Source organism: Cannabis sativa, chromosome 5 (assembly GCF_029168945.1).
Source record: "Cannabis sativa cultivar Pink pepper isolate KNU-18-1 chromosome 5, ASM2916894v1, whole genome shotgun sequence".
In the NCBI taxonomy this organism is placed as follows: Eukaryota; Viridiplantae; Streptophyta; class Magnoliopsida; order Rosales; family Cannabaceae; genus Cannabis; species Cannabis sativa.
In genome coordinates, this window is record NC_083605.1 from 11,485,080 (window position 1) to 11,557,168 (window position 72,089).

At 33.5% G+C, this 72,089-nt stretch overlaps 3 protein-coding genes across 3 annotated transcripts; 1 reads left to right on the forward strand and 2 right to left on the reverse strand.

Moving 5' to 3' along the window:
• Positions 1 to 15,397: 15,397 nt before the first annotated feature.
• Positions 15,398 to 19,878, reverse strand: LOC115717401 (uncharacterized). The gene is made up of 6 exons (XM_030646367.2): positions 18,961 to 19,878; positions 17,773 to 18,362; positions 17,476 to 17,668; positions 16,361 to 16,425; positions 16,049 to 16,259; positions 15,398 to 15,931 (listed from the first exon to the last, which is right to left on the reverse strand). The coding sequence occupies exons 1-6, from the start codon at positions 19,102 to 19,104 to the stop codon at positions 15,569 to 15,571; spliced, it is 1,566 nt and encodes a 521-aa protein (XP_030502227.2). The 5' UTR covers positions 19,105 to 19,878; the 3' UTR covers positions 15,398 to 15,568.
• Positions 19,879 to 38,420: 18,542 nt separating this feature from the next.
• Positions 38,421 to 39,351, forward strand: LOC133037809 (uncharacterized). Its single transcript, XM_061115423.1, has 3 exons — positions 38,421 to 38,676; positions 38,764 to 39,089; positions 39,169 to 39,351. The coding sequence occupies exons 1-3, from the start codon at positions 38,479 to 38,481 to the stop codon at positions 39,305 to 39,307; spliced, it is 663 nt and encodes a 220-aa protein (XP_060971406.1). The 5' UTR covers positions 38,421 to 38,478; the 3' UTR covers positions 39,308 to 39,351.
• Positions 39,352 to 51,170: 11,819 nt separating this feature from the next.
• Positions 51,171 to 53,280, reverse strand: LOC115717577 (putative two-component response regulator ARR13). The gene is made up of 3 exons (XM_061115424.1): positions 52,714 to 53,280; positions 52,515 to 52,591; positions 51,171 to 52,319 (listed from the first exon to the last, which is right to left on the reverse strand). The coding sequence occupies exons 1-3, from the start codon at positions 53,219 to 53,221 to the stop codon at positions 51,306 to 51,308; spliced, it is 1,599 nt and encodes a 532-aa protein (XP_060971407.1). The 5' UTR covers positions 53,222 to 53,280; the 3' UTR covers positions 51,171 to 51,305.
• Positions 53,281 to 72,089: the final 18,809 nt, after the last annotated feature.

A 72,089-nucleotide genomic window follows, 5' to 3' on the forward strand; every position in this document is an offset into this window, starting at 1 on the left:
TTGTATCATGGTTGCTGTCTTCCATGAACGAGACCCTTCTCTTCAGAATGGTTAGCTGCAACTCTACAAGACAGATCTGGTGTGCCCTGGAGAAACACTATACTCTTCAAGTGTCATAAAAAATTCTGGAGTTTCGAACTAAACTTCAAAACTTAAAGAAAGGCTCATCATCTTTGGATGAGTATTTGCTCAAAGTCAAGCAACATGTGGATTTGCTTGCTTCAGTTGGTGAATCTCTGTCTGCTCGTGACCACATTGCTGCAATCTTTAAAGGTCTGCCAAGCGAGTATGATACCTTCGTCATCTCATCCAATACTCGGATTGAAGAGTATACTGTAGCAGAAATTGAAGCCTTATTGCTAGCTTCAAAATCGAGGATCGAGAAGATTGATAAGGAAATTGATCTAAGTGCTAATACAGCAACTGTGGACACGACCTCTCAATCTGAAAACTTGCAGCAACTAGAAGCCAATCCTGCTCATTTCAACAGGAACTTTAGAAGTTCTGGCACTTCAAGAGGTCAGTACTATCCATCTCACCAAAATTTTTCTTCTCCTCATTCAAATTTCTTTCATCCTAATTGAAACTTTCATCCTGGCACATTCTCTCGAGGAGCACCCCTGCCTTTCAATGTTGGGAGAGGTTCATACATGCACACCAGAGGAGGAAAGATGCCTCAAACTCAGAATAGACCACAATGCCAGCTTTGCCATAAGCTTGGGCACACAGTCATCGACTGTTTCTATCGTTTTGACAAGAGTTTTACAGGTGTGGCTACACCTACTGATGCTCCCTCGATGTAGGCAAATGTAGCTCAAAACACCATTGCTGATGATGGATCATGGTACCCTGATTCTGGTGCAACTAGTCATTGCACACCAGACCTCCAAAATCTCATGACAGCTGCTGAATACACTGGCTCAGATCAGCTCTTTGTTGGTAATGGTACAGGTCTGTTAATTAAGCATTCTAGACAAAGTCATGTTATTTCTAATGATCCTACTAAGCCTTTGATTTTAAATAATCTTTTCCATGTTCCTAAGATCACAAATAACTTGCTAAGTGTCTCTAAATTTGCTCTTGACAATAATGTCTTTTTTGAGTTTCATGCTAATGTTTGCTATGTTAAGGATCAGGTTTCCAGGGATATTCTCTTGACTGGGACTCTCCACAATGGCATATATATTTTTGATCCAGGCCAATTCAGGATGCTATCCCAATCTCCCAACAAAAAGAGTCCACTGTCGAGTTCCAAATCTGCTTTTACTGTCATTTCTGGGTCTCAGAACTTTGGCTCCAGTTCCAAGACCTATTCTCAACCACTTCTCATTGAGTTTGAGCTATGGCATAACCGGTTAGGTCATCCCTCAAGTAAGGTTGTTAAGTCTGTTCTAAAATCATGTAATATTCCTTGTAATGAGATCTCTAAAACGGTGTGTGAAGCATGTTGTTTAGGCAAGATGCATAAATTTCCTTTCCCCAAATTTTCACCAACTGTCTACTCTGAGCCTTTACAATTAGTTGTTTCTGATTTGCGGGGACCTTCTTACATTGTATCTCACAATGGTTATAGATATTACATGAGCTTTGCTGATGCATATAGTCGATTGACATGGATTTACTTGCTGAAAAACAAGTTTGAAGCTCTTAAGACTTTTCAAACCTTTAAGGCTGAAACTGAACTTCAATTGGGGAAGAGAATCAAAGTTTTCAATCTGATTGGGGGGTGAGTTTAGGAACTTTACTGAACCTTTAAAATAGGCTGGCATAATCCATAAGCATTCTTGCCCTACTACTCATGAGCAAAATGGATTAGTTGAGAGAAAACATAGATAAATTGTAGAACATGGCTTAAGTTTACTTGCTCAAGCTTCCATGCCATTGCAATTTTGGGATGAAGCTTTTAGATGTGCTGTATTTTTACATAATAAACTCACACCTGTTCTAAACCAACAATCACCAATAGACATTCTGTTTCAAATTCAGCCTGAATACTCTAGTCTTAAAGTCTTTGGCTGCTGTGTTATCCCAATATCCGACCCTATAATAAACACAAGCTTGATTTTAGATCCTCTCCATGCACCTTTTGAGGGTATAGTCTCAATCACAAAGGAGACAAGTATCTTGACACCAATGGCAGACTATACATCTCTTGAGATGTTATTTTTGATGAAACCAAATTTCCCTTTGCCAATGAAACAAAAAATCGTGCACCATGTCCAACTGATGTGTTTTCTCAAAGTGTCATTCCTCTTGCATCTTCCAATTACAGTGTTGAAACTTTGTTTCCCACTGATGTATCCCCAAAGTGCTCAGTCCACGCCTATGCCAGCTAATGTTGACTATACAATCATGCCTACTTCTGGAGCCACACCAGTCAACATACTAGTGTCTATTCCTATAGCTTCTAATGATCTTCCCAATGTTGTGTCAACACAATATGATGTTCCTAACATAGAACAACCTGTCTCTACTGATCCATTACCTTGTTGTGAGTCTCATAGCCTATCTGGTGTTCCTCAGTCGCATCCTACAAACCCCACAGTTACTCAAGTTGGTTTCATCATGAACAAACATAGTATGTAAACAAGAACCAAATCAGGGATTCACTAGCATAAACTTCTCTTAGCATCTCAAGAGCCATCCAATGTTAAAGCTGCTCTTAAAGAGGAAAAATGGTGCAATGCTATGTCTGATGAAATGGTTGCACTTAAAAGGAATAAGACATGGACATATGTTCCTCTGCCACCTGGAAGAACACCGATTGGGTGTAAATGGGTTTACAAAGAGAAGCTTAACCCTGATGGCACTGTAAATAGAAACAAAGCACGACTCGTTGCCAAAGGGTTCCATCAACAGGCTGGTTTCGACTTTACAGACACATTCAGTCCTGTTATAAAACCAGTTCCTATACGTGTTGTGTTATCTCTTGCCTTAACACACAACTGGTCAATTCAGCAGCTGGATGTGAATAACGCATTCCTAAATGGAGATCTAAAGGATGAGGTCTATATGACACAACCCTCGGATTTTGAACTTCAAGATGCCCCTCATTTGGTTTGCAAGCTTCACAAAGCCTTATATTGCCTTAAACAAGCCCCACGGACTTGGTTTGAGAAACTTCATCATTGTTTGGAACTCCTTGGTTTCAAATCTTCCAAATCTGATCATAGCCTCTTCATCAAACACACTTCTTCCTCTGTTACTTTGATATTGGTGTACGTTGATGATATAATAATCACAAGTAGTGATTCTACCATAATTGATACATTAATCAGGGACCTACACTCAAAATTTTCTCTCAAACATCTCGGCCAGCTGCATTATTTTTTGGGCATAGAAGTCAAATCTACCTCAACTGGTCTGCATCTATCTCAAGGGTGATAAATTCGTGATCTCTTATCTAAAGCTCAAATGGATGGAGCCAAATCTATGCCTACACCAATGATTAGTGGGCTGAAGTTATCTGCTCATGAAGGTGATCCTGTCCCTGATCCAACATTATACCGTTCTATAGTAGGTGCTGTTGGAAATTATTTTACCAGGATCTTAGATCTACTCACAAGTATGTTTATTAACACCCTAAATATGAACTTTCTAAAACGATGAAATAAACACATATAAAGTTTAGGAAACCTTACATTGGGTGCAGCAGAATAATATGACTCCTTCCGTTCAGATATATAGCCCTTGATTCCTTTCTATAGCAGAGCATTATCAATATCTGAACCTGGATCTCTTTCTCTGAATCTTTGATGCTGAAAATCCTTCTTGCTGAAAGTCTTTCTTCACGATCTTCCTCCCTATGATTGAGGTATCAGTTGCTGTGTGTGGGCACTACTCATACACTAAGTATTTCAAAATTTGAGGAAGAAGAAAGAGAGGGTGGGTTCAGCCAAAGATAGGGAGAGAGAGAGGCTCAGTTTTTTCTGAATCAGAAGTGTCAGAAGAAAAGTGTGTAGAAATTTAGTGTAAATTTCCTGAAGCCTTCACTATCTATTTATAGCATTCCACTAGGGTTAGGTTTGAATTATTTGGCATTAAAATAATGAAAATATCATAGGGAAAAACCCTACAAAAGTGGCCGGCCCTACATAGTGGATTTGGGCCTCACTTTTTGCAATTTTGCAGTTTTATCTTTTCTGCATCTGATTTTCTCAAAAACGCCAATTTTCTAATTCAACCATTTAAATGCCAATTCTAACTATTTAATAACTATAAATAATTATTAAATAATATTGTCATTTATCATATTAATTAATTGAATCATACAAAGTATCATAATTAACAAATATGCCCCTAAAACTCTTTCTTTACAATTTCGCCCTTACTTAGTGAAAAATTCACAAATAGACATAGTCTAATTTGAGAATTATAATTGATTAATCAAAACCAATTACATGAGTCTTACAAGCAATATTATCTCAACTAGTGGGAGGACCATGGGTCTATATAACTGAGCTTCCAATAAGTAGATCAAGAATTTAGCACTAAAATTCACTAACTTATTAATTCTTCGTTGAATCCACGCATAGAACTTAGAATTGCACTCTCAGTATATAGAATGCTCTATATGTTCCACCATATAGACACATCATTAGTTATCCATTGTTATAATCCTAATTTGATCAATGATCCTCTATATGAATGATCTACACTTGTAAAGGGATTAGATTACCGTTACACCCTACAATGTATTTTATCCTTAAAACACTTGACCCCGTATAATTGATATTTCAGCTTATGTGAAATGAGTACTCCACCATTTATGTTCGTTTGGTCAAGCTCGAAGGAGATCATCCTTTGCTTACTATTTGCCAGATAGAAGCTATAGATTCCATGTTTATGATAGCGCTCCCACTCAATTGCACTACCGTGTTCCCAAAATGTACGTATCACCTTGACCTAAAAGTAGGCTTAACGAACAAATCAAAGAACACGAATAGCCTTTCAAGATTGAGCTTAATCATAACAGGATTAAGAACATTTGATCTAGGATCAACTAGGCGATATTGACTTGAATAGATATTACGGTAAGTTTAATAAATCTAAGTCAAAGTTCAATATCGGTCCCTTCCGATGCATACTCCATGCATCCAACCTGAGCTTTACTTTAACCAATGCTCTGGAAAAAACATAGCACTTCTCCAAATGCAAGTAAACTCTGTTGTAGATTATCATATCAGTAAAAACCCTATGTCTGATAAATCTAGGAAACTTTATTCACATAGTCATGTTTACTTTCTAATGTGTTGACGGCACAATAAACAGGATCAAGTATGTGAAAAGGGTTTCAGATGAATTTATACATTATGTACATATAATCATGAAATAAATCATGTGAACCATGCAACATTAAATGTTATTTCTGATCTATGTTAATAAGTAAATCTGATTATATTGAAATGAGTTTTATTTAGGGCATAAAACCCAACAAACTCCCACTTGCACTAATATAAAACAAAAAGTGCATTTCAAATAATCTCAATACCTTGATATACAAATCAAGTGTAGTAGTAGTAAACTCCTCGTAATAGGATCTGAAAGGTTGAATTAAACACAACCTTTTCTCCACCATTACTCTTCCTTAAATCACAAAATCATTGATAATGTGAAATTCCTCTCTATATGTCTACTCTCTTGGGATACTGGATTCTATACCTTTGGCAACTACTTTTGGTTAATCAGGAAATTAACACTAGTAGTTTAAGGCAATTTGGAATGGTGCCAAAGATGTATAGAACTTTCCTTAGACTGAATAAGTACCTTTCCTGCAGCTTTAACATTCAGTCTCTCTCTGGTAGACCTAGAGACTTCAGATAGGTTTTTACACTTCCCCTAAATCACTATTCCACCCCCAGAGTAACCACCATCTTATCCAAAAGATTTTCTAGCACAAAGGTAAATTTCGAAATCTGATGGGGTGTAGTCTAAGAGTTTTAAACACACTCTTATAGACTAACATATAGTTCCTCTTCTTAATCTTAGGATACTCCATGTGAATGGATTAAACCATAGTTCTATTGGCTTTCTTCTTAGTTTCTTATCTTGACAATCCATTACTTCTTTAAACTCACAATGGATTTTAATCACTAGTGTCTCCCAAGTCATAAGAAGGTGAGTTCCTAGAAACTCTCCCACTACGACAAGGTACCGTGAATTATATCGAAGAAAACTAAATGGTATAAACCTCTTTGGTTGTGACAAGACAACAAAGGCAGTGGGATCATCATATGTAAGATGATAGAACACTTTTGGAATCAAGAATTAAATATCTCCTTTATTTGCTACTTGTTTTTCAGACTTAGTCATTTTCTTAGAAAAGTAGTATTTGTTTGAACAAATACTTTCTCATCTATTGACAATGGGATGGTCCACCCCTAATCACTTAGAATAGCTAACAAACCATGGTTAACAGTTCTAGCTTTTCTTAAGATTTTGATTAGGTCATCCATGAATCTAGTAATGATTTACATTAAGTATACAACCATTACATCATTTTGAAATTGTATTACCATAGAAGGAATTAGGCAACGACTAGTAACTAATCATCAACATGCAACTCGAAATTTCTGGGGAGGTAAGTTTGGATATAATTCAAAAATCAATTTAATGATCTTTGAACTGCATATCTACTAACTATTTTTCCACCCCTATCAGTTCGCAAGATCTTTAACCACTTACCTTAATGGTTTTAACCATTGCTAGAAATTAATGAAATTTTAAACATTTCAAATTTCTTTGCTTAAGGTATAATCTAGAGTTATCGTTTTAAGAATACAACGAAAGACTCATATCCACCCCTGAATGTACATCCATCTGCGAATGAGATGAACTACTTTCAGTGGACATAGGCATATTAACTCTTTGCAGAGATTGATCTTGTCAAATCCACTATGAACAAGATACAAATGCCATAGATTAAAAAAATGTGGTAGTGTCTATTGATGACATAGGTTTAGTTACATCAAAGAGTTCTTAGAATACTGCAAGTGGATCCTGGTCACAGAATACCTAACTCATATTCCATACAGTTTTAATCCATTAATAGAAGATGGATATTAAACACTTGAGAAAGTGTAACTGTATTGTATTCTGGAATTAGAAATATAAGAAAATTTCTATTTGGAATCTAAAATTAAAGTCAAAGACTTAAATTTATACCAAATATAATGAGTAATTCTTTTTGGACCAGCACTACTAATACAAACTCTAAGTCAGATTTGCCCATACAAGTAGGAGATTTCTAAGATTGAGGATTTATATCAATTGGGAAAAGAATTTCGGGATTATAATCATATGCGTCATTTAATTTCTTAAGAGAAAATATAATGACATGAAATGATTTATAGACCATTCATCCAATGATATATTATTGAGCTAATTCGAAATGAATAAGCTAAGAGGAATTAGGATAATTTCGTTTATAAATAAGAATCCAACGATGCTTCGATTAGCGAAAGACAAAGTAATCTTATTTATGTAATCTTCTTGTTTCATATTGTAAAAATACTAGTCTAAGGTGTCATCAATTGATGAACAGCTAGATGTTGCATATACAATATTTATCTTTCGAGATCTTACACTATTATGTATGTCTAATGGTGAAAATCCATTAGGGATTTATCTCATTAGAAAAACAAACATGTTAGACCAACAATGAAGATTCGAAATTAAACTACAACTTAATAACAGAAAATAACATGGTTTAATATAAATTCATACACAATTCAGAAATTATAAGCATATAGCAAGTAGGAATGACAAGTGAAAATACTAAAACATACAATCCTAAATAATTTCCAAGGTTTTTCAACAAACTGATACAGTGTCCCGTTTAGGCGAGAGTCAAAGCATCATCCATTGAATAGAGTTGTCAGCTCATCTAAAATGATAAACATTCTAGCAACCTTTTATTCGATCAAGATTGGAATTCAGCGTTATCCCGTTTAGGCGAGAGTCAAGGCAATTCTATCTTATGAGCTTCCACCATTGTTTCATAACTTGCAAGTCAAGTATGGTCGCCACCATTAGGGTGATCTATACCATACAAAACACTTACAAACTACTTATCATTCGAGATTAAACGGTGCGAAATTGCTAATGAACGTTCCTCCATTAGGAAGGATTACTCACTAAAACAAACGCGGTGTAAAACCCACAATGGAGATCGAATGTCTTTTAATTAAAAGCTCATTATTTAAAAAAGAGTTGTATTTTCTTTGATTCTCTTTATTTATTCTATTTATTTTAAATATATATTTATTTAATTAAAATTTCCAATTTAGAATGAAAAATTCTAAATATAAATTTTAATTTAATATTTATAAATTTTACTTAGATGGATATGAAATAACATGAATTATTTCCATCTTAGTAATAATTTCCAATAAATATTTAGAAAAATATTCAATTTAAGTTGTTACAAAATGAATTTAAATTAATTTACAACTCAAATTTAATTTTCTATAAATATATATTGCATTTCGAAAAATTTAAAATACTCAAGGATACAATTTTCGAAAATGCATGTTAAAATAAAAAATTAATCCTGGATAAATTATTCTAATTTAATGTTGGCCCAAAATTAATTAATAAAATTAATTTACAACAAAAAATATAATTTTCCTATTTAATTAAATATATAAGAAAATTTTTAAATATTTAAGTATGATGATGAAAATCAACTTAAATAATAATTTTCTATTTAATTAAATACACTAGAAAAATACTTTAAGCAAAAACAGATAATATCTATCTAGATTTTCATTTGACTAATTAATTCAATTTCTAATAATATACTTTAATTCAATTTATTTTAAATTAATCAATAAATGAAAAAATCATTGATTTAAGTTGATCCAAAATTAAAATAAATAATTTACAACTTTAATCTATTTTTCAAATAAAATTCGAAATTCCAGCATTTAAGAAATGCAATTTCAAAATTTGATTAATAAAATAAAGAAAAAATATATTTTGAAAATTATTTAAATTTAGTTGAAAAAAAAAATTTCAACTAAAAATAATTTTCTATTTAATTAAGTGTCATGAAAAAAGAAATATTTAAGTATCATGATGAAAATCAACCTAGATATTTAATTTTCAAATTAATTAAATGTATTAAATTCAAGAAATAAATAATTAAGTGTAGAGAAGGCTTAATTATTAATCTCTAGTTTAATACTAGGAAAAATATTCTTAAAATAAAGTGTACCAAAATTAATTATATAAATAATTAATTTCACAATGTATAATATTTTCCTATTTAATGTTAGAAATAATAAGTAGTCTAGAAATAACTATCTAGAAAATATCTTATTTGACTAAGTATCTTTTCCACAAAATTTGAAAAACTATCTAATTTAAGTTGTATTAGAAAAAATCTAGAACTTGAATATTTTCAAATTTAAATTTAATTAAATATCAAAAATTAAGTTGTAACCACTTAATTTGAAAAATATTCTATTTTAAGTTAATATTCGAAAAGATATTAACTTAAAAAATATCTAAAATATTCTATTTTAAGTTAATATTCGAAAAGATATTAACTTAAAAAATATCTAAAGAATCTTAATAACCAATGCCTAAAATTCCTCAACTTAATTTTAAAATTTTAAATCCAAAAGATATTCAGATTTAAGTTGGTTAGTTGAAGATAACTAAATATCAACTTAAATAGGAATATTTAATGAAAAATTTAAATTAAGCTCCAGAAAGAATCTAGATGGTTATAATTCTATATTTAATTAAATACAAGAAAATACACATAGTTTAGCTTAGAATAAAATTCTTTAAATTATGATTTTCTTAAATTAATTTCAAAATAAATGAAATTAATTATGTTGCTAATCAATTTTATTAGGTTAAACTAGTGTAATTAACCTAGTACAGTTGTTCAAATCAAGCAAATGGGCCTTCACAATTGGGGTGGTTCATGTGAGGGGGTGCTGGGTTTAGTATGTCGTACCCACTACTATGGCTCCCAACTCTCACACAAGGCCCAAAAGAGAGGAATTTAACCTTAAAATGAACAAATGTTATTAATTGAATAGGCCCAAAAACTAAATGGGCCTAAATAAAATCTATCAAGAACTATGATAATTTATTTTAGCAACAACAACCTATATGCATCTATAATAAAATTAAACACATAGGCTCACACAGGCACACTTTGGATGGGTCCTATCATGTTGCTAGGTCATACACAGATGAAAGAAGATTGTAAATATACCTGTTACAAATTATTTACTTGACCAAGGGAGCCATCAGATCATTAGATCTGGCAAAAAGTAATCATGGCTATTTGCAATCAAGTAATAATAGGTTTTAAAAACTTACACACAAGCTAAAACACATACTCCTGCAACAAGGTTAGCTGGATAGTTGGATGTAGGATTTATTTAATTTTAAATTAAATAATTAATTTCGAAATTAAATAATTTTCGAAAATTTAAAAAAAATTAAAAAAAGAATCGAAATTAAATTAAAAAATTTGAATTTAAAATTAAACCTACAATTTTAAAAAATTAGGTTTCAACCAACCTAAATATCATTTCAAAAATTTGCTAACTACTTTTAAAATTTAAATGTTATTTTATAAATAAAAATTAAATAAAAAAATTAAAAAAAGATAAATGAATATCTTTTTCAGATTTTAAATGTAATTTAAATAAATAAAATAACAAAATTTAAAAGTTAGCAAAATATCTTATATCTTTTTAAAATTACATAATTATAGTTATCTTATTTTAAATTTAAATAAGGTCAAATTATTTTAAAAATTTAAAATCTGACCTTAAATTTAAAAATAAGATAAGATATAATCAAATTTAAAATAAGATAGATTATTAAGCAAATAAGATAGATACTAACTATTTTTAAATTCAAATTACACTAATATCTTGAATTAAATTTAAAAAATATTAAATTAATTCATAAGGGAAATTTGATTTTCTATACTTAGAAAATCAAAAAAAAATTTCCCTAAACCAAAAATTTAAAACCTAAAAAAACTATACCTTTTTTTTCAAAACCCCAAAAATACCCCCCTCACAATATTCTCTCTCTCTCTACATCATCTCTCTCTCCCTCTATCTCACACCCACCGTCATCAACGCCGATCACCACCCGACCCCAGTCCGACCCCAACCCCTCCGACCCCAACCCCAACCCGAAAGAGCAACCCCAGTCCGACCCCAACCCCTCCGACCCAACCCGAAACCCCACACCCACCGTCATCAACGCCGATCACCACCCACGCACGGCGTTCACCACGCACGCCGATCACCACGCACGCCGATCCACCACGCACGGTGAACCACAAAAACCGGCCGAACACCACTGGAGATCCACGCCAAATCGAACCGCCCCCTCTCACTCTCTTCGTCTCTCTCTCGGACCGAACTGAAACAAAAAAAAAAGAAAAAAAGGCATATGGTCCGATGGTCGGACCACATGGTCCGATGGGTCCGATTGGTCGGACCCCATCAGACCATGTGGTCCGACCATCGGACCATATGCCTTTTTTCTTTTTTTTTGTCTCTCTCAAATCATCGAATGAAGAAGGAAAAAAAAAAAACCAGGTCCGATGGGTCCGATTGGTCGGACCCCATCGGACCCCATGGTCCGACCATCGGACCTGGGGTGTGGGATTCGTGGACCGGCCGAGATAGAGAGAGAAAGAGAGATGTTGTGAGAGTTTGGGGGAATTTTTGGGGTTTTGAAAAAAAAGGTATAGTTTTTTTAGGGTTTAAATTATTGGTTTAGGAATCAAATTTTATTTCTGATAATTAGAATTGAATTAGGAATAGTAATAGTATAAATATAGAACTACACAAAAAATCGGAAGTTAATTCCATGAAAAAGCATGAAAAATCGAAGAAAAACGAAAAAATTGTGAGCTGTACGGACAGTTTCCGCGATTGCAGGAAAATTTCAGCACAACTGTGATTTTTTTTGAATCTTCAAAAAATCATAACTAATTTAAATTAAATCGAAATTGAGTTCTGTAAAAAAGTAACTTGCTTAATTTTTTCCATACTATCCAATAAAAATAATTCCAGAAACAGATATTCAATTATTTTTAATGAAAATTTACAAACACCAATCAATTATCAAATAACACTCAATACAACATGATACCATCCAAAAACAAACAAACAATCGTTTTAAAGTCCAAATTTCATGCAAGTAAATCAATTACCATGGCTCTGATACCAGTTTTTGGAAATTATTTTACCAGGATCTTAGATCTACTCACAAGTATGTTTATTAACACCCTAAATATGAACTTTCTAAAACGATGAAATAAACACATATAAAGTTTAGGAAACCTTACATTGGGTGCAGCAGAATAATATGACTCCTTCCGTTCAGATATCTAGCTCTTGATTCCTTTCTGTAGCAGAGCATTATCAATATCTGAACATGGATCTCTTTCTCTGAATCTTTGATCCTGAAACTCCTTCTTGCTGAAAGTCTTTCTTCACGATCTTCCTCACTATGATTGAGGTATCACTTGCTGTGTGTGGGCACTACTCATACACTAAGTATTTCGAAATTTGAGGAAGAAGAAAGAGAGAGTGGGTTCGGCCAAAGATAAGGAGAGAGAGAGGCTCAGTTTTTTCTGAATCAGAAGTGTCAGAAGAAAAGTGTGTAGAAATTTAGTGTAAATTTCCTGAAGCCTTCACTATCTATTTATAGCATTCCACTAGGGTTAGGTTTGAATTATTTGGCATTAAAATAATGAAAATATCAGAGGGAAAACCCCTACAAAAGTGGCCGGCCTTACATAGTGGATTTTGGCCTCACTTTTTGCAATTTTGCAGTTTTATCTTTTCAGCATCTGATTTTCTCAAAAACGCCAATTTTCTAATTCAACCATTTAAATGCCAATTCTAACTATTTAATAACTATAAATAATTATTAAATAATATTGTCATTTATCATATTTATTAATTGAATCATACAAAGTATCATAATTAACAAATATGCCCCTAAAACTCTTTCTTTACAATTTCGCCCTTACTTAGTGAAAAATTCACAAATAGACATAGTCTAATTTGAGAATTATAATTGATTAATCAAAACCAATTACATGAGTCTTACAAGCAATATTATCTCAACTAGTGGGGGGACCATGGGTCTATATAACCGAGCTTCCAATAAGTAGATCAACAATTTAGCACTAAAATTCACTAACTTATTAATTCTTCGTTGAATCCACGCATAGAACTTAGAATTGCACTCTCAGTATATAGAATGCTCTATATGTTCCACCATATAGACACATCATTAGTTATCCATTGTTATAATCCTAATTTGATCAATGATCCTCTATATGAATGATCAACACTTGTAAAGGGATTAGATTACCATTACACCCTACAATGTATTTTACCTTAAAACACTTGCCACGTATAAATGATATTTCAGCTTATGTGAAATGAGTACTCCACCATTTATGTTCGTTTGGTCAAGCTCGAAGGAGATCATCCTTTGCTTACTATTCGCCAGATAGAAGCTATAGATTCCATGTTTATGATAGCGCTCCCACTCAATTGCACTACCGTGTTCCCAAAATGTACGTATCACCCTGACCTAAAAGTAGGCTTAACTAACAAATCAAAGAACACGAATAGCCTTTTCAAGATTTAGCCTAATCATAACAGGATTAAGAACATTTGATCTAGGATCAACTAGGTGATATTGACTTGAATAGATATTACGGTAAGTTTAATAAATCTAAGTCAAAGTTCAATATCGGTCCCTTCCGATGCATACTCCATGCATCCAACCTGAGCTTTACTTTAACCAATGCTCTGGAAAAAACATAGCACTTCTCCAAATGCAAGTAAACTCTGTTGTAGATTATCATATCAGCAAAACCCTATGTCTGATAAATCTAGGAAACTTTATTCACATAGTCATGTTTACTTTCCAATGTGTTGACGGCACAATAAACAGGATCAAGTATGTGAAAAGGGTTTCAGATGAATTTATACATTATGTACATATAATCATGAAATAAATCATGTGAACCATGCAACATTAAATGTTATGTCTGATCTATATTAATAAGTAAATCTGATTATATTGAAATGAGTTTTATTTAGGGCATAAAACCCAACAGGTGCATTACAATATTTCACCATCACACGCCCTGAAATATCCTACATTGTCAACAAAGTGTGCCAATTTATGGCACATCCTCTCAATACACATTGGAATGCAGTAAAGCGAATTTTAAGGTACGTAAGTGGTACTATGTCTCTCGGCTTGACCTTCAGACCCCTCACTGCACTTGAAATAACAACATTTAGTGATGCTGATTGGGCCAGTGACCCAGACGATCGACGGTCCACTTCAGGCTATTCAATATTTTTTGGTTCGAACTTGATTGCCTGACAATGTAAGAAGCAGCAAACGGTCTCTCGGTCTAGTACTAAAGCTGAATACCGAAGTGTGGCTCAAGCTATGTCTGAACTTACATGGTTACATTCTCTGTTTTCAGAGTTACATATACGACTGCCTAGACCTCCTACACTATGGTGTGACAACCTAAGTATAGTCCTTCTAACTACTAATCCTGTTCTCCATGCTAGGACTAAGCACATTGAGTTGGATTTGTATTTTGTTCGAGAGAAAATCTCACAATAGTTGGTTCGAGTTCAACATGTTCCTGCCACGGATCAAGTTGCAGATGGATTTACTAAGCCTATATCCAGTTCTCGTTTTGACATTTTCTGTCACAAACTTGGTCTTGATGTATGCACCAATTCTAAGTTTGGGGGGGAGTGTAAAGGAGTTTAATTCTGTTATTTCCGTTATTGGTTGTTGTACTTTCTGTTTTGGTAGTTAGTAGTTGGTTTATTATTAGTTTGTTATTTTCCAGCTGTTCTCTACTATAACAGATTGTATATAATCCTTTACATCTCTCATAATGGATAAGGCTTCTCTTTCAGTCTTCCTCTTTCTCTCTCTTTCATCTTCTTCATTGTTCTCTTCCTCTGCTCTGGTTTTTCTTCCATGGCTAGATATAATACCAGACCAAACAAGGATTGAGTCTCCAATTTGAGTACTCGAACATCTTTTAATACAAGCTGATCAATAAAGAGAATTCTAGTCATTTTCATTTGCTTGGAGTAGATAGCAAAGTATCATAAGCTTTGTCCATCGAACTAACTAAGATTAGTGTTCATTTTCATTTTCTGGTTTTATGTGAACTTATTGTTATTTTTCGTAGCATAATGAAATTTATTATCATTAAGATGATATTATTAGTTAGTAGTTACTAGTAAAGGACATCATGATACTAAATTAAGTGAGTCGTCTTTAATATAATCGAGCTATGACATTCCATCTGTTATCACATTATCTGATTCAATTCAAAACAGAGAAAAAAAAATGTGTGATTATTTATTACTAAATTAATAATTATTTTGTGAAAGTGTTTTTATTCCACTAAAAAACATGTAAAACCAAATGAATTATACATGAAACTAGCTAATTTGGCTTCTGTACTTCATGCATATATAAAATTAAATATAAATTAATCAAAGCCTCCCTATTGCAGCTTGTCTTGATTCTCCCAATACTTTTTTTCCCACAAATCTATTTCTTTAATTGAATTAGCATTTTTTCGAAGAACTGAAAACAGAGACGAAGGACCATAAGGAGAAGGCATGGTACATGGGCCAGTGTCTGCAGGACTCTTCACAATTGATTCCTTCATAAACTTCTTGTTTAATCCTCTTGCTCGGCAAGCCATAGCCTCTGAACAGAGTTCAGTAGCTTTAGGAGGTATAGTGGGCTTATATTGTAATAGTTTTGCATATTCATTTAGAAGATGAAACATGTAGTCGTACACATACTCCATTTTCAACTCATTTTTAATGAATTCACTTGCCCTTTTTCCGATTTCTTGTGCCTGAAATAAAGTGTTTCATACATGCAAGAGTTACATTTAATTATAATGAAGAAATTATGGTACTACTTTACTAACATTAAGAATCACACATGTGATTGCCAAAGCTAAAATAGTTACCTCTTTTTGGTGAGAATTTCCCCAGTCAACAGCAAACTTAATGGATTTGCACTTGTGGTCATCCTTTATGGGCCAATAATGTTGCCCTGGTATTAAACCTCGAGTAAAGAAGTCATAATAACGTGGCTTTACTAGTAATGTAACAGAGTCACATGCAAGAATATATTTTTCACTAACAGACCAAGCAGATCCTTCAATGTATATCTTATACCTGATTACCCAAAAAAAAAAGCAAATTAGCATGCCAAATTGAACAATATCATGAAAATTTGAAAGGTGAAAGAAAACACAGATGGATATAGATGCGTTTACCTATGAACACATTGACTAGCCAAATTTGATTGTTTGTAGCCTTCTTGTGTTTCTCGACCCCAATCCTGCAAAACAATCAGTTTTAGCTCCTTAATAAATATTAAGAGACAATTATGAGTGAAAATTAAGGATAAATCAGAAAAATATATTTAATTAAATATTCTAATATTGATTGACAGCATTTAATTAATTTTTAATTTAATTTTCTCAAAATATTCTGACTGACAATTAATTGTGGTAAAAAGACTTTGATTAGAGGAATTATTTCACAAATATACAAAAATAATAAAAAAAATTACACAAATATAATTTTGTGGAATTTTAAATATTTTTACGATTTTTTTGATTTAATTTATAGAAATTACAGTCTTTTTATGTTGTACTCTTATTAATTTGTTGTTGATTTTTTTATTTTATTTTCTGTTATTCTTTTGATGTTATTTTTATGTTACTTTTATATAATTTTCTTATTGTTTTGGTGTTGTTTTTATGGAAATTCGTAAAAATATAAAAAAAAAACAAAAAAATATTTAAACGTACGTAATAAATATAATTTTTTTTTATACAAAATTGTATCTCATCTAATTATTCCTTATTCCTTGATTAAAGTCTCACATTTATTAATAGAAAGTATTATAGTCTCCAAACTTACCACTAATTGTGTAGAGAGAGCTTGAAAGAATCATATACCACTTTAGCTAATTTATTTTTCCTCTTACTTTTACAGATATGAAGATCTGATTAGCATATTAGTGTCATTTACATCTATTAATGGCTAGATGTACACATATTTCGATTCTTATCTATGTAGTGTATATGTTTGATTCATTTCAAATTTTATACACGATCATATATGATTTATTTTAATCATAAAAATTTCTAATAATACACTATGTTAGCATGCAAAATAACTAATTACTATTTATTCGAAGAGGAAGAGGAATGCTAAGTTGCCAAGTAACACGAGAGATTGAAAATTGTCATGGTGTAAATTAATATGGGGTGTCACATATATAATGCTCTATTGAAAACTGCTGAAGGATTAAATCTAAGCTCTTTTAAAGTTCTTAAAAGAAGGATATACAAAGAGACTATATGTATAGGAAAATACAAACCTGGGCATAAACACGAGCATTCCATTCTTGTTGGTCCGAGACATTACATTTAAGAAGGTCTTGCCTAGTTGCTGCAACAACTGGATTTCCTTTCCAATAAGCATAAGGTTCTCTGTCCACCCATCTTGCTCTATTGTTTCCTTCCTCTAACTCCTTCAATAAAGGCACCCAAGGCTTTATGTTTATTTCAGGCCTATATACAACATGAACCCTCATCTTTGTTAATACATACCAATCTCATATACTTATTATTAGTACCATTATTGTTTACAACTTAAATAAGAGTTTAAAACTTACCAACCCCAAAACGACCAATCAGGAAAGACTATATCAAGTGAACTATCATCACCACAGTAACGAAACAATGGAGGTGGTGACGTGGCATTGAGTCCACTATATGCCTTAGAAAGAATAACTGGCCAGTCCACACAGTCGAACATCAAATCCAAATCTGGTACTCTTCCAGGGTACCTCCGTAACAACTGTAGAATTCCCCACAGCGTAAAAACATCTCTTGTCTGGAATGACTTCTGATACTTCTCTACGTAAGCCTTTCCCTTCACTATCACGAGTCTAAAGTTAGCTGTACGTTTGGCCCTATCCACCATTTCTCTTGTTATACCTGTTTGTGCCCATGGTCTCAGGTCTTCGTGGATCCAGCGGAAGTATTCAGGACACGTGGAAGGAGAGGGACGGTCCTGATCATCTTCTTCTGGGTTGAATGTAGTGGGATAATTCGTAGGGCAGGTATGTGTGGGGTTGTAATCAGTACAGTTCAGTGGGATTTCGATTTTTGGTCGGGGTGTTTTGGAAATTTCAGGTTGCTTTTGGGGGTACTTGTGTGATGTTCTGCTTAAAATTGGTGATATAGTCATAGAAGCGACATTCTGACAAAATAATACATAAAGAAAAGTCAAGACAAAGGTAAATGTATATGTTAAAAATATTTTCTTTAAATGAATTCGTGGATATTAGAAAATGCTAATTAAGTTATTTTTATAAAATTAAAATATATTGGACGGTATGGAGTGTTATGTGGTTTCCAGAGACTTAGCAAAGAAATTAACAATGAACGTGAAAAGTAAGAAAAAAGTACTAAAAAATTGTCTTCAAGACACGAGAAAACAAGCGCTCTTAATTTTCTTACACCGCAAAACACGTGGACTCTAATTATTCAATAGTAATACGGAGGAAAATAAAGAATAGACTTGACCGACGATCACGCCGAAGAATACTAACTAACGACGTCGTTTTTCACCGTTTGAAGTTAGTTCTCTGCCCACTGTATATTTTGTTTTAATCAATCTAAACGAACTTGTTTAAGCTTTGTAAACATAATCATTCTGTTACTCACACTAATCACAGATTCATTTTCGAAAGAAAACATTTCTTGCTTAAAGAACTTCAATACAAAATTAAAATTTCAATAACAATAATTAATAACTAACAGTGGTAACTTTGATTAAAAACAAAATTAGAACTTACAGTGGTAACTGAACGCATGGAAACAAATGCACCGGCAAAAAGAAAGATCACGACGAGAAGAAGAGTAGAGGACTTGGCTGAAGATTTCATAAATGGCCGCCAGATCATCTCTGTAAAATGACCAACAAGCCCCTGCTCTCTCATTGTGATTTTGCTAAATCTTTTTTTCGCTTTTTTGGTACTGTTTTTTCTTTCTCTGACAGAAAATGTGTCCGGTTTGTTTGAAACCGAACTGGAATATTCTGTGATGTACTAAGTTTCCAATTTTCTCAACATGGTTTTGTTTTTCTGGTTGGAGCTTTACGGTGGTCAGTACTAGTTTATATGAATAAGTATAGAAAGATAAACTAACATGTGTATATAAATATAGTATAAATGAAAGGATCTGTGGGTATTAGATTATTATATCTCGCAACTTACTTAATATATATGGGGAAATAAAAAAAGAGCGTTGACGAGAAAATAAGCTTTGAAAAAGAAAAGGAAAATAAAACTAGAAAATGAGGGAAGAGGAGCAGATCTCATAAAGTTATAACAGAAAGAATTACAGAGCCCCTACGGAAGAGAGTTGATTAGAATATAGAACGTGAGTGAGAGAGCCTTAAAAGGGTACTTTCACAAAGGTCCAAACTCGTGACGTGGGCTTCTTTTTCTTCTCTTCTGTATTGTCATACTAGTATATAATATCAATTATTAATTCTTCAACTTTTCTTTTTTTTTTTTTCTTCTTTTTTGGGTTTTATTACTGTTGGGTTAATGTTTCTCTGATTCTGTAAAAGGTTATATACACCTACATATACCGGACTGATGAAGGAATTAAACTAATTGGTGGGTCAAGGAGGCAGAGCAAAGGTACGTAAATTGTCAAACATGAGAGTGTGATGAGTGTCCCCTAATTTCAGCACTATTTTCTGCTCCAATGCATTATTTTTCAAACAATATAATATCCCATTTACTTGTATAATGTTTTTTCTGAAAGAGGACCTCTGTTTTCCAACCCATAATTTAAAGTCTTCACTAATAAAAAATTACTTTATTTAAATTTTAATTTCCAACCGACAACCCCAGAACCATCCATAAATTTCTGAATCTTCATGTAAATTACGCAGTTGCCATCTTCTCTGCTTTCTCTTTACTTGTGCACACAATTAGATAAGGTCTTTTTTTTTTGGTTTCTAACAATGAACGATCAATTAAACATGTGCATTTGTTTGTTTTTCATGTTGTTAGTCCCTCCATTAAAGATATAATGGGGAACTAGTCTGTGTACTAAATAGCTTGATAGGGTTAGTGTGGGAAATTAATTAATGAAATAAGATTATGGGCCTTAGCATTAACCACTCTTACATTATGAATCTTTATACTTTTCAATGCATTGTAATGATGAGTAGGTATGTATATGTATATATAGCCGCCTTGAAAGAATGTAGAGAAAGCTTTCTCACTTTTATTGGTAACCTATTATAACTTTTGTATTGTTAACCACACACGTATATAAGAGTAGTACATATATAAGTTTGTTACTTGCAATCAATTGTTACATCGCAATCAATTCTGTAACAACTCTAGGCTGACTTTTTTAGATCGTATATATATTTCTCCTAAGTAACAGGAGATATAGTAATGTGAGCATAATATATAGGGGATATTTAAATTGGCTTTCTTGTTTTTAGCGAAACACTAATTGTAAAGCACTGTAGAATCACTTTCAGTGCCAAGTGGGAATTTTAATAACGACAATATTGTCGATCCACTTTTAAGATAATCTCTAGTAGAAATAGGAATATATTGGAAGTGTATATCACATGGAAAAATCCCCAATAAGAAGTTGGCTGTGTTGTTTCTTTATTTTTCTTCATTCCTATTACTTGGTTTTACATGTTTACTTATATTTGGTTTTTAACATCGTCTGTATAAGGGTTATTAATATAAGAGGAAGAATTAGTTATGAATGATTTTGTGTAAAAAAAAAAAAAATAGGGTAAATACTATCTGTGTTTTGGCAAAGTTATTAATTTGACCTTTTTTATTGTGAAATGATTAAATGGACAATGTATTTTTTAAAATTGTACAAATAGGATCTTGAGTTTATTTTTTTAATAATTTTATTTTTTTAATATTACTAAGTTTAACACAATTTTTAACACGAACAGATGTTAAAAATTTAATAAGTTTTATCATAATTTCTTTAGATTATATTATTATTAAATTTTATTTTGATAAAAAATCAGTTCAGGTTCTATTGGTACAATTTCAAAAAATAGAAGATCTACTTTGTCATTTAACAAAACAAAAAATCCAATTAGTATCTCTTACAAAACATAAAATCTAAAATAGTATTTACCCGAAATAATGATAGGGAGAGGTAGAAATTACACACTTTTAACAAATAACTATGAATAAGGATCATATTACTTTTTTTTAATTATGTAGTTAAAATTTATTCAATATCATTGTATATAATTCAAGTGCGTGACAATCATTATTAATGTCTACAAGCCTTTCTAGTAGTAAAAGTTAAACAGCATTAGTTGATTATAGTGTGTATGGACGAATCAATTATGTTCAGGTCAGCATCTAGTTAAACTTTCTTGATTAGTACTTGGTTTATTACGTTGACCTGTAATGTGGAAATGATAACATTTGATAGAAACAAAGTGTGACTTCTATAACAATTCACATTAATTTAAGATCCAAAACAAAATCATTGACTTGTTTCCCAAAATATTATATCACTTCGTTTGTAAGGAAAGTTACCCATATAGCTGCACCAAAGGGAAGACAGTACAAAAGCTATTTAAAGAAATTTTACTGTATGACAGCATAGAAATTTTACAAGAAGTTACAAATTTTGTTAAGACTTATTCATTATTTATAGCATTGCTCACGATTACAATCATATATATATAACTGCTAACTAACCTTTTGATAATTCCCCACATGAGCACCATCACAACCGAATTAACACATCAACACTCTCAAAAAAGAATTATTCAAGAAATTAAAATTCTAAAAAAATTAGAGAAAAATAAAGTAATGAATTGAATCACTCTTTATTAGTGTGTGTATATAATCAAATCTCACAACATGTCTCAATAATACGTTTATGCTTTCTGTGAAGATGCAGTCATGAAAAGATGCTATCAAGAGAAAGAGAAGAAGAGAAGAAGAGTAATTGGAAAATGCAATCTGTGTATTATTGATTGAAAAGAATAGTACAGTACATAACTTTTATATAACAATCACAACCGATTATAGGAACAACAAGAATTTGTTATAGTCCTAAATAATCAATAATAGAATTAACTAACTCCTTTGACAGTTGGTTCTCCTTGACAGCTCCTCTCAAACTCAATGTAGACTTAGAAACAACATTGAGTTTGGATTGAATATCACTGAACAGAGAGCTTGAAATTGGCTTGGTAAGGCATTCAGCTAATTGAGCTTGAGCAGGCACATGTTTTACTTGTATCTGATGTTGTAGAACCTTCTCTCGTATGAAATATAAGTCCAATTCGATGTGCCTTGTACGAGCATAAAGGACTGGATTAGCTGTGAGCAGTACTGTACTTTGATTATCATCACACCAGATGAAAGGGATAACTGGTGATGAAACATGCAGTTCATGGAGTAAAGATTGTAGCCAGGTCACTTCTGTGACAACACTTGCCAGACTTCGAAATTCAGCTTCAATAGAGGACCTACTTATTGTTATTTGCTTCTGAGATTTCCAATGCACCAAATTCCCTCCAAAGAAAAGACAATACCCGGTTGTGGACCTCCTATCATCAGGGTCAGAGGCCCAGTCAACATCACAGAATGCCTCAATGGAAAAATTAGCTACTGGTTTGATGAGAAGATCATAATCAAGTGTTCCTGAAGATACCTAAGAATTCTCTTGACTCCCATCTAATGTGACATCAGTGGCTGGTGCATAAATTGACATACTTTGTTAATAGAGTATGCAATTTCAGGCCTTGTGACAGTTGCATATTGAAGAGCTCCAACAATGGATCTGTAGAGAGTTGCATCTTTGACAGGTTCACTACCATAGTTGGAGAGCTTCAAGCCACTGTTCATGGGTGTATTTTGTGTGTTGACATTTTGCATGTCAGCTTTGTAGAGGATTCCTTGCAGGTATTTGGTTTGAGAGAGAAGGATACCTTCTTCTGTTTGAATGACCCGAATTCCCAACAAAATAATTGACCATGGGCTAGATCTTTTAAGGCAAAAGTGGCACTGAGATCAGCAACAAGGTGATTGACCATAATGGCATCATTGCCCATTATTAAGATATCATCAACATACACTAGAACATAGATACAACTTGAGTCAGTGATCTTGATGAAGAGTGAATGATCAGCTTTAGAAAATTGAAACCCATACTGCAGCAAAACAGTGGACAACTTTTCAAACCATGCTCGAGGAGCTTGTTTGAGACCATAAATCACCTTGTTTAGCTTGCAAATATGATCTGGAAATTCAGGATCTACAAAGCCTGGTGGTTGCTCCATATATATTTCTTCCTGTAGGTCCCCATTTAAAAAGGCATTATTGATATCAAGTTATCTTATTGTCCAACCTTTTGTAACAGCTATTGTACAACTTGAATGGTAACAGCCTTCACCATAGGGCTGAATGTTTCTTGGAAATCAAAACCTGCCTATTGATGATACCCCTTAGCTACAAGCCTAGCTTTAAACCTGTCAAGACTTCCATCAGCATTTAATTTTATTCGAAACACCCACTTGCAGCCTATGGGAACCTTGTTAGCTAGTCTAGGCACAACAACCCATGTTTTATTCTTTTTTAGAGCAAAAACTTCAGTATTCATTGCATTGTTCCAATGTGGAAGGGCAGCCTTAACTATTTTTGGTTCACAAACAGCTAAAAAAGCTTTGGGTATTCTAATGCTAGCTCTTAATCTTGTGGTCATGGGATGAGTTGAGGTGGTTTGAGGAGGTATTGGGGTAGAGATTGGTGCTGGAAGAGTATTGTTGGTTTGAACAGGGATGCATATTGTACTGGTGCAACAGTAGTAGGAACACTGGTGTGAGTGCTAACAATAGTGGGAATGTTATTGACAGACCGTGGTTGTGAAGAATTTGTGTTGGTAGATGGGATAGGTGAGTTAGGGGTTGAGGTTGGCATATAGGGTATAGGATGAGGCATTAGAGTTAACCGTTTGAGCAAGGGAGGTATTGGTGGTAGGCCTGTAGTGACTGTGGAAGGTTAAGAATTAGAACTGTTTTGTATAGCAGCAGTGTGAGCATAAGGAAAGTTGTTCTCATCAAAGACAACATCTCTAGAGATGTAGAGTCTTTTATCTTTTGACAAGCACTTGTAGCCTTTATGGGACATACTATAGCCTAGAAACACACAAGGTGTGGATCTATACTGTAGTGTGTCTTTGTTGTAAGGCCTGAGGTTGGGATAACACAAACAACCAAAGATTTTGAACATGGAGTAATTTGTTGGTGTGTGAAATAGTGCTTCAATGGGAGTGAGATTGTGTAGAACAGGTGTGGGCATCCTATTTATGTGGTAGGTGGCTGTAATAAAGGCTTCTTCCCAGTACTTAAAGGGAAGAGAGGCTGGAGCTAGCAAGGTTAGTCATGTTTCCACAATGTGCCTGTGTTTCCTCGCAACAACACTATTTTGTTCATCTGTGTGTGGACAAGCAAGCTTGTGCACAATCCTAGAATTTTCAAGAAGTGTTGTGAAGGATCTGAATTCACCTCCCCAGCCAGATTGTAGGGTTTTAATTTTTGTTTCAAGTTGCAATTCTAGTTGTGTCTTGAACTTAGTAAATGTAGGTAGGGCCTCATCTTTGGTTCTTAACAGATAGATCCAATTGCATCTAGTGTAAGCATCAACAAAGCTAATATAATACCTATATCCACTTGATGAGTTTATAAGGGTTGGCCCCCATAAATCAGAGTGTATTAATTCTAATGGAGCATTGTATTGTGTGGTGGATTTAGGAAATGGTAGATTATGTGTATTAATTTCCGTAAACTATGTATAAGCCTCATTCTTCTTTTCATTCTTTACTTTTCACTTTCGAACAACAAAACTTCTCTCAAAGATTCCATAAGGCCAAAATATTATTTCACTATAATTTGTGAGGCTTACAAAATTACTAACTAGTAACTAATTATAGTATACTAAATTACATACTAGTAAGTAATCTTAATTCTACCGAAATTTCATCAACATAATAGCTATAATTGAACATTCCTAATAAAATTTAAAGCTATTAATAACAACAGAAAAATAATCCAAAATAATATAAAACAATTACAACAACATTTAACAATATAAAAATTTACCACCCATCCGACTTCAATACATGTATTCACATAACTTATTTCACTATGTATGAATATTTAAGATATTCAAACTCATCTAACATGTATATTATTCTACCCATCTGAGCGCAGTACAATATATCACAGAACTTACTTCTCTAAGGATGAATATTTAAGATATTCAAACTCTACTAAGCATTAATAATTAACTAATATTAAAAGTTATATATGTATATCTCGAGCAAGCCAGAAACCGATTACGTACCACCAAATAAGTCGGATCCTTGCAAATTGACCTCACAACTTACAACATAAAAAAATAATACAAAATTAAAAATTTCTTTATTTAACTACTTACTTGTCATATAATTAATGAGTAACTAGTTACTAACTATTTATTAGCTAAAAAAAAAATAAAAACACATAAATAAAATTGAAAATAGAAAAAAATGATAAAAAGTAGAATTAATTTCTAAACTAATTTTTTCGAAATTAATTTCTAAACTTTTATTTCCATACTCTGTATCTCATTCTCATTCATAATATTTACAAAACTATTACTTTAAAATATTCAATATATACATATACAATACATAAATTAATCTCCTATATCTTATTCTCATTCACAATACATATACACACAATACATATTCAATACAACACAAAATACATACATATATATTATTAAAGTTTATATTTTTACCTTATTACCGCAATCCGCCACCAATGCCGACCAAAATCCAACCACCATGCACAATCATATGAACAAAATCTTAATAATATAGAAAAATCCTCAAAATATTTACAAAATAAAACAATGTATATAAATAAAATTAATTATTAGAGATTAGATTTATACCTTAATATCCTTTGAGATTCAACGTTTTCAACACCAAAAACGACAGTCGGAGTTACAACCACTAACTTTTCTCTTGGTTTACATTAAAAACGAAGAAAAATACAATCTTACACTGAGGATATGCTTTTGGGTATGAAAAATGAAAGAATTTTTTTTTAAAAAAAAAAATGGTTGAAAATGGTGAATTTGGGGGGGGGGGGGGTGTTAGGGGCAGTGGTTGGCGAGAGTTTCAGGGTTTTCTCTAGTTTGAAAAATGAAGGAGATGGCTGAAATGGGAGGAAGAAGAAGTGTGGACAGGGTTTTATTTTCGGTTATTTTGAAATAATTGACGTCATAAGAGACATGCGTAATTTATGGCATCAATTATTACTAAATAGACGCCATAAGGGGTTTATAACCTTGAACATCCCTTTAGCATTCCTTTTTTATTTTTCAGCAAAAATAAAAACCCTTTATTGAAGTAGTGCTTATGTGGTTTTATTTTATTCTTTACTGAATTTCTTATTCTCAGACTACTTATTATTATACCGACATAATTATTATTCATTTAATTAATGAATTAATGAATTGATAAATATAAAATAGAGAACTTCACATCTCATTTATCATCTATATATATTGTTGTAAGATATGGTGTGAGTTATTGATTGAGAGAAAAAATGACTTGTTTGTTTTTGGGGTAAATGATTTTTTTTTGGCCTGTGTATTTCGTTTCCTAACTCCTAAGAGTAACGTGTAACGCATATAGACAGTTTAACGACCAAATCTATATATTTATATAAATCAAAGTATAAACCAAATCATTTTATATGATTTTTATTTTATTTTTACTCATTTGTGAGGCTTTTTCATTTTGTAAAGAATGTTTAACGATGCATGTTTTAAAAGTAGTCTCACATTATTTAGGAACTATTTTTGATGTTATACTATATAGTTTAAATAAAGTTTATTGATTTTTTACTTTTATTTGTAATAAAATTACTTTTTTTTTAACTTTTATATATGGTTTTTCTTACGAATGCGTCTTGGTCTGCTAGTGCGGCTGGCATTGCTGCTGTCATGACTAATTTTTCTAATGGTTCTTGCGCTCATTTATCTTTGTCGAGATCTGCTCTGGAGGTCGAGCTTCTCTCTATTCGTTTTTCCATTGCTTGGAATGATGATCATGTTTTTTCGGATTCTCAAATTTCAGTTAGGAATTTAGATCATCAATGTTGCCCTCCAGATTAGAGCTATATGCATGTCTCGTTATCTATTTTAGACTTAGTCAAGAACTTCAATCTGTGTAAGTTTTCTTTCATGAGTCGTAGTTTGAACTGTTTTGTTGATGGTCTCTCTAAAAGAGCTAGAATGTCTAGCTCGGGTTTTGGTTTGTATCAAAGGGAGGGAATTTTCCCTATGATTCCCATCTTTTGTTCTTTGTTTTGATGAACTTTTAGTTCTTTCAAAAAAGAACCCATCATATAAGGTTGAATAAAATATTTTTATAATTTAATCTAATCTTGCTTAATTAGTTATAATTTTTTATATATATATATATTATTTTGTCAAAATCTTAGTATTAAGAAAAGTGTGTAAAATACTAAAAAGATAATAATCTATATTTATATTTTATATAAAGAAAAGGGGACATTTTAGTAAAAATATTAACAACTACATAATACATGAATTGCTAAAAAAATTTTAAAAAAATTGTGATATAGTTGTTAGTTATTGTTTACGGTTGACAGTTAGTTTCCTAACTATCTAATGTCTTAGGATTAGTTAGCATAGTGTACTTTGTAACAGACTAAGGTCAACTAATATATAAAGGCTCTTAATCTATTCTAGTTATGTTAATCTAGTCCTATAAAAGGTATATGTACATAGTGTAATTCAACACAATTTCATCAATACAATTCGAATACATTTCTTATTCTCTCATACTCTATTTTTTGGTTTTACTAGTGTGTCAGAGTTCTGTCCAAGAACTCATGTTGTATAGCTAATGATCGAGACTGCATTCCTAATAGTTTGGTATCCGAGATGGACAGGTTCTTAAGCTTGATTTAAGAAAAGCCAAGCGTGATAGAGCGTGAGTAACATCCAGGAAAATTATGGGAAGTGCTAAGTTTGATTTGGAGAAATTTACTGGGAAGAACGACTTTGGACTATGGAGGGTGAAAATGATAGCTTTACTGGTGCAGGAGGGGATTCAAGATGCTCTTCTTAGTGCTGAAAAGATCAAGGACAAGACTGAGAAAGAGAAGATCGAGATTCTGGAGAAGGCTCACAGTGAGATTATCTTGAGTCTTGGTGACAAGGTCTTGAGGGAAGTTTCAAAAGAAACAACTGCTGCTGGTCTTTTGACAAAGCTTAAAGGTCTGTACATGACTAAATCTCTTGCAAATCGTTTGTTCTTAAAGCAAAAGTTGTACTCTTTCAAGATGCAACCTGGAAAAGGCATTGAAGATCATCTCGATGATTTCAAAAAAAAATCATTCTTGATTTAGAAAACATCGATATCAATATAGAAGATGAAGATCAAGCCATTATTGTTCTTGACTCACTTCCCGGTGAAAGCTATGAACACTTCATAGACACAATGATGTATGGGAAGGATTCTTTGACATAAGAAGAGGTTCAAAGTGCTCTTATGTCAAAAGAATTGAAGAGAAAATTTTGAGTTGAAGGAAGAACAACCTGGGGAAGGGTTGTTAATTGTTCGAGGAAGAACTGATCAAAGGGATAACCAGTACAATGGTAATCAAAAGAAAGGAAAACAAAAAGGCAAATACAAGAAGAAATGCTACATTTGTCATAAGACAACTCACTTCAAGAGAGATTGTCCTGAACTCAAGAATTTGAATTTAAATCAAAGGTACAATCATCACAAGAATCATGGCAGTGTTGATGTGGTTGTTAATTGGGATGACAGTGATAGATATGAAAGTGTTGGTGTGATGCTTGTTACAAATGGAGATTTAGGAGGAGACTAGATTATTGATTCAGGTTGCTCATTTCATGTTTGCCCAGACATAATTCATTTTTTTGATTACAAGAAAATTGATAGAGGAATAGTGACATCGGGTGACAATAGATCATGTGCTATTGTGGGAATTGGATCATTAAAGCTTCAATCATCAGGAGGAACTCATAGTGAGTTGTTGCAGGTTAGACATGTACCAAAAATAAAAAAGAACCTCATTTCAGTGGCCATGCTAGACAAAGATGGATGCTCAATCAAGATGAAAAATATTGTTCTCAAGGTTCAAAAAGGGTCAGAAAATAATCATGAAAGGCACCATAATGAATGGTGTCTACATCCTAAAAGGTAACACTTCAAACAACTTAATTTATGTTGCTTCAAGAGAGATGAAGAACTATTTTACTATTTGGCATGAAAGACTTGGTCATGTGAGTAAAAAGGGATTAGAGGTTCTAAGCAATAGAGGTTTACTTGGAAAGAATGTAATTAAGGATTTAGATTTTTGTGAGCAATGTGTTTATGAAAAATCCATAAAAGTTAAGTTTGGAATTTGTATACATAATACTAGATGAACCTTAGATTACATTCATTTAGATTTGAGGGGACCCTCAAGTACAATGTCTCGAGGAGGGGCTAGATATTTTCAGACTCTTATTGATGATCAGTCAAGGTATGTTTGGGTTCACATACTCAAAAACAAGAATGATGCATTTAATACTTTCAAGGAATGGAGAATTTTACTTGAGACATAAACTGGAAGAAAAATAAAGAAACTAAGAATTAACAATGGTCTAGAATTTTGTGCAGATGATTTCACCAATTTTTGCGGGAAGAATGGCATAACAAGCATAAAATAGTACATACATACACTCAACATAATGGTCTTTCTAAGAGAATGAACCGGATCATTCTTAAGAGAGTTAGATGCTTGCTAATCCACTCAGGGCTACCAAAAGATTTCTTGGCAGAAGCTATCATGACAGCTTGCCATTTCATAAACAGGTGCCCTTCATCTACAATAGATTTGAAGACCCCAATTGAGGTATGGATAGGACACACTGCTGACTATGGAAGGCTCAAAACCTTTGGATGTATAGCCTATGCTCATATCAGACTTGACAAACTAGAACAAAGGGCTAGGAAGTGTGTGTTCTTGGGCTATCCAAAAGGAGTTAAAGGTTACAAGATGTGGAGCATAGAGCCAGGCCATCATCAAAAATATTTTGTCAACAAAGATGTTGTGCTTGATGAAAGTTCTGTCTATAAGGACACATTGAGGTCTGTAACAAATTCTATGAATGAGCAATATGCAGATAGGTCCACGCTTGAGGTGGAACTTGGTTCAAGTTCTAACCAACAAATGCATCATCCTAAGACAAAAGATGATGATGAAACTAAAAATGCTGACACAGAATTGCAGCATTACCAATTGGTCAGGGATAGAGCCAAGAGAGTGTCAAAGGCTCCAAGTAGATTTTGTTATGCTGACATTGTCCATTTTTCTTGGAATGTTGCAGAAATGAGTGACAATGAACCAAGATCATACATGGAGGCCATGAACTCAACTGACAATAGGAAATGGGGAACAACAATGGATAATAGAACCTAGATTCCAGTGAAAAGACCCAAAGACAAGAGAATAATCAGCTGCAATTGGGTTTACAGACATAAAGACATAATTCCAAGGTGTGACTCAGCCAGATTTAAGGCTAGACTGGTGGCAAGGGGCTTTACACAGAAAGAGGGTATAGATTATACAAAAATATTCTCACCAATAGTAAAACACACCTCAATTCAAATGTTGCTAGCTTTGACAACTATGGATAACTTGGAATTAGAGCAAATAGATGTAAAAACAGCATTCTTGCATGGGGAATTAGATGAAGAAATTCATATGAAGCAACCGGAAGGTTATGAGGAAAAGGGGAAGGAAGACTATGTATGCTTGCTTAAGAAATCACTTTATGGTCTCAAACACTCCCCTAGGCAATGGTACAAAAGATTTGATGAGTACATCACCAAATCTGGATTTAAGAAAAGTGTTTATGACTGCTGTGTCTATGTCAAAAGTATCAATGTCAAATTTGGGGTGTATCTACTATTATATGTAGATGATATGCTAATAGCAAGTAAAAGCAGTGAAGAAATTAAGAAGGTGAAACCATTGTTGAGCTCTGGGTTCGTAATGAAAGACCTTGGTGCAGTTAAGAAAATCCTTGGGATTGAAATACTGAGAGACAGAAAAGATAAAAGCCTAATTCTATCTCAAAGTGAGTACATCTCAAAAGTGTTGCACAGATTTGGTTTTTCATATGCAAAATGCACCTTTAGCACAACACTGCAAATTGTCAAAGACTCAATCACCTACCACAAATGAAGAATTGAAGCAAATGGAGTCTATTCCCTACAATAACCTAGTGGGAAGCCTCATGTACATTATGGTATGCACTAGGCCTGATCTCTGTCACAACCTAAGTGTAATCAGCAGATTCATGGGAAATCCATGGTAAGACCATTGGAATGCAGTGAAGTGGGTTATGAGATACCTCAAAGGAACATCAAACATGGGACTCAAGTACAAATCAGAGACATTCAAGCAAGAAGTGCAAGGCTTTGTTGACTCAAATTATGCTAGAGATATGGACACTCGAAGGTCTCAAACTGTTTGTATTTTTACTCTAAACAAGTGTGCTATAAGCTGGAAAGCCAACCTAAAGTCTATGGTGGCATTGTCAACTACTAAAGTAGAATACATTGCTTGCACAGAAGTAATAAAAGAAGCAATCTGGCTTAAAGGCTTAAGCAGGGAAATGAACATTGACCAGAAGAGCACCACAATCTTATGTGATAGTCAAAGTGCCATTCATCTAAGCAAGAATCAGATGTATCACGAGAGAACAAAGCATATTGATGTTCGACTACACTTCACTAGAGATATACTTACAGAAAGCAAAGTAAGACTCGAGAAGATAGCATCTGAGGACAACCCATCTGACATACTTACAAAGATAGTGACTACAACAAAGTTTAATAAATTTCGAGACCAACTTGGAATTTCAGAACTAGCTTAATCACTACCATGAGGTCAACACTAAATAACAACTAAGGTGGAAATCTGTGAGATAGTTGTTAGTTATTTTTGATGGTTGACAGTAAGTTTCCTAACTGTCTAATGTCTTAAGATTAGTTAGCATAGTGTACTTTGTAACAAACTAAGGTCAACTAATATAAGGCTCTTAGTCAATTCTAGTTATGTTAATCTAGTCCTATATAAGGCATATGTATATAGTGTAATTCAACACAATTTCATCAATACAATTCGAATACATTTCTTATTCTCTCATACTCAGTTTTCTTGTTTTACTGGTGTGTGAGAGTTTTGTCCAAGAGCTCAGGTTTTATAGCTAATGATCGAACTGTATTCTTAACCAAAATCATTAATTAAATTTTATTTTCATTTGATTATAACGATCGCACGAGACACGATATGATTTTAAAGATCGCGAGATCGCACAACTAACTTCATACGGTACTTGTCATTTTAATTGTTACAAAATAGTAAGACAAATAAAAATTTCATTATGGAAATAATTAAACATATACATCATGACATCCCTTTTCATCATTACAACTTATTAAGGTATAAATTTTACATTTACATAATTTATTAATATTAATCCTCTTAATTAAATATTTCATATAGAAATATTCTATCACTAATATTTTTATATAATCTCTCATTTTTTAGTTTAATTATCATGCCAAATTCACCTTTGGGGAGATGACATTCTACCGACACCATAAAACAAAATGTAAAAAACTTTCATAATATTAGTTAAATTTTTTTCTTTTTATTAAAGAAATAAAATGTCTAAACAATCTTTTAAAAATAACTACATCATCAATCTCAATCCTATTTTATATAAATTTAGAAATGTTAATTTTTTATTTATTTTATTAGAAAAACTTTTGCAATTTTTTTAGTTTCACAGTTTTTAATATTTGTTACAAAATCACTACATTTCTAAATATATCTTAAAAATAAAATTTTCTAATTTCAATACTATTGCTTTGTTCACTACTACAATATTAGCCTTTAGAGGCAGTTTTTTCAACCCTATTTATAAAAAGGGAAGCTAAAGGGTGTGAAAATACCCGCTATGTTCGAAATTGACATTTAGAGGCAGTTTTTTGATAAAAACCGTAGGTATAAAATTGCATTATACCATTTAGAGGCGGTTGGAAATTATTTATTTTTTTTTCTGAACTACCATATGGCGTCGGTTTCTGCATAGGAACCGACGCCATAGGGTACACAGTCTGCTGACACGTGTACCCTATGCCGTCGGTTCCTATGAAGGAACCGACGCCATAGGGTCGTTCAGAGTATATCTTTGTTCGACCTTTCTTCTTCCTCCCCACTTCACTCAGCAACCCAGAAACTAAAAAACCAGAGAGCTATTTTCTCAGCCAAAACCCTCGCCTCCACCACCTTCTCCCCACCCTATCTCCCCCATTTCTCAACCATTTCAGCCCATTTTTTTTTTAAAATCCTCCATTTTCGATACTTAATAACATACACCTAAAATTTTTTGATTTTTTACCCTCTTTGAGTGTCATCCGAACCCAAATAGTAAAGTTTGGGTGTGAAATCCGGCCACCCATTTTTCTTGAGAAATCTTTGAATCTCAACCTCGTTTAAGGTATAAATATTGCTTCTATTCTTATTGTATTATGTATATTGTTTTATTTTTTGTTTTTGTAAATTATTATTTGAGTTTTTTTATTTTATTAGTAATATTTTTGTGTTTTATGTGTATAGTGCCGGGATTTTTTACGGTGGTCGTCGGATTGCGGTTATTAGGTAATAATTTATACCTCAATGTATAGTATATATATGTATTTGTATATTTTATTGAATATTTGTATATAATGTGTGTATATATTGTGTGTGTATATAGTGTGTGTATATTTTTTATGGAAATAAATTTTGTAATTGTATTTTATATATTTTTTGCAATATATATTTATTGTGAATAAAATGACATTGGAGGGATTTCATTAGTTTAGAAATAAAAATTTTAAAATTGAATTAGTGTGTGATATAATTTTATTTTTTTGAGATAATAGTGTGAGATATAATTGATTATATATATGTATGTATAATTTAGTAACTAAGTAACTTGTTACAATTTTTTATAACTAGTTATAAGTTATGAAATAATTAATTTTGTAATTTCGTTGTATTTCTTTATATTATAGGGGTTCGGCATAATTTTGTGTGTAGCGTATTTGGGCTTGCAATTATAGGTATATACTTTAACTAACTTTTTCTTAATATATAATTAATTATCAATGCATGTTAGTTGAGTTTGAATATCTTAAATATTCATCCGTAGTGAAGTAGGTTCTGCGAATACATGTACTGCGGTCGGATGGGTGGATTAATTTTGTATTGTTTATCTGTTTTGTTTGTTATTTTAGGCACTTGTAAAATTTTTGGGAACGTCCAATTACGGTAGTTATCTTTGTGAAATTTCGGTAGAATTAGGATAAATCTTACTAAAACCATTCATAATATAGTTAATTATAACATAGTAATAAGAAGTTAGGTCACATAAAAAATAATAATATTCACATTTATGTAAACTTTTTAATTTTACCAACATTCTAATCAAGTAAACAACCTAATAACATGAACTAATCTAAAACGAAAATTTGAGTAATTTATAAATTAATATGAATAAATTGTGTGAGAAACTTAGTTAGTTACATTGTGTAATTAGTAACTAGATATAATTAGTTACTAAATACATTAACAAAATAAACATATAAAATCCTTCTTTTTTTATTTTTTTTTCTTTCATTTGAGAGGTTCAATGTGGATTTTTATTTTTCAAAGAAAATAAAGAGCAAAAGTTAATTAAAAGGGAAAAATATTAGTTAATACCTTTATTGCTTTACCAAAAATTTTTCCCCTCAATTTTATTTATTAAAAATATTTAACATTTTAATAACATTCTAATCAACAAAACAACCTAATAATATGAACTAATCTAAAACGAGAATTTGAGTAATTTATAAATTAATATGAATAAATTGTGAGAAACTTAGTTAGTTACATTGTGTAAGGGAAATTTCACTATTTGCCCTTAATAATATACCTCATATCAAAATATATACCCTAAACTAATTTGTACAAATTAATGCCTATAATTTTAAAAGTTACCCAAATTACCCTTTAATAAAAATTTCCCTCTAACAGTTTCCTTCTCCTCTCTCTCTTCCCACTTCGGCTTCCCCAACCCCCCACCTACCTCCGAGAAACCCAACCAGCGTTCCTGACCTCCATTCCCTCTCTCTCTTTCCACTTCGTCTTCCCCAACCTCCATTCCCTCTCCCTCGCCACAACGAAAGTCCGAGAACCCAAACCCACTTCCCCAACCTCCATTCCCTCTCCCTCCATTCCCTCTTCGTGTGCATCCAATCGACGAACCCACAACCCAGTCGAGGACGACAAAACAACGACCACAAAATCCAGTCGACACGTACCACCGTCCTCACGCACCACCGTCCTCAATCGACACCCACTTCAGTCAAAAAGGTACCATTTTTTTTTAAAAAAAAAATTGATTTTAAATGTTCAATTTTGCTAGATTTTTGTGGATTACTTGATTACTTGTGATTTATCTTTGTTCATGTACATTCTGTGGATTCCTTTGATTCTGTGTATTATTTTTGGCGAAATTATATGTATGTACAGTGTTTGTCGACGACATATCGATAGGATGTCGATAGGATGTTGACATTTTGGGTGTCTGTTTGAATTTAGTTGTTATTAGTATGTCGATAGGATATCGTTGTATGTCGACAGGATGTCGATTAGTGGGGGAAATGTATTTTCTGCCCTATATTGTCGACGACTTGTCGACAGTATGTCGATGGTTTGTCGATTAGATCAACTTGTTTATTGTTAGGTTGTATTGTCGACTTAATGTCGATAGTATGTCGACATTTTGTCGACTTGTTGTGAAACTATGGTCTGATTGAATTTGTCGACAGAATGTCGACATGTTGTCGATATTTTGTCGATTATATTTACATGTTGAATTTAATTTGTATTGTCGACTGACTGTCGACAGGATGTCGACATTTTGTCGACATGCAGTGGAATTGTTGTTCGTTTTAAATTGTCGACGGAATGTCGACAGGATGTCGATATTTTGTTGACATTGTTCAATTGTGTCTGCTTTTGATAATGTCGACGGAATGTCAACATAATGTCGACATAGTTTTAAATTTTTTTGGCACCTTTATTTATTTGTTTTTTGTTTTTTCAGATGGCTCCCAGACTCATTATTCCAGCCACCGAGCATTTTACTGGCCGCGTCACATATAGGGGCACTGGAGTGTTTGCAAAAATCAAAGCTCGATTTGAGGAGTTCAACCTTAATAACACGGCGAAGGAAAGCCGTTTCGGGAACTTCTGGAATGCCGTTCCCTTGACATTCTCCTCGGTGTTATTTCACCAGCTGATGCTCCACAAAATGAAAGTGGATGCTCAGGAGGAGTTGAGGATGAGGTTTTATGTTGGTCGGAAGGAGGTCCGATTCGGGGTGCTGGAGTTTGCACTGATTACGGGTTTGGACTTCTCCTCGGGGCCAACAGAAGAGGAGAAGGCTGCGCAGGTCGCGCGCTCGGGGTCAGACCGATTAATCAACAGATATTTCAACCGGTCTGATAGTGTGAAGACAGAAGCACTCCAACTTCAGTTCACAAACTGCCAGAACCCGGAAGACTTGTACAAGCTTGGCTTGTGCTTGTTTGTGGAGTCAGTGCTTCTGGGCCGCGAGGCAAACGCGCTGATCACGCCTCACATACTTAGATATGTGGAAGACCTCGAGTTCTTCTTCCGGATTCCTTGGGGGAAGCACTCATTCGCCAGACTCATGCACTCGCTTCAGAAAGACATGTTGAAACAGAAGGCCAACTACGAGAAGAAGCTGAGTTCGGATGTTCAGCACGAGTGCAAGTATACAGCATATGGCTTCGCACCTGCAGTACAATATTGGGCGTACGAGGCCATTTTGGAGGTTGGTAAGAGGTATGGCACGAACCACGGGATTCGGTTCCCCAGGATGCTTAGCTGGACAAGCAAAGGCGATATTGGGAAGAAAGACGTCAGCGCATTATTTTCTAGACGGGTATGATTTTCACTTATGTTCAGAATAATTATTTAACATAAATGCTTGTAATAAATGCTAACTGGTTTTATTTTGATATTTTTTGAACCATAAACAGAATCTTGAAGTGGTGAAGGGGCTACTTCCACGGACAGAGGAGGAGGCATTTGTGAGGACCATATCTTACGATGGTGTGGAGAACCTGGTTGATGATGTTGTGGATGACACAGAGGCTGAGGCAGGTAGTCAGGTACCAGAGACTCAGGTCCCAGACACTCAGGAAAGAGACACTCAGGTACCAATTTTTGGAACTTTTTTTTTATGTCTTTATTTTTTATTGTTTTTGTTTTGTGATATTTGTTACATTGTGGAATTATCGTATGCTTACCGTATTTTTTTGATATATATTTTTTCAGGCCACTGGTTCAGAACCTCAACCCAGTGCACCATCTTCATCAGGCGTTCGGGGTGCCGAGTACACTGATTTAGTGGCTCGGTTGGATAGGATCGAGGCTGACACTCAGGGTCTGTATGCTGCTCATGTCGAGCTGAAGAAGGCATACGAGACCAGCCATTTAGAGCTGAAGGGTGGTCAGAACGTAATTATGGAGCAGCTCAGACACATATTGGCCATGTTGAATCGTCCGCCAACGACAGCTTCAGCACCGGAGGCCCCAGCAGATCCATCTACCCCACCGCCAGCTGCTTCACCCCCAGTAGAAGAGGATGAGGTCTTCCCCGACGATTACGATCCTTATGAGGGAGCTCCAGCGACTCCGATTGAGGCACAACCTCTTATCCATGTACATGTCACCGAGTCGCAGGGTGAGATTCTGTCCATAGAGGCACAACCTACAGTGGTTAAGAGTCGGAAGAGGAAGAGAAAGCCTCCTGTATGGTTCGGTGACTATACGGAGATGAATAGGAGACATAGGCCATCTTCGACTTTTGATCCCCTGGAGCCACCGGATGAGAAATTGTTAACCACTTTCCGAAAGTGGTGTGTTGGACTCATTCCGAACCACCGACTTCGGGATTTGAGAAGTGGTGATTACGGTCCAGGATTCTTTTGGATAATGCTCACACCAAAGGAATGGCTTACAGATGATGTAAGTAAAGTATTTTATAATATTACTTCACTTTACAACTTTATGTGCAATTAATATATTTTTTTGTTTAACTGACATTTCCCTTTATATGCAGCATATAGATGCAGCAATGCATATGCTGAGGAGGCGATGCACCGACTATCCACTCACATTTCCTCAGAAGGGTATCATTCTCTCCACATTCGTGACCGCCATGATCAGCAGTGCATGGACGAGCCACAAGGGTCCGAGGAAAAACTTTAAATGGGAGGATTATATCCTGGACTACTGCACAGGGGCTCATAAGGTATTGTTTTAGTAAGATTTTAAATGTTAATTGTTTGGGAAGATTATTATGGTTTGTTAATTGTTTCGTTGTTCTCTGTAATTACAGTCCCAAGTCTTTGAGAGATGGAGGGGTAACGAGTTTATTTACTTCGTTCTGAACCTTCCCACGGCAAGGCACTGGGTCACAGTTGAAGTCGACATAGAGCTGTGGAAAATTAATGTCTACGACTGTGATTCCAGCGTCTGTCATTGGACCGCCTTGGAACCCATCCTGAAGGTTTGGGCAGAACTGCTGCCCTCGCTAATCCTTGCAACTGGGGAATTTCCACATAACAACCAGATCATGGCGTTAGCTAACTGTGACATCACGGTGCTTCCAAAAATGCACGCGACTCGAGCCACTCACGACTTAGTTCTGAAGTCAGCAACCAGGTACATAGCGATAAAAAAGTACTATAGTATTAAAATATGTTTTACGTTAGACTGACTTTACATTTTATTTTGCATTTAGTGGTGATTGTGGCGTGTATTGCATTGAGTATGTGGAGCATCTCATGATGCAGCGTGGATTGACCGATGTGACGCCAGACCGGATAGCCATGTTTCGTCAACGGTGGTGTGTCGATTTATTTTACCAAAATGTCGGCTGATTATATGTGTAATTATTGGGACATTGTATATTTTGTGTAATTATTGGGACAATGCTTTGATGCCTATCTGACACAAACACTAAGTTCTCAACCACGCCAATTGCTAGCCTCAACTTCTGTAAGAAATACGTCCAGGAGTCGTTATTCTCACTGTCAACGATACCATAAGCAACCGGCAACAATTGGTTGTTCGCATCGTATGCCACAACAACTAACATTATACCGCCGTACTTCGTCTTCAAGAAGGTGCCATCGATACTCAAAACAGGACGACAAAAAGAAAAGCCCCTTCTACATGCACCGAGTGATATAAAACAGTACTTGAACCGCTCATCCTCTAAGTACAAGTCAGTAATGGTACCTGGATTCTTCTGTTCCAGCATGTACAAGTACCCAGGAAGCTTCATGTATGAAAACTCAGGCGTACCCCTAGCATACGTAAGTCCCATCTCCCTGCACCTCCACGCCTTCACATAACTCATACTGATACCGTAGTTGTCAAACATGTCCCTCTGTATGTCTTTAGCCTTGTACTTAGTTCCGTCTTGGGTGTACTTCCCCTTAATAAGGTGGCCAACTACCCATGGTGCTGCTTGACGGTGATCTGAACGTCTCGCATTCAAGTTACATCTGTGTTAATTGTGAAATACAGTGACCTCAAAGTTGTCAGAATGCATCTTCTTCCTCCCCCTCAATCTCCATTTACAATCTGGAGTCTTGCATGTAACGTACAACACATCAGGGGATGACTTCTTCACCATCCACTCGAAATTGTTATTAAGTGCAAACCTACCCACAACTTGTCTCAGTTCTTCCTTGTTTTCATAAAAATTACCAAGCTCTATCACCCCTGCTTCCTTACTTTGTAAACAAGTAGTTAGCTCATGATTTTCCATTATATCTTCCTTTGTCCACATGGGAGCTTTGAACTTGGTACAAACTTCAAAAGAGGAGAACGTTGAGAACGTTGCATGACGAGCATGTTCTTCAGTTCTGCCTGGTCGACTGCTGCTAGTTCCAGGTGTAGTGCGATTTTCACTACGAGGTTGTCGTTCTCGCTGTGTACCTTGGTTACTCGGTACACACTCTAACCTCAACAATGGTCCCGCTACGGGTTCATCGACTGCTAAATCATGCTCATCGTCCATATTCAAATCTACAATAGGATTGTTATTGTAGAAGGGTGTATCAAACTCTTCAAACTGATGAAATCCTGTCGCTTCTTGTTCTTGCCCTACATTGGTCAGAACATCAAAATTGGTCGGAACCTCTAAATTGGCCGGAACCTCCTCATTCACACCAATCCCAACATCTGTTTCGGGAACGCAAGACCCTACCACACTCCGAGGGAGAGGATTAGTAGGCGGCGTAGGCTCCGAATTCCCAACTTTTCTCACCTTGGTCACGAATAATGGCATAAACTCTGTATTTGACATTGTTGCCCTCATCTCTAAAAACGTTCTCAGTTGGCGTGCTCTCTTAATAACCTCTGGCGCAACCATTTTTCCCTTCATGTACAAGGAACAAATCTCCAACTTTAAATCATACGCTACCGGATCAACTTCCAACTCTTCATATAAAATTTGTCGCAGTTCTTGTAGGGTTGTCTCGGTTGTAACTGTCAACGTCAAGCTGCTATTTGCTTTGTAGATCCAATTATAATTCTCACATAACCAAACACCATCGTACGATACAACAAGGAACACTTTGTCTCCTGCAATTGCAAACCAAAAAAACAAGGTGAGTAAAGGAAAAAACACCAAAAAAAAAAAAAATCGACATCCCATCGATATCAATTGACATAATGTCGATAATCACAACATCAGAAATTAGGGCACTGATTGTCGACATTGTGTCGACATCCTATCGACATACAGTCGAGAAAAACACCAACCATGCTCGTCATCGACATAATATCGACATACCATCGACATTCAATCGACAATTAACAACGGTTGCACATTTAATGTTAATAAATTTTACCTACGTTCCCAACAACCCTTCCCAACTGAAACGTTGCATGTCAGACACGTGTCCTATCGACAACATATCGACATGAAGTCGACATGGCGTCGACAAATGTGTTAGCAGTGACACTAAATTGGCATGTTGTCGACATCATGTCGACATACTATCGACATTCAGTCGACAAATACACCATTTCATGCGTTTTCCCTGTACAGTTACGCATTTAATGACCATTAAATTTTCATACATTCCCAACATGTTTACTGCTCTATAAAAGCAAAGGGAAATCTTATTCATAAGTGCTCTTGTCTTCTACTTCTCTCTTACTCTTAAAAATTTCTCTTATTCTCTTAAGTTCTAAATATGGCCCCAAGAAAGAACGGCAAATTCCCCATCTTAACTCCTGAAGAGCTGAAGCAGGAGCATGATGTTGGCATAGTTACTCCTGAAATGCAGAAAGTTTTTGACGCCCAAAGAGCTTTCGAAAGAGAACGTTGTGGGAACGAGTTCAGGTTCAGGCAACTTGAAGCTCATTTTTGCAAAACTGGTGTATGGCCGGCTCCACCACCAGGGTTCCCCGAAGGATGCCGTCGTTGCAAACTAGGCATCTTTAACGGTAAACCGGTGAAGCCTGGAACATTATGCAAGTATTGCAAGGCTCACCCACAAGCCAAAGAATTTAAATAAAAAATAATTTCTTATGTTATGGCTTGTGGTGAGTTTTATTTAATGTTTGTTTTTTTTTTATGAACTTTATTTTCTGTTTTTTTATGTTTTTTTATGTTATTTTTAATGAACTTTATTTTATGTTAATGTTATGTTATGTTTATGTTTTATTCACGGTTTTTTTCCATTGCATCGATATTTTGTCGACATCATGTCGACAAAATATCGACAACTTCTAAAAAAAAAAGAAAAATGCTTGTTGTCGACATTCTGTCGACAAAATGTCGACAAATAGTTAATACCATGTTGGTTGCATGATGTCGACAACATGTCGACATTATGTCGACATAACGTCGATAATGGTCGTCACTGACCTTTCCTTTGTAATCATCGACAAACCATCGACATAGCATCGATATATCATCGATAACACTGGAAAACCCAGAATTCGACTGAAAACCAGATCTGCCAGATCTCAACAATTTCAGACCAAAAAATAGCAGTTCCAACAAAAAACACACATATAACAATTTTAAACTACATAAAGTCAAACAAAATGCTTAAAATACAACTTACCCATTATAATGGTGTAAGATTCTTGAGTGATATTGAGTTGTGCTTCGGTTTTCCACCAACACCCACCGAGAAAACAACCATTCAACAGCAAATAAAGAGAGTGACAAGAGAGTGGGACGGATAGGGGGAAATTTTTTGATAAATTTTTCAGTTTTTTTCTAGAGAGAGAGAGTGGTGCACGAGAGAGAGGGAAGAGAGAAGAGAGAGAAACATCATTTCAGATTTTAGGTATTTTATTTATTTTTTTTTAAAAAAAAGGGTGAAATGGGAAGTTCATGTAATTAATGGACTAAATTTGTACAAATTAAGGAAGGGTATATATTTTGATATGAGGTATATTATTAAGGGCAAATAGTGAAATTTCCCTTGTGTAATTAGTAACTAGCTATAAGTAGTTACTAAATACTGAATTTTTTTGGATAGGATTTTTGTTATGGATAAATCATGGATGCGTGAGGAGAGAGACACACTGCGATTTCAAGTAGGGTTCAATGCATTTTTAGAGTTTGCCTTAAAGAATTCTACAAATCACGATCGTATTCATTGTCCGTGTGTAGATTGTTGTAATGTATCTAAAGGGAATATTACAATGATTAAGGACCATGTGTATTTACGAGGTTTCAATAGAAGTTATACTAATTGGTATTACCATGGCGAACATTTACCTAATGATCCATATCCATTAGGAAAGCGGGGGGTAGATGATATCGAGGGTAATGATTTCGATGATTATCCATTGGACTTGCTTAACGAAGCACAGGAGGAATTTCTTAATGATCCTGAGAAATTCGATAATTTTCTTAGTGATGCTGATAAACCTCTGTTCGATGGTTGTAAAAAACTAAGATTACCAACAATGGTAAAGTTTTACAACATAAAAGCAAAAAATGGAGTGAGCGATAAATGTTTTACTCAATTTTTAGCTGCTTTTAAAGATATCTTACCATTTGCCAACTGCTTTCCGGAATCTACTTATGAAGTGAAAAAAAACGTTAAATTCTATAGGATTGAAGTATGAAAAAATTCATGCATGTCCGAACGATTGCATTTTATATCGTAAGGAATATGCAGACATGAATTATTGCCCGACTTGCGGTTTATCCCGCCATAAAGTAAACAAGAGTAAGGAGAATAGGAAACTTATCCCCCAAAAAGTGATGTGGTACATGCCTTTGATTCCGTGACTGAAACGATTATATCGTTGTGCAGAACATTCTGAAAATTTAATTTGGCATGAGACCAAGAGAGTGAAAGATGGAAAACTTAGACATCCTGCAGATTCCCAAGCTTGGAAAAAAGTAAACTACATAAATCCTGAATTCAAATCTGAACCAAGACACATTCGTCTCGGTACGTACGCGGATGGAGTAAATCCACATAGATCTCTAAGTAGTCGTCATAGTTCATGGCCTGTCTTCCTAGTTATGTACAATCTTCCTCCCTGGTTAGTGATGAAGAGGAAATTTAACATGCTTTCTTTAATGATATCAGGCCCGCAACAACCTGGACATAATATCGATGTATATTTGGAACCATTGATTGATGATTTAATAGAATTGTATGAGAACGGGGTTCAGGTCTATGATGGTTTTAAAAAAGAATTTTTTAATCTGAAAGCTGTGTTGTTGTGGACTGTCGGTGATTTCCACGCTTATAGTAATTTATCAAAGCTTAAGCACAAAAGGTTACGAAGGTTGTCCGATTTGTTGCACTAACACATCGGCTCGTCGCTTGGCAAATGGACACAAGATGTGTTATATGGGTCACGTACGGTACTTGCACCGCAAATCATCCTGATAGACGGAAGAAGAAAGCATTCGATGGTACTGAAGAGGGTGATATGGCTCCTTTGCCACTGTCTGGGGAACAAATTCTCCAACAAGTTCAACTTGTAGATTTTAAGTATGGAAAGACGCAAAAAAATAAAAAAACTAATGGTTGTTTTCAAAGAAAGTCAATCTTCTTTCGTCTTCCATATTGGAAAAGTCTACTAGTTCGACATTGTTTGGATGTCATGCATATTGAAAAAAATGTGTGTGAGAGTATTATTGGTACCTTACTTGATATTCTCGGCAAAACTAAGGACGGTCTAAATAGTCGTTTAGATCTCGTTGAAATGGGTATACGACAATCTCTGGCACCTGAGAAGAAAGGTGAACGTTTATATTTGCCTCCTGCTTGTTTCACTTTGTCCAAAAAAGAGAAACAAACAATTTGCAAATCACTTGCAAATATGAAAGTACCCGATGGTTACTCGTCTAACATCAAAAACTTGGTGAATGAGACTGAATTGAAACTAATGGGTCTGAAATCACATGATTGTCATGCGTTAATGCAACATCTACTTCCAATTGCCATTAGATCAGTCTTGCCAAAAAATGTTCGAGAGTGTTTGACACATGTTTGCATTTTCTTTAATAGGCCGCGGGAAGGAATTAGAATTGGATAAGTTAGATGCATTACATGAACATGTAGTCAAAACATTGTGCAACCTGGAAAAGTTTTCTCCGCCATCTTTTTTCGACATCATGATCCATTTAATGGTTCATCTAGTGAGAGAAGCAAGGCTGTGTGGGCCGGTGTGGGCGAGATGGATGTATCCATTTGAAAGAAATATGAAGGTACTTAAAAGTTATGTGCGTAACCACTATCGGCCAGAAGCATGTATGGTTGAGTGCTACATATCTGAAGAGGTTGTGGAATTTTGTTCAGAGTACATGGCTGGAGTTGAGGCAATAGGAATTAGCAAACCAAGAACTGACCCAGATGATGTTGATAGAGGATTAAGGGGCAAAGGGACAATGGTGACAGTGTCTAAGCTTGAACTAGATCAAGCTCAATTAGTCGTGATGAACAATAACGCAGAGGTTCAACCATATATAACGTAAGTACCTTTTGTTTGATTAACATTACTTAAGTCACGATGAACAATAACTTGATTTATCTTACTTGTTTTACAGTGACCATATGGAGCTGTTACAATCAATGGTTCCAAGAAATCAAAAAAATAAACAAAAATGGGTTGCAGACTAACATCGTCAAACTTTCATTGGGTGGTTAAGGAATACCATTATATCAAAGTTGAACGAACCGAATCATGGAGTATCTGATGTGTTGAGTCGTATTGCCCTTGGACCAACTTTTGCGGTTGCAAAGCATGAAGCGTACATTGTAAGGGGTAAACGTTTTCATACAAAGTCAAGAGATGATGCTCGAGAGGTTCAAAATAGTGGTATACGTATCGTCGCAGAAACTATGCACTTTGCAAGTGCAAAAGATAGAAACCCTGTTTTAGGTACTATGACGTATTACGGGGTCATTGAAGAAATATGGGAGCTCAATTATTTTGTGTTCCGAATTCCACTTTTTAAGTGTTCTTGGGTTGACAACAACGTTGGAGTAAAAACTGACGAGCTTGGTGTTACTTTGGTTGATTTAAGTAAGAGAGGAAGCAAGAATGATCCATTCATCATGGCTAGCCAAGCAGCTCAAGTTTTTTACATTTCTGATCCGGCTAATGATAAATGGTCTATTGTTTTATCGACACCAGAGAGGAGGTTCTTAGAGACTGAAGATGATGAGGAGAATGCTGACTTATGTTACGATGACTTCATTGTTGGACAACCAATTCATGAGCAACTTATGGGAATTGATCGTAACATTGAGGAAGATGACGCTGAATACATTAGAAACGATATCAATGAGGGAATATGGGTCAATTGTGATTCATGCTAACATAAACAAAAAAAAGAAAAGAAAACGTGTCTAATTGGTAACTTGATATATAGCTTACTTTATATTGTGGTTGTGAATGGTCCTGAATACTTAACAATTTGTTTATGCTTTTAATATTTCATATACACTACTTGTTATATATATAGCTAACTTTGAAGTTTGTTTGTTAATGGTGTAGACATGGCGAACTCGGAATCAGGATCTGATTCGGGAGCAGAAAATGAGTGTCCAACCACAATACCTACACGAGGGCCGACGCAAATGAATGAAATATCCAAACTAATGGATCAGGGCAAAAGAGTGGCCCTCGAAGTTAATGATAAAGGTCAATACTGTGGAAAAAGCTATGCGAAGCTCGTATCCACTCTAGGAGTCAGATGTCGGCAGACAATAGGGTTGGCCTATAAAAACTGGAAAGAAGTCAACCCAACTCTGAAAAATAAAGTTTGGAAAGACATTCAGGTAAGCTATTATTTGTTAGAATTTTGATTTGTTTTTCTATTACTCCAAATGTTGACTCTAACCGTGTTTGTTTTCCTTCAAAATAGACGGGGTTCATTGTGCCGGACACCTTCAAACATGATTGTCTCATCCTAGCTGGGAAGTTAATGAAAGACTTCAAGAATAGGATGACAAAAGACATCATAATGCCCGCGTTGAAAGAGAATGATCTAGGACGACTGGCACAAGTCCCTGAAAAGCACCCGGAGATCGACGCTGCTGATTGGTGCAAATTTGTTGAAAGTCGACTAACTCCTGAATTTCTGGTACGCTAGTTATATTAACACTAAGATAAACTCTTAAATACAAGTACATGAATCTAATGTATTTTTTTGGCATTGTAGGAATTGAGTAAGGTGCAACGTGAACGATCCTCAAAAATTCAATCCAGACATCGAAGTGGTTGGAGTGGAATGGTGAACGTACGGGAAGTTGTGGTAAGTAATACTTAAAATTTAATGTGCTATAATGTGCTATACAATTTAATTGGTACTCATTTCATTGTTATAACGTTATGTAGAAAAAGGACCTCGAAGTTGCAGATCCTCCCCGCCACCGTGTTTGGATTAAATCTCGCACCAAGAGTAGAAAACTTGTCACTGATTACGACAAGGAAATTACAGAGAAGATAGTAAGTATATATTAATCCTTAATTGAGTTCTACTCATGAGTTAGTGTATATAATTCATATACTAATTGCTTGAATATATGCGTGCATTAGGCTCAATTAGAGGAGAAGCTTAGTCAGGGACAAATTCAGGTCCAGGGCCAAAACGATATCCTCACGCAGGCGCTCGGGACACCAGAGCATCCTGGACGTGTCAGGGCTGCTGGGTATGCTATTACTTCAAATGTTATTTATTTAGTTACACAAATGAAATCGTTGCTAATTTGCATTTTATGATTTGTAGGTTCCTGACCAGGGCATCTCAACTGTTCGGCGAGAAGAAAAGGGAAGTGTCTGATGTTGTGGCTCGGCAAGCGAAGGAGATTGAAAAATTAAAAGCCGAAGTCCAATCCCTTAAGCAGCAGAGGAACGCTGCCGAACAAGAGGAAGAAGGAGAGGTGGTTGGTGAGGCGTATGTTCCACAACCATACGCTCCTCAGGATGAGGTACAACCACAAATTTATGCTGAGGAGTTTATTTCCCTCAACGACCAAGGTATCCTATACAATTTTGATGACCATGCGGCCCTTAATCAGCAAGTACATCTCTGCTCTGACAACATCGACAATATTGTGGCCCGAGGGTATTTGTACGAGCATGTGGGTATGATCAAAGTTCACTGCCAGGATTACGATGATTCACATGCTCGGATCATGGTTTCGGAAATCCTGCAAGAGGACGCTGAAATCCCAGTCCCAATTGAAGAGTGCAGATATGTTAGGGACGTATACCAGATGTTCCTTCCTTGGCCTAAACACTTAATTTTAACAACCGAGGTAACTTCTCAACTGAAATTAATTATTAATGATTAGTGGAGTTTGAATATCTTCAATATTCATCCGTAGTGAAGTAGGTTCTGCGAATATATGTCTTTGCGGTGGGATGGATGAACAAACTACTGTTATATATGTGTTATTTGTCGTTATACAGCCATGTTCAAAATTTTTGGGGTCATTCAATTACAACCGTTATGCTGCCGAAATTTCGGTAGAATTTGGATAAAATTTGATATATATATATATATTATGTTCTATTTTGTTTAGGGTCCACTCGCTCAACCGCCCTCAAGACGTGATGCGTCAAAGGGGAAAGCTCCGATGCTTTCTCCACAAGGTCGTGGTGCACGGGAAGATGACTTGTTCACGGAAGAGAAGATGGCGTTGATCCCTAATTCGCTAAAATGGATGATTCATGAATTCCTAAGGCTCAAAGATAAACGTGATATAATCACAATTCCCCGTCCCCCGAGGATTCATTGCACCGCGTACCCGCGGATCACGTTATCCGGAGAGGATTTGCGACGAGTTGCTACGTGTGACTACATCGGCAACCAGGGAATGCTGTTTGGAATGATGTATACTCTTCTTTAATCTAATTAACCTTATATCAAATTATAGTTAAATTATTATAAGGCACTAACACTTTTTTTGGCAGGCACATATGGGAGAGCATCAACGGTCTGAGAAAAATTTTCAAGTTTTACGACCCAGAGCTTCTCACAGTGCATGGGATCAACGATGAAGAACAGAATCAGTCTTTTGACGATGCGGCAAGACGATTGGCTAATTGGTTATCATTAATGAACAACAACCACCAAATGTTCTTTATTCCTTGGAATATCGGGTAAACTTTATTAAATTCTTTAGTGCTAATTGTTCATTTCTATATTATGTCTTCAAATTATTTTTATACTATCTTACTTATATTCCAATATAATTTTCTAGGATGCATTGGACGCTAGTGGTGGTTGCGCCAAGGAAAATTATCCATTTAAACCCTGTAAATGGCCGCCCAATTCCCGAAGAAATAGAACAAATGATCGGAAGGTAATAATTTAATGACTTCTTATGTAACGAATTTAAATTAACTAACGAATTGAAATGCTAATATAATTTTCCCAAACAGGGCATTCATGTATATAGGGGACGCACATCAGTATCTTGGCCCCGTGGCAAGGAATTTCACAAGCAAACTGTCCAAGACAACCTAAAAGCCAAGAATGCGGTTTTTATATTTTGAAATATATCACTGACATCGTCGCACGTGCCAACCCCAACCGTTACATACAAGATCAAAAAGCTGTAAGTTTTAATTATTGATTATAGTATATAAATTTTATAATAACAAATATATAATATACATATACATTAACTAATATAAATTTTTAATTTTTTTAACAGTTTGGGGGTAAGAAGCAATACGATCCAAAAACAGAATTGTTACCACTACAGCAAAAGTGGATCGAACAATTGATGGCGGTGATTCACGGTGACGATTGAGGTTCAAAGGTCGAAGAATTTTTCTTCATTATGTAATTTTTATAGATTAACTTGTAGTTAGATTTATTAACTTATTAATATTTTTAACTAATTTTACATGGTTGTGTAATATTTAATTACTTTTATGAAATCAAATTATGTTTTTACCCAAATTTAATTACTATTTAATTTACAATGTAATTAATATATAATTAAATTAAATAAATATGTAATTTAAAATTTAAATAAATATGTAATTTAAATTAAATAAAATAATATATAAATTAATAAATATAAAATTAAAATTATATAATTAAATTAAAAAAGAATGAAAAAAACTGAAATCTGCTCACTTTTGGCGTCGGTTGCTACGCCACATATGGCGTCGGTTATTGGCTAGGAACCGACGCCATATATACCCCTATGGCGTCGGTTCCTAGCTAATAACCGACGCCATAGGGGTATATGGGGCGTCGGTTCATATAAACCCTTTAGCGTCGCCCTGATCAGCGTCGGTAGCGAATTTTGCGAAAACCGACGCTGAAAGGGCTTAAAAACCGCCTCTAAAGGGTGTTTTTGTAGTAGTGGTTTGTAATACACACATTAGATTAAACCAAAGAATTAATAAGTATAAAAAATATATATATAAATAAAAAAATAATTATAAAAGTTGAATAACACCACATGAAACGCGGCTTAATTTTCTAGTTTAATAGATAAAAGATAGTCACTAATGGCCACAATAGGTAAACAATTGTCTCTTATCTTATTTTGCAACTTTTAAACAAATTGTTTAGGCATTCAAAAATAAAAGTTGAAAATTCCAAACTCTCCAATTCATCTTTAATGGTTTAACGAACAAACTAGAACATGCATGTACGTACTTAGTTTTTACATATATGATTGGTACATATCATTATTTGAGCCTAAAGGGAGGAATTAGATTTCAATCTTCACTAATCACTCCAATGGTCCAGGATATTTATTATCCAACATGTTATCCAAGAACTCATCCCAATCCATCTGAGAAAAAAAAAACATTTGTTAGTTATATATAAAGCTTATTCATAATATCTATTTATAAACTAATTTTATTGAAAATTTACTAAAAGTTACTAATTGGTCAAATTCAACCTCATTGAGCTTGTGTGTGGGAAAATTAATGAATTGTTCAGCAGTAGCAGTGGAGTTAAGAAATTCTTCCATTCCTTGTTGCTGCAAGCACACACATTTAAAAAGTGAATAATTATGTTATATATATGAAAAGGGTTTTAATAGTTACATATATAATTGGAAAATTCAATGATAGATTTTATAAATATTAATTATACACTAAAGAAGAAAAATAAGATATGGATTAAAGTAGTACGTATACATGCCTGACCAAAGGAATGTCCATTAGTATCAATAGCAGGTACTTCGTTTTCTTGGACAACATATGGCGTTGCAATGTTTCCAGACAATTGATCAACACCTGGGTTTTGGTTCAGGCAATTGTTGTCTTTGTTTTCTAGTGAAGGATTCATTACATCAATGTCCTAATAACAGGGAGATATAAATTAAAAATGAAGCCTATAAATATTATTTGTACATATATATAAATAAATATATATTGCTCTATTATGCATTATTTAAAAAGATAGTAGAGTTGAATAATATATATTACCTGAAAATCAAGAGGAAAGAGTTCATCAATAATATCATCAAGTACATCGTTGGGAACAGGCAGTTCACCGGCTAAAGAAGCAGTAAAAGTGCTCTCATTGTTTATGACACTACTAAGATTATTAGAGTCATCATCCCCAATTTCATTGCTATATTGTTCATCCAAATTCGGTAACACATCATAACAATGTTGTTGCAACGAAGGTTGCACTGGCTCTACCACAGGAGAAGGCTGATCATAGTTACAACAAGAAGCACTTTGTTGCTGTAGATCGTAATTAGTCATATTAATCATCTCATTCATGCGATTCTCATTGGAAAGTAATACTCCAATATTGTTTTCCATTAATCCATCACGACAATTGGGGAATTCAATGGATTGTTGTCCACCTCCTCCATCGATCATGATCTGGTTTTCATTGTTCTCAATATGGGGTATGTATATTCCACCCAAGCTATTAGGGACACACCTATTGTTGCCATTGATATAATTGTGATATAGAGCATCATTGGTTGAACTTAACAAATGTCCTCTCATGCAACTAGTTATGGAATTGTAATCAGGACGGTTTTGAACTATTCCATTGAAAGAAGATGAGTCCTCATTACTGAATCCATTGGAATAACTACAATTATTATTCACAATGTCATATGGATTGGTGGCCATACAATAGTTTGTTTCAGAAAAATCAATTGGGTTAGGCAAACTAGTTGTACTCCAAGGTGGTGATGATGAAGATGAGTAAGGCCAAATATGATGATTATTGTAATTAATATTGTTGATGTTGTAATTATTGTGTGTACTGTAGAATTGGCTCAATGAGGAGAATGGGATTTGATGAGCTTTGTTTAACAAAAGCTCTTGTTGATATCCCATAGCAAAGGTTGATCTACACATTCTACTTGCCAACATATTTGTCTTCGTCTCATTCAATGAACCTTTTTCAGATACTTTCTTCATGAAAAGTCGATACTTCTGCCAATATATTGTTAAAATATACAGAGTTGTCATTTACTAATTCTAAAATGTATATAACTAACTAGACACTAATAATTAGTATATATGTTTATTATCCTTATAATAAACTTGTTTCACGCCTTGAAGTTATTAACTAACATCAATATTTAAATAGAATAAGTATATTATAAACTTGTGAGCAAATTAATTTACCTGTAGATGACTAGCTACATTTTCCCTAGTCAAGCCAGGGATATTCATGTACTCAAGAATTTTCTTAGGCACAGCCTCTGGTTGAAAGAAAAAAAATTGTGTACACATATCAACAATTAATGATTTTGAATATATTATTCATATTTAAAAAAAAAAAAAAAAGAAAAATTATATCTAAACATGATAGAGAATCACTTACTTTCCAAGCCAAGGTGTCCAATGGCAAGAAGAAAGCTATTGTGAAGTGAATTAGTCCAAACTACTTTCTTCTTTTTATGACCCTTGCTTTTGATTACATGAACTTGATCGTCCGTTTCATGATCATAATCTAGCAAACTTGATGATGTGTTATTTTTGTTTTTACTATAACTTTCCATATCATCATCACCATCTTCATCTTCATCAATTATATTATGATTATTGATGATCTTATTATTTGGATCATAAGGTATGTTCTCATCTTTCCTTGACTCTCCCACATCATTCAAAATATCACCAACTTGTTTTTGATTATTTGTGACAGCATCATCATGATGATTACTGTTGTACTTTGAGTGTTTAGTCACAACTGATTTTCCTCTCTTATATTTGATTACATGTTGCCAAACATACTTCAAATCATTGAGGCTCACAGGTTTCGAAATGAAAAAAACAACTCCACTTTGTGCACTTTTTAGTAATACGGTGTCTTTATCATCCACTGACATCACTGCAATATAATAAAAAAAATTAAGAAAAAAATGTTCCAATATTAATTAGTCCATATATATATATATTATATGTATTTACATATGCATACATTGTACTTACTAATGACAGGAAGCTGAAACTCTTTCTCAATAAGTTCTTGCAATTGAAAGCCATTCATGTATGGCATATGAAGATCTGTAACTACTAAATCAATTAACCCTTTTTGTGTACGAAGAGCAGCCAAAGCATCCAAAGGATTTTTAACACTCATCACTGTAATGTGACCCAAAACAAGAAAATTGTTTAGATTTACATATACTTGAATAAAAATATATGTATTTACAAATATTGATTGAAAGAACAAGGAAATAATCATCATTACCAAAAAAGCAAAACAGATTAACCATGTTTTGGTGATAATCTTTTACTCATTACATATTTTTTGTGACTAAGTCTTACTTTTTGTCAGAACAAAAATTTTTTGTGGCTAAAAAATAGTATTTAAATACATTTTATCACTAATTTTGAATTTTTTGCGACAAATATTTTGCAAAGAAAAATATTTAGTGACAATACGTTGTAAGTTCTGTGATTAATAGTTTCAGCTGCCATAATCATTTTACTCGTAACAATTATTAAGTTTCTTTGACATGTTTGCATAATAAGAAACTGATATATATAGAAAAACAGGAAAAGATTAGTAAAGAGAATGAAAGATTTTATATTGCATTGTCACAAGAGAGTGACTATTTATACAAAATTTATCTCAATAAGCTCTTCATGAGCTTAACAGAATTGGTTATACAAACCAAACATATAGTAAGCACTGTTAAAGTTTTTCAAACCAGGTTTTGGGAGCCTGTTCGCAGACTAGATTAGGATGATATGTTACCTCAAAGCCAAGTAGTTGTGTCATGTACACTTCTTGCAAATCTCTATTTACAAAAATATTATTCACATTTAGTTGTCTCACTATCCAATTTCTTGACAAGGCAACTGCAACTCTAATTTTTACTGGTTTCACAACAGGAGCTGAAGATTTCTGTAAAATCAAAACCTAGTTGTTGGTAAAATCCTTTAGCAACAAGTCAAGCTTTATACTTATTAATGGTGTTGTCAGGGTTTTCCTTAATTCTATACACCCATTTACACTCAACAGGTGTTCTCCCTTCTGGTAGAGGTAGTAAGGTAAAGGGGCCATTTCTTATAAGAGCCAGAATCTCATCAGACATGGCATTGTTCCAGTGTTCCTATTACACGGCTTCTTTGACAGTAGCAAGCTCTCTTGTAGCCATATAATTCTAAGGTTTATAAATCCTAGACTTAGAATCAGTTTTCATTTTCTGATTTTCTATTGGTGATGCCAATGTTGCAGGGAGAACTCTGGAGGAGAAGCTTGGAGGAGCACCAGGTTTGGCCATGATGAAACTAACTCAGAAGTAGATGTAGCACCTTGAATAGGATCAGAACTATTCTCAATAACAACATCTCTTTGAATAAAAGGCTCAGCAGTGATTGACCTCTCAACAACATGCTCAAGAGCGGGCTCAACAAAAGACTCAAGAAGTGCAGGTCTTTGAGCAGAAACAGATCTAGGAGTGCTGGTGAGATCTTGTGACAGAATATTATCAAAGTATTTGAAGTAGATATAGCATGACCTGAATGAGTAACAACTTGTGCATGGGATATGAGAGGTTCAGGTGAATGTCTTAAAATGGGAGGACTTGACTGAGAAGAGGACAAGTCTTTAGGAAACACATACCCAGAGTAGAACTTGTTGCTATTAAAGGAGAATTTTTAAGTATAGGATTATGGCCAAAGGTAAAGCATTGTGACTAAATAGTAGGAGTGTTGGATTTGGAGATAGACTTAGCATAAGGAAAGGTGTGTTCATCAAAAATAACATCCCTAAAAATATAAACTCTACATGTGGGATCAAGACATTTATACCCTTTGTGACTTGTGTTTTACCCAAGGAAGGTGCAAGGGATAAATCTAAACTCTAATTAGTGTTTATTATAGGATCTAATATTAGGGAAGGAAGTGCACCAAAATGTTTTAAGGTTGGTGTAGTCATGTTGAGTATTGAATAGAACCCCAATAGGTGATTTGTTCTTAAGAACATGTTTGGGAAGCCTATTATGAATGTACATGATTGTTCTATAGGCTTCATCCTAAAACTTAAGAGGCATAAATGCTTTTGCTAAATGGGTTAGGTTGTTTTCTACAATATGTGTATATTTTCTCTCAGTAAGGCCATTCTGTTCATGTGTAGTGGGACATGGGTGTTTATGAATGATGCCTAATTGATTCAGATATTTAGTAAAGGATTTATACTCACTCTGAGTGAGTTTGAAGAACCTTGATTTTAGCCCCTAACGGAAGTTTAGCTTTAATTTTAAAGTTTTGAACATTTTTAGAGCATCGGATTTACTTTTAATAAGATAAAGCCAAGTGAACCTTGAGTAGACATCCATGAAATGTATGTAATGTTTGTCACCATTGAAAGTCAAGGTATAGATACTCACTCTGAGTGAGTTTGAAGAACCTTGATTTTAGCCCCTAACTGAAGTTTAGCTTTAATTTTAAAGTTTTGAACATTTTTAGAGCATCGGGTTTACTTTTAATAAGATAAAGCCAAGTGAACCTTGAGTAGACATCCATGAAATGTATGTAATGTTTGTCACCATTGAAAGTCAAGGTATAGGAAGGACCCAAAGATCTAAAACAAAAAGTGTTAAAGGGCCAGTATATTCAGTATTGGATAACTATGGGAAAGGAAAGTTGTGAATTTTCCCTAAGTAGCAGGTTGAACAAAGAGATTTAGAATCTTTATTGAATTGAATGGATTGATTACAAGATTTGAGTACAGCTTTGACAACATTTTTAAAAGGGTATCCAAGTCAAAATCATAAAACAAGTTTGTATTAAAAGTGTTACAATAAAAGCATTGTTGACACCGGGACTCAATGTTGTTGTTGATAGAATAGTGACCATTATTTTGACTGGAGAGAGAGAACTCTGATTTAGCAGGACTAGGACATGAATAAGATGGAAGGAGCTAAACTTGATAAGAATCAAACAAATACATACCATTCACATGGTTCTCCTTCAAAAAAAAATATGTCTGGTCTCCTGATCCTCAACAAAACACACATCAGCATGAAACTTGAAGTAAATTTTTTTATCTCTAGAAAATTTTGACACACTTAATAGATTTTCGGATATAGATGAAACATGTAACATTTTGTTAAGTAAAAAAGGATGATCAAGATGAGGGGAAGATAATAAAGAGTTGCCAACTTGTTTGATTGACAAACTTGTTCCATCTCCAACGTAAAATTTGTCAGGGCCATTGAATTTGGTTTCTATCATGATGTTTTGAGAATCTAATGTGCAGTTATTGGTGGTTCCTGAGGCTGAATACCACTTTGGATCCCATCCAGAGTTTGAGGTAGCAATGTTAGGCTGTGTTTGAACTGGAGATCCCGAGTTACCCGTGTTGGTTTGAGCTGAACAACTAAAAGTTTTGTCAAACCTATAGAAATAACCCAATGCAGTATGTCCAAGCATGAAGAACACTTGACAATGAGGTCGATTAATTGTGCTATAGGATCTCCCTCCTCTAGAGTTGCTTGAATCTCAACAGCTGTTGTAATTTCCAGTTGATTTTGGAGAGAGAAGTTAGACCCTTCATACCGACTAAAACCCTCTCTAGGATGCTCTGGATTGTTTCCTTATTGAGTGTATTGAGAATGACCACCATATTGAGGATGTTGTTGACCATTGTGGATGAATCGAGGACAGCCTCCTAACTTGATTTTTTGTTTGTATTTGGAAGATTTGCTTCAAGAAAATTTGGTTCAATGACAACTACTTGAGCACTTATTTTAGATTCTTGATCGACTTTCTCAATTCAAGAGGCAAGAAGTAAGGCTTGAATTTATGCTACTGCGTAGCTTTTGATTCTTGTATTGGTTTAAATTACAAACGTGACATACTCGCTTGGCAGTCCTTTGAAGATTGTTGCAACATAATCTCTAATTGTGAAAACCTCTTTTACGGAAGCTAGAAGATTGACAGTTTATAGAAGATTGACAGTTTATTTTACCTTGAGAAGATATTCATTGAGATTGAGTGAACCTTTTATTAAATTTTTTATCTTGATTCAAAACTCCAAGATCTTAGTAGGAACTTGAAGAGTGAAATACTTTTCAAGTGTGATCTAGATTTAACATGATGTGTTGCATCCTACTATTATGGTGAGAAAGTCATAAAAAAAAATAACCATGATACAAGCAATTGATCCTGAGCACCCCAATCTGAGTATGCAAGATTCATGATTCGAGTTGTACGATCTTCATCAGTTAAGAATTATAGAGGAACTGATAATTCTTGAATGAATGACCGTAAACGATAGCCATGGATGGCTGAAAGGACCTACTATCTCTAAATGAGATAATTGTGATCATTCAATTGAATTGAAAGATTATGATTGATGAAGACTAGTGCGAAATTGTCAACATCTCTATTTCTTGCATTTTTTAGAGGAACACCCTATGGGTTTTGATTACAAATGTTTCCTAAATTAGTCTGAAAACCATTGTTAGAGTTTGTAATAACATTGGTCATCAATAGAAGAAAATCGAGCTCTGATACCATATTAAGTTCTATGACATGTTAAGATAATGAGAAACTAAGATAGATAAATAGAGGAAGAAATAGACCGATTGAGAGAGAGAAAGATTGGTAATGAGAATGAAAGATTCTATATTGCATTGTTACAAGAGTGACTATTTATACAAAATAAATCTCAATCAGCTCATCATGAATTTAACAGAATCAGTTACAAGCTAGAAATGATAACTAAGCAATTAAGGAAAACTTAACTAATCCTAACTAATTTGAACCCAAGTAACTAAACTAACTTTACTCTAACAATAATAACATAGGAATAGTAATGTATGCTATATACATTTTATAATGATAAATAATATTATATTATTTATTATATATAGTGCATGGATCTAGGAGATAATATCTTCCACCAATATTCAGCAGACTTTGATCAAGTTAATGAGAAATAAAGACATTTTGCATCATCGCTTGTCTTTGCCACTTGCATTAGTCAAACATATTTAGATAGGTGGGCCCTGGGGTTCATCCTGCCTTCATATAGTTCCATTTGAGGTATTCTAAAATGTTCTGGTAAGGGTGTTTCTATTATTTTTCTTACACATGGTTCCATATCTTCTTCTTTCAAATCATATACGACCCCACTTTGCTTCCAGGCAATATATTTTGTGAACTTTTTCAATCTAGCTATTTGATCTTCCAAACGTTTAGTAGTGTCAACTTAGATTTTGTGCCCATGAACTCTATCATTTATATGATTTCTGATATTATTTCCACGTGGCCTTGTTTTCTCGCCTCTAGCTCATTCTTTTTTGGTGTTTAAGCATTCCAAGAGGTCCTCTTTGAGAAACTACCTTCTGTATGGTAAACAGAATTACTAGAACAGTTTCTCCATCCCCAAACGGTAGGCGTTTGTACCGAGCACCAAGCCTATCATTTCGCTTAACTTTGCCTCGTGGATCAATTAGGTGTTTTGCCCTGAAGCATCAGCCACCTTCTTTTTCAGCAAAGGTTGGTTGGAAAATATTTGAGTTATTCCGTGGAACAGTCTTCTTAGCAGGCTCTTCCATTATACATTTTCCTTTGTCCCTTGTGGGATCAAAAGTTTCAAGGTCTTTTGGGTTTATTTTCTTCACAACATTATTTTCTTGAGAAGCAAGGTCATCATGAGTATTTTCATCTAGGGTCACATTTTTTGGCTCAGTTCTAGCCTCCATTCTGATTAAAGTTTCTTGCATTCGATCGGACATTTCTCCTTGTTCAACCAACTCCCTCTTAGTTTCAAGGAGTTCTTCAGCCGTTTTAGTGACAGCAGGATCTGGCTCATAATATTATTCCTCTTCTTTGTCTTCTCTAGTCCTCAAGATTGTTATCGGGATCTTTTGGATTGTCTTTGTAGATAGGATTTTTATCAACATATGTTTTTAGTATGTTGAGTCTTCTTGGAAGGACAATTGGTCGCTTCTGACAGGTCTCCATCGACTCCTACTTTCGCCTGAGTAGTCGAATTAACATCATCCATGGGAGTATCCCAATCACGAATACTAAATTTGTCGATGGTGGTTTGGGTGGCTATCATGGTTGCAGTATACAACTTTGTTAGTATCACTTATTTCTTCAGTACTTAACGAAAGCACAAAAATATTTATCGAGATTTTTAGAAACCGATAAAATATAATAAATCTTATAAAAAATATATTGTAGACAAAGAATAAGACCATAGTTTTATATGGTTCAAGGATTAATGACCTCTATTATGATAAGGCTGGAAAAGCTTTATGAATTTGCAAAAGTGTTTTCTCAAGTGTCTAAACCCTAGAATTTGCCTAAACACTTATGGAATTAGATGAAGGGAGTTTCTTATATTTATAGTGTTAGATTTCTAGTATGTACACATTACTTGGTGATGGGGTCAATACAGATAATATGTTGACTTTGGGCTCATTTTGTGAAGTCCAACTATGAGGTATTGATCTTTAGCTGACGTAAATGCCACATCACGTTAATAGTTATCAAATCGTGTCTTACTTTTGTGGTTAATAAAGACACATAAATGCTTGATTGATAATTACTTTATTTCCTTATATAAAAAATACAAATTCTAGACATGATCCTAGAAATAAAGCCCTGATATTGTGAGATTTAACAATAGATTATTGTAATACAGATATGAATATCCAAAGGCTCGTTTATTACCTTTCCAGAAGCATTATCTTGATGCTATCCAGAGCCCTACTGTGATGAAGGTTTATCTCGGTGGACAAATAATTTGTCCATCATCTCGAAGGCTTGATTTTGCTAATGGCTTGAGTCCATTTTCTTGGTTGAGCCTGTGATTGGGCTTTAATGAATGCATGTACGGGCTTTAATGAATGCATGTACGGGGTTTAGGTTTTGCTTTAAATATTGTTGAAGTGGTAAATATGCATGATGTCATGTGTTAGAATTTGCAATAAGGTGAATGAGGTTTCGTCTCAAAACTAATTAGCTATGGGAGGAGTAGCTCATTCCTCTTATATATTCTATAATCTTTCCATACATTAACAATGTGGGACTCTCTAACACATTTCAATTCCAATGGGTCAGATCGTACCTTTAACCTTCTGCTTTTGTGAAAGAATTATATAGTTTGATAGTACTAGAAAAGTAATTGATGTTAGGCTTTGGAATTTCTTAAACAGGTTTTGTAAAGCTCAAGATATGAGCATTTTGGCAATGGGGAGTAAATCTAGAAAAGTTTGGTAGTTTTCACTGTCCAAATTTAAAATTATTTTAATTATGTTTTACTTGCCCAAAATTTCTGAAACTTTTGTGATGGCTTTTTACAAATGTACAAAAATCCTGGTAAAATTTTCGAGAAAAGTACACTCTTATATTGGAGTTGTGATTCTTACAAATTGCCTTAATTTTCTGGAAACTAAAAAATCTGGCAATTTTGAGTATGAATTTTTGCAATGTTATATCTCTTAACCTAAAATGAATTTTTACATGTGCTTTCGTTTGCGTGTAGCTTTAGTATATATAAGCAAGTTTAAGATTTTCTCAAGTTTTGGCTCTATGTAAAATAAATGACAGGATCTACAAGTTACAAGAAAATCAAAAGTTTACCAAATTTTGAAATAAGAAAATTGGAAATACAAGAGAACAACTTTTTGTATAAATAAAAGGTTGATTAGAATAAAAGATTTGAAAACATAATTGATGTTGAAAATAATATTTTGACGAGTGGAAAACTTAGTTTTGGGTCCAATGCAAACTTTTTTAAAAATGACACAAAAATAAGAATTTTGTTAAAAAGGCTCAAAAGGAATTTTAGTTGTGAATTGGTTTTACAAAAGTCTCAAAGAGACCAAAAATAAGTTTCCTTTAATGAATAAAATTAGTCAAATGATTATTTTTCTAAACAAGAAACATGTCATTTTTGTAAAAGAAGGATAGATTAGTATTTCTTAATAATAACAAGGGGAAAAATCAACAAATTAATTCGATAGAGATTCTCGGACATAGGCTCTCGGGGTTTTGTTAAGTCTATTTCTATACTATTTTAGAGTGTATTTTAGGTAGTGTTTCTAATCATTTAAGTTGTTTTAACTTTGAATGGAGTGGTTGTGGTGAAATGCCATCAAAATGAGCTCAAACATGCTTAATTGAAGAGTTTTCGATTTTTGAGAAATCTTGAAAGACTTTTAGGATGTTGGTAACGAAAAAAAAAGGCTCGAAATAATAAATTTTACATTTTTTATTTAGGCCACAACACGACTTTGTAGTGTCGTAGCTAGACCATTTACAAGAAAGAATTTTTTCTTGGTGGTTATGATGTTGCCACATGGTTTTACAATGCCACCACATTGAAATCTTCAAGCCCAGAATTTTAGGCACTCCGTGGGCTGCCTCCTTGCTGAAAGTAGAAAAAAATTTAGGTTTTAAACTTAATTTTGAAAATGGAGAAAGGACATTGGAGGGGGACAATTTTTTGGAGGCCAACAACACGTCGTGGAGCATCCTAATTCGATCTCAACAAGTTCATTTCCTATTTCGTTTAATTTCTATGTTTGTTGTTAGGATTATTTTTATGAGTTTAAGAATCAAGTTTTGAGGGTATTTTAAGTAGTTTTTATTTGTTATTGTTTGGTTTTATGCTTGTGTTTCTTCGTTTTGCAGTTTTAGTAAATAAAAAGAGAAGACTGAACTTTTGGGAGAATTTGAGTCAAAAAGAGAAGAAAAAGTTAGAGCATGTTTGGTATTGTTTTCTGTTTTTTGTTTTCAAAAAAGTATTTTTAGAAATGAGAACAAAAAATAGTTTTTGAAATTTTCAAAACACAAGTCATGTTTAGTTAGTGTTTTTTAAAAACAATAGTAACCAAAAGTGAATTGTTTTTTAAAACAGAAAATAACATTTTGTTGTTTTCAAAATTCTTGTTTTTTGTAACTTTGTTTTCTGAAAACTGCTTTTAAAAAACAAGGCCAAGCAAGCCTAATTGTTTTCAAAAAATAATTTTCTATTTTTAAAAACAAAAAACAAATTTTTAGTTACGATTCCAAACATGCACTTAAGTTTTGGTGTCAAATGTAAATATAGGATAAATCCCGGGACGGTTTTGATGTTGTTGTGAACTTTAGGGATCGAAAACTTCAAAATTTGAAGAAATTTTATTAAGTCATGACATGGCGTTGGTGAGCCGCGACTTGCTCTTTATTTTACTCTAGTTAAAGTTCTAGGAGCCGCAACATGGCCTAGTGACATCATGGCTTGCTTTGAGTACATGTTTATCAATTTTTCGACATTGATCGCAACACATTTTGGAGGAAGTTGCAGTATGACTTCACTTTCTCTTTTTCAATTTTCACACGGGTTGCACATGAAAAAAGATGAGTTATGGCCCGCCTTTGTTAGGTCAGAAAAAATAGGTTTAAAAATTTCGTGTCAAACTTGAGTAGAGAGGACTTTGGGGGTAAATAGAGCCACCATTGGACTTCTCTAATTGTTTTGAAAAGTTCTTTTGTTCTCTTTATCATTCTCAATGTTTATCTTGATTATTTTATGTTTAAGATGACAATTATGAACTATTGTTTTTTAGAATTGTTATGTGAATTACTTGAATTTTTTTATGAATTAATGTAGATTTTCAATTTCTTATTCTTGTATTATTTCAATTCCATGCAATATGATTTAGTTTTGTAATTATTTATTGGTCGTTTATAATTTCTATTTTAAAATTCGAATCAAAATTCTGAAAAATAAAATTTGATAATGTTGTGGTTGCTTTTGATGCCATTTAATTTAGAACGAAATTATCTAGATTGATTGTAAGATTTTTATGAGTTACTATGTTCAATGCTTTCTTTTTTATTTAACTTTTTCATAGAAATATAGAGAGATCACTTAGACTGAGTTTGTAAGTTATAACCAGATTATGCACTACTATTTTCAACTTGTCAATTGAATAAGAAGAAGATGACTTAGGTAAACTATATTAAGAAGTAAAAGAAATGATAGTTGATGATACTAATAGTCCTAATTATTTTCTCATTTTTGTTTCCTTTGATTTTTTTTATTGTTATTTTGTTGTTATTTTCTTTGCTAAAAATTCTAAAACATTATTTGATCAAATAAAAATAATAAAAATAATAAATAATTGATTGGTAATTGATAATCAATTCTTGTGGGACGATACATGGTCTTACCATGATTTTATTATAAATTGCGACTGTATGCACTTGCATAGCTTTAATTTTCGCAATAGGTTTTTAGTGTCATTGTTGGGGACTGAAAATTATCATATGAGTCTAATTAATTTTTATTATAATTTAATTTTTGTTTTATCTTGTTTCTAACTTGATTTGCAGCTCGACTTTGTCAATTTCAAGTGAATTTGTTATATGTATAGCAAAAGATGAGTAGATAGCCTTGTTCCTTTGAATCTTGAGATACAGAAATCTTGTAAATGGAATAGAAAGAACAAGAGGTTAGCCGAAAAATCTATGGAGATGGCGCAGAATGATGGAAATGACAAGAATGTTCTAATTTCTAAAGTCGTAGAAGGGGGTCAGGCTCAGAATCAGGCTAAAAGAAGCCTAAGAGACTATGTACTGCCCACTCTCATGGGGGTACAAAACTGTATAAGACCACCAGCTATTGAAGTCAACAATTTTGACATCAAGCCAGCAATTTTACAAATGGTGTAGTACACTCTTCAATTTAGTGGTTTGCCTACTGAAGATCATCGAACTCGCTTGACTAATTTCCTAGAGTTGTGTGGTACTTTCAAATACAATAGAGTGAGTGATAATGCAATTAAACTGAGAATTTTCCCATTCTCTCTGGAGGAAAGAGAAAAAATTTAGCTTAATTTTCTACAACCCAACTCTATTGTTACTTGACAATATTTGGTACAAAAGTTCTTATCAAATTTCTTCCCTCCTTCAAAAGCTGCTAAATTGAGGGGAGACTTTAATAACTTTTGTCAGAATGATGGAAAATCATTGTATGATGCTTGAGAATATTTCAAAGATCTGCTGAGGAAGTTGTCCCATCATGGTATTGAGCAATGGATGTTAGTATTGAACTTTTATAATGGGTTGTCTAACTATTAGAACTATTATTTATATTGTTGCTGGTGACACATTCTTGAGCAAGAGTACTACTGGAGTTTATGAATTACTAGAAAAGATGGCTATATTCAATTATCAGTGGTTTGATGAAAGAACATCTGCAAAGCAAAAAAAAAAAAATAGCTAGTATTCATGAATTTGATGCGATCACTGCTTCGACTGTTCAAGTAGCTACCTTGACTAAATAGTTGTAGCAGAAAACTATCCTTGTTAATGTTATCCAAGCACAAAATGATTATGAAATTTGTGGAGGTCCTTATACTTTTTATAAGTGTACTTCTAGTGACAATAACATTTTGATGGATCCCGCTCAAGTTCAAGCCATAGTCAATTTTTTAAAGGTAGTTCATCAATCCTTTCTCCACTTCATTCAATTATGGGTGGATAAATCATCCAAATTTCTCCTGGAGAAACAATTAGGGGCAACAACCTCAATTTTAGAATTAGCTCCAATAGAACATGCCTCAACAAGAAGCAAATTAACCAAGGAATCAAGATTTGTTTTACCAGCAACTTAATCCACACACTCCACCTGCTCCAACAATGATTTACAAGCTTCTTTGTTGACTCTCACCAATACACAAATTGAGTTCATGATTGAGACAAGAGCATACATTCAAAATCTTGAGACACAAGTGGGATAGTTGGCCAATATGCTTCATAACAAAACTCAAAGAAATTTTCCAAGTAATATAGAGGTGAATCTTAAATAAAATTATAGTGAAATCACTCTAAGGAGTGATAAAAGAGTTAGAAGAGCAAGTGACCAAGCTTATTCCTGCACCAAAAGTTGAGGTTGAACATGAGGGTTTAGTCGAAGAAAAGGTTACTGAAAATCTTTAGAAGAAGCAAAAACCATCCAGTCATGAGCACCACGTCAAGATTCCATATCCTTTTTGCTCCAGAAGAAGACACTTGACAAGTAGCTTTCGAAGTTTCTTGATATTTTCTAAAAGTTTCACATTAACATACCTTTATTTGAGGCACCTGAACAAATGTCAAGTAATGTAAAGTTTATCAAGAATATCTTGTCAAAGAGACAAATACTCGACGATTATGAGACAGTGGCATTTATTGAGGAGTGCAGTGCAATATTACAATAGAAACTACCCCCAAAGCTCAAGGATCCTAGTGGTCTCAACATTCCATGCTTGATATCAGGCTCGGTTGAAACATCAACTTTGTGTGATTTAGGGGTTGTGTAAATCTTATGCCTTGATGGATTTTTTGCAAGCTAAATTTAGGAGAAGCTCACTCCATAATTGTCTCCTTACAAAAGGTGGATCACTCTATTAAGCATCCTTGCAGAGTGATTGAGAATATCTTAGTAAGGTTGTTAAATTCATCTTCTCTGCTGATTTTCTTATACTTGATATGGAGAAAGACTCTCATTATTTTAGGAAGATCATTCTTAGCCACTGGGAGAAAGGGAAATAAATTTACAAGTCTAGGATGAGAAAATAAGCTTTAATGTATTTGCTGCAATCAATATTCTAACTTGTTGTACAGTTGAGGTGGTGAATTATTGTCAAGGCTTAACAAGTAAAAAGAAGAAGAAATTCAAAGAACGATTCTGTTCTACTTGGTGTCGTTTGAAAAGATTTTTATATGAGAAGTTGGAGGAGTTTGATGACTTTGGAGATACTTTAATATTCTCAATAGTAAAAGAAGAGTTTTCATAGATGATACTTTGACTTTGAAAGACAAAAGGGGTAGACTTGACCCTAGTTGAGTTGTGAAAATGAGTCAATGTCCAACTAGAGATACTAAAGTAAGCACTTTTAGAAGGCAACACATGCAATTATTTAGAATTTGTTATAATTTTTTTACTTGCAATTGTGGTAAAATTGTTTACTTTTTGAGGCGAAATCTTTGATGACACAAGTTTTAAGAAATGATTTGAAAAATATTTTGTTAGAACAATTAGGCCTTTCAAGCTTACCAATTTTATTTTATTTCTAGTTTACTCATTTGTGCTTTAACATGCACCTACTATTATTTTTCCTTGACCCTTAAAATATGTCATATGTTAAGAAAAAAGTTTGGGGAAAAATTTTGTTGGGTGATTATTTTTGTATATATAGATAAATAATGAATTGATGACTGAGAGAATAATGTACGAAGTTACATAGCATCACTAAGTATTTACCTTGTATTTGTTGGAGTATGATAGAACTTACATTTATATATCTAGATAAATAATGTATCAGTGGTTGAGAGAATAATGTACAAAGTTGCATTTGTTGGTTGAAGGTATTTAAAATATTCATGTTTTTCAAAATAAATAATAAAAAAAAGTCAATAATGTGATGTTTTTGTGGTAATTATTGTGAGTTCTCTCAATTATAATTTTGTGGGACTGTTTTGTAAGTGGGAAGTTTGATTTTTGTTCAATTTTCGTATAGTGTAATTGAGCCTGAATGATTTTTTATCTAACCTAAGTCTAAAGTTATAACTTTTAAAATTCTTTTGATTCTAAACTTGTGTTGCTGACATTAGTAGAGAAATGTATAAATGCAAACCTATTGATTATTTTGATTGTAAAATGATGGCTTGAGTTGAGCACTTATAATAGAATCCATTAATTGTAGTCATTTGTAAGCTATGTTTTCATTTTTCCTATTTGAGCATTAAAGTTAAATTGTGAAGCAGTTAAGTTGAAATTGTTGTTACAAAGTGCCATTGAGATTTTTTAAGTAATGGCAAAGAAGTTTAGAGAATAATAATGATTTATTTAGTTTGCTTGTGTTTTCTTTATTTAGTTTGTTTAGATCTTTGCTCAAGGAAGAGAAAATATTAATTTTAGGGAATTCGTTTTGATTTTTGTTTAGAATTACAATGTTGAACTAAACATTTTTCTAAGATTTTTAATGTACTAGGATTTTTATTATTTTTTATGAGGATTTCATGATTCTCTCTTCCCCTTTATTTTAAATTATTTGATCTGTTTTTAATGCTTGTAAATGTTTGATCACCATTTACATAATTTATGATTTTGATTCAAAAGTTGGAAAGTGAAAATTAATTATGCTATGATATTGACTAATCACAATTTACATATTAGATGAAACTACTTATATAAATTATGTAGTTTTAGGATTACGTACTCTATTGATCAATGTCTTTTGTGTGTTAACATTTTTCATAGAAATATAGAAAATTCATATGTAAATTGAGTTGTAATTTTTTGAAAAAGAGTAAGAAACATTCTTGTAAATCCGCTATTAATTTTTTTCATATTGCTATTTTATGTTTATTGATTTGTCATTTTTATAATTTTGAAACCAATTTATTGTTAGCCAAATAGAATTCGTAAACTGATTTGTTAGTAAACAGTAATTTAATTTCTGCGGAAACGATTTTTATTTTTACTTTGTTACTTGGTTCAATTACGTACATTTGCATATTAATTTTTACCAACAATTTTTTAATTAAAAAAAGAAGAGTAATTATATAATTGAAAGAGCAACTAATATGCTACACTTAGTTTGATATAAACCACATGTATATAATAAAAATAAAAATAATTAAATTAAAAATTATGTCTATATCATTGATTAAATAAATCAAAATATTAGAGCTTAATAAAAATTGATTAACAAAATGATAGATGAATGGACAATACTTTAGCTTTAGAAAAAACTCATAGCATTTTCCATCATCAATCTATAATTATATGTATTATATAATTAAAAATAATATATTAAATACCTTTGTATCTCAATGTCTTGAGCATAGCTGAAATTAAAGAAAGGGTTGTGGAATCATCATCCACGACTAAAATATGAATATCCGTTAGAGGGCGAAGAAAATTGTCGACACTGCTAATCCTATTACAATCCATGATTTTGAACTAATAGCGTTGAAAACACTCATAGAGATGGTTGTAACTTGTATATGTATAGCCTGTAAATATTTCATACTTACTCTTATTTAAGAAATATTTGTATATTATTAAATATATAACAATATTATTTGTGTTTGGATATCCTACCTTAAAAGAAAAAAAAATAATATCTAGCTTGATATTCTTTGCCAGTTTTTTCCTTTTCTTTCATATAAAAAAGAATAGTAATAATATCATTTTAAAGTTTCACTTTAACTTAATAGCAAAGATATATAGACCAAAAAAAATATTTACATTCACACAAATTTTATTTGATTAGAGGGCCTTGCATGTTTTTTCCTAATGAGGATTTTATTTTTTTTAATTAAATAATTATGTGTTAGTGAATAGTGATTTTTCATTAATTGTTTGAATATTCCAATCTTATGTTAGATTTTACACTAAATTGTGTAAATCTATTCTCCATTGATACACATGATATGAAAATATTGAAGGTTCCACTTAATCATTTAATATTATAATGTTTGTGCCTTAATTAAATAAATGAATATAAGTACATGATTAATATAGTGATATTTGGGGTATATATATATAGTTCTCTTTATTGCACTTAGGTGTTTTTTGTAAAGTGTTTGGTATATATATATATAGGGACACCATTTTTGGTCCAGTATGTACTTTCACGAAATATAATTCATGATGTACGGAATACATTAGATGGGTCTCAGGGTATGTAATAATGGGTCTCAAGGTACGTTACCATTTTTATAACTCTAATTACCCCTAGATCAACCCCAACCCTCAGATCAAATAACTCACCCATCTAACGGCTGACGTAAACTACGAAATACATTCCGTGAAAGTACAATCACAGGACAAAATTGTGTCCCTATAGATAAATAGTTATTTTATTGTACTTAAATTTTTAAGTATTTCCACAGTAAATAAATTCTCTATGTATGAAGTCAATTTCTTACTGTTAGAGATTTTATAACAATGGAAGAAAATCAAAATTTATTACAACTCTATTGTAAAATAATACAAGGACTAAAATAACAGATTGATTAAATATATGTTACAATACATATATATACACTATATATATTACATATATATATATGAAAGGTAGAAGAGAAGATTACAACACATGTAATATAATATATGCATATATATAACAAGAGAATAATATATATAAACACTCACTCACAACCTTGAGTGTAGATTAGTGGGGATCACCATGACTTGAACAAGGTATTACACCTTTGTCCAAAAGCTTATTTCCCCCTATCTCTAAGCACTAAGGGAACTCTCTAGGAAATAGCTTTGGGAATTATCAAGCCTTTTAGGGTTTTCTAGCAAAGTGCTTTCTTGATAGAAAACTTCCTCTCCAAAATGAGCACCTTAGACCTCTTTATATAGTGTTTAGGATATCACCATTTAAAATTCAAACTCATAACCCCTATAGATGTTATGGACTCAAATGTAACTCTTACACACACCATAACTCCTATAGCATTAAGAATTTCAAATAAAGGTGTGTAACATCTTTTACACTCTTAATGTTGGTGATAATGGTGGAGGTTACTCATAGTAACAACTCCCCAAATGTTACAAAAAGATGACAACTAATATAGTCATATGTTACATATTATTAGTTTATTACACATATTTGATCTACATATTATATTATTATAAATAATATAACAATCCCCCACTAGATTAAATATTATCTCTTTAGTAACAAACTTGTAACATTTGTAACATTTATTTAATCAATCAAAAATATTATATTAAAATATAACATTCCCCCACTTTGATTGACTAAATACACACTTCTAAAGAAATCTTGCTTAGGTGCATTAGGTAAAATGTCTTTCGACTTGAATTTTACCTTAGTGCAGTTACCACAAAGTTTGATGAAATTTTGGTTACCGTAGCATTGAACCATTATTCCTTTAATACAAACCGGTGATAACACACACACCCTCGCTAATGCTCACTTGAGACTGCATGTCTCGCTCTTGCACCGTTAATGGCCATGTGCAAAATTCCAATTCATGGACTCTCTAGAGAAGACTCCCAATTCTCATAAGAGGCGGCACCACCTCTAGCCCATATAGGTGGAGTTTTAGTGTCTCACCACTCTTTAGACACTTCTTAAGCTTAAGTGAGTTTTCTTAAGCTTAAGCTCCATTAAAAAAACATTTTGGTTTTAACCCTCAATTTTTACAACATGTACTCATCCATAGATGGGACAATTGAGTACCACATTCACTCTATTGACTTGTTATTACCTATTGAACTTAAGACTAGATTTTTACTAGTGTTAAGATAGGTTACCATCAATGAGCAAAACGCTAAGGGAGTTTAGGTCCCATCCCTCGAAAATTCATGCTTTAATCTTGTACGGAGATTAAGCGATTTGTTATAACCTCTCACTATTGATTCCATGTGAATCATGCATGCCAAACTATAGTGTTCACTTTGTGACCACTTTTCTCCTTAAGTACTTAAGCTTTGAAAATTCAATCATAAAAGATTAATTTTCACACAACTCAAATTCTCAATAATTGTGATACCAAGCATATCAAAATTAAACACTAATTTAGACACCAAATATGTCTAAATTACACTTTATTTTGAGACACCAAACATGTCTTAAACTTTTCACATTAGAGTATCACTCCCACACTTTCACATTTCACTATCAAGATAATATATCTTGATTTTAAAATATAGAAAACCACTTTGTCTCTATAACTCTTTTAATTAATTTCCTTCTTGAAATTATTTTCACTTAACTTTGACACCAAAATATGTCAAAATTTTACATATACACATAGCCAAATTTGATTTAGAATTTGAATTCAAAATCAAATAAATTAATCAATAATGTCTCAACACATTTTGATTAAATTTGTGGCTCACCCCCACATTTTTACCATAAAGTGTATATAAAATATCACTTTTGTGTATTTTCCTCTTCAAATGACTCTTTAAGGCCACTTTAAAAATACCATTTGACATTTTTAGTTTTCTCAACAAAACTAAAATATCAAACTCACATTACTACTCATAAAATAATGTGATTATTTTTACTCATAATTTTAAGGTTATCTCCTTATTGAGATTAGCCCAAAATTATACCAAAGTTAACAAAATTCTCATCAATTTTGTTCACAACTTTGATCATTTAAGATTCAAAATTGCTTCTCCAATTTTGTTATCTTTTCACTATTTTTGAATCCACATTGATTCATTTACTTTTGAGTCCAAAATTGCTCTTCCAATTTATGGCTCATTTCACAACTTTGGATTCACTTTTAATCCATTTGTTATTGCTTATGACAATGCAAGTCCAATAAAAGTGTAACTCTCATAGTCCACTTTTTCTTATCTCAAATATGAGATGCTTATCTCTTATAACCCAATAAAAGATGTAACTTCTCAAAAGCCATCTTTTATTATCTCATAAAGTGAGATGTTCACTACCAAATTGAAAAAGAATTTAAAATATTCTTTATTCACAAAATAGATGATAATAATTTCCACATCAATAGCAATAAATAATATTATATTATTACTATCAACATTATTATCATACTATATAACTCATACATTAATATAATATGTATGTTACTAATCAACATCTTATATGTAACATACACATGAGATCAATATTAAATTCATAATATATATATGTTACATATCTCATATATATATATAACATATATACTATAATATACATATATACACATAATATATACATTAATTACACAACTATATATGTT

What these genes read in the sequence shown, in the direction of transcription:
- LOC115717401 (XM_030646367.2), bottom strand. Translation starts at nt 19,104, where the DNA reads ATGAGAGAGCAGGGGCTTGTTGGTCATTTTACAGAGATGATCTGGCGG. An exon ending in CCATGCGTTCAGTTACCACT is followed by an intron (nt 18,363 to 18,960) that starts GTAAGTTCTAAT and finishes TTATTTTGTCAG; the next exon opens with AATGTCGCTTCTATGACTAT. An exon ending in GATTGGTCGTTTTGGGGTTG is followed by an intron (nt 17,669 to 17,772) that starts GTAAGTTTTAAA and finishes TGTTGTATATAG; the next exon opens with GCCTGAAATAAACATAAAGC.
- LOC133037809 (XM_061115423.1), top strand. Translation starts at nt 38,479, where the DNA reads ATGCAGCATATAGATGCAGCAATGCATATGCTGAGGAGGCGATGCACC. An exon ending in ACTGCACAGGGGCTCATAAG is followed by an intron (nt 38,677 to 38,763) that starts GTATTGTTTTAG and finishes CTGTAATTACAG; the next exon opens with TCCCAAGTCTTTGAGAGATG. An exon ending in GTTCTGAAGTCAGCAACCAG is followed by an intron (nt 39,090 to 39,168) that starts GTACATAGCGAT and finishes TTTTGCATTTAG; the next exon opens with TGGTGATTGTGGCGTGTATT.
- LOC115717577 (XM_061115424.1), bottom strand. Translation starts at nt 53,221, where the DNA reads ATGTCAGTGGATGATAAAGACACCGTATTACTAAAAAGTGCACAAAGT. An exon ending in TGGACACCTTGGCTTGGAAA is followed by an intron (nt 52,592 to 52,713) that starts GTAAGTGATTCT and finishes TCTTTCAACCAG; the next exon opens with AGGCTGTGCCTAAGAAAATT. An exon ending in ATGTAGCTAGTCATCTACAG is followed by an intron (nt 52,320 to 52,514) that starts GTAAATTAATTT and finishes ATATATTGGCAG; the next exon opens with AAGTATCGACTTTTCATGAA.